Genomic DNA, 72,089 nt, shown 5'->3' with positions numbered 1-72,089 from the left:
AATAGAAATATGGAATGGAATAGAAATATGGAATGGAATAGAAATATGGAATGGAATGGAATAGAATAGAATAGAAATATGGAATGGAATGGAATAGACTAAAAACATGGAATGGAATGGAATGGAATGGAATAGAATAGAATAGAATAGAAATATGGAATGGAATGGAATAGAAATATGGAATGGAATGGAATAGAATAGAAATATGGAATGGAATGGAATAGAAATATGGAATGGAATGGAATAGAATGGAATGGAATAGAATAGAATAGAATAGAAATATGGAATGGAATAGAAATATGGAATGGAATGGAATAGAATAGAAATATGGAATGGAATGGAATAGAATAGAATAGAAATATGGAATGGAATGGAATAGACTAAAAACATGGAATGGAATAGAATAGAATAGAAAAGAAATATGGAATGGAATGGAATGGAATAGAAATATGGAATGGAATGGAATGGAATAGAATAGAAATATGGAATGGAATGGAATAGAATAGAATAGAAATATGGAATGGAATGGAATAGAATAGAATAGAAATATGGAATGAAATTGAATGGAATGGAATGGAATAGAATAGAATAGAATAGAATAGAATAGAATGAGCTGGAAGGACCTTGAAGGTGTTCTAATCCAGCCCCCTGCTCAAGCAGGAAAACCTATATCATTTTAGATAAGTCACTGCCCGGTCTCTTCTTTAAAACCACCAGTGATGGAGCATGCATGATTTCTGAAGACAAGCCATTCCATTGGTTAATTGTCCTCACTGTTAGGAAGTTTCTCCATTCCAAGTTGCTTCTCACTTTGATTAGTTTCCAACCATTGTTTCTTGTCCTGCCTTCTGGTGCTTTGGAGAATAATTTGACCCCCCCTCTTGGCAACCCCTCAAATACTGGAATACTGCTATCATGTCACCCCTATTTCTTCTTTTCTTTGGACTAGCCAAACGCAGATCCTACAGCCGTTCTTCATATGGTTTAGTCTCCAGGAGTTTGATCATCTTTATTGTTCTTCTCTGAACATTTTCCAAAGTCTCAACATTTTTGTAGTATGGTGACCAAAATTGGCTGCAGTATTCCAGGTGTGGTCTTACTAGGGTTTTATAAAGCTGCACTGATACTTCATGTGATCTTGATTCCAGAGTTGACAACAACTTGATAACACATAATCGTTCAATCATCTAAATGTGGGCTTCAAAAACTCACGGGAATGGTTGTTAAACGAAGTCTACAATTTCTTTTTTTTAATGTTTTTTATTTTTTATTAACAAACATGTAAAATACACACACACAAAACCTAGACGTACACCACATTTACACAATACAATATGAACAGAAGCTCCCTGTTCTTTCTAATAGCAATTATCAATCGATACCGCTCACCTTATATTATTTCCCCTTCTATTGTATTTGATTTGGACTTCACCATTCTTAACCCTCTTATTTTACTCATAACTATTATTTTTTTGAGTTTTGTTATATTCCTTCAATGATTCTTGTTTCTTTCCTCTATCCACCTATACCATTTATCCCATATCTGGTAGAATTCTGATTCTTCTTTTCCCTGGATTTCTTTAGTTAGTTTGTCCATTTCAGCACAGTCCATAACCTTTCTTATTATTTCATCTTCGCTTGGGATTAATTTGTTTTTCCATTTCTGGGCAAAGGTAATCCTTGCCACCGTAATTATATGTAGTATTAAATACTGGATTTCTTTTTTGTATTTCGCAGACATTATTCCTAATAAAAAAACTTCAGGTTTCCATTTTATTTTAACCCCTGTAATTGCCTCCAGCCAGTTTTTGATCCTTTTCCAAAAAAATTTAGCCTCCTCACAGGTCCACCATAAATGATAATATGTTCCGTGTATTGATTCGCATCCTGCGTCTACAATTTCTATTCCAACTTTATGAATAGGGATAAGGAACCAGATGGTATCTCTTGGATCATATCTGGAAAAATATTTACTTCAGGAAGTTTGGCAACCAATGCAATAAGACAAAGATTGCACATCTGCCAAAAACCAAAGAGATACTTGCCCAGTTATACTAAGGGGAAATGAGAGCCTTCTTCCTCTTTATCCCCAGAAGAAGCTTCTAAAATATCTCACAGATACACAGTATATAAGGCAAATGTTAGGGGGGAAAGATATCTGGCTGAAAACATCTTCTTGTAAAGGGCAAATGCTCAACCTCTGTTTCATAGGTATGCTGTTGTGTAATGGTCTTCCCCATTTTTCACTGCTTGTCAGAAAATAAGGTAGTTGAGGAAAAGGAAGCTTTTCTGAGAGAAAGGGATGTATGCAGCTGTAAATGCTTTTGCTGTTTCTGCCCATTCTCAAAATTAAAATTGATACTCAAGAAAGAAGCTATTGGGACCGGTTCTACCACAAATCCGCGAAGCCCTTATCCGCGGAGACATAAGCGCGAAGACTAATTCGCGCTGTTCTAAGCGCTAAGGAAAAACGTGACCCTACCGCGATGACATAATCGCGGAGGGCAAATTCGCGCATTCCCAAGCACTCAGTACCCTAAACCTAACCCTAACCCTAACCCTAACCCTAAACCTAAACCTCACCCTAAACTTAATGCTAAACCTAACGCTAAACCTAATGCTAAACCTAACCCTAAACCTAAACCTAACCCTAAACCTAACCCTAAACCTAAACCTAAACCTAAACCTAACCCTAAACCTAACCCTAAACCTAACCCTAAACCTAACCCTAAAACAAACCCTAAAACAAACCCCTAAACCTAATCCTAACCCTTACCTTAATTGAAGTCGGCTTTCTGCTGCGGCGCCGTTTTAAAGCGTCCTTCTGTTGCTGCGCTGTTGTCGTGGTGGTGATGACACGCGGTGATTTTATCACCATGATTTTGACGGGCGCGGTTTTGTCGTGCCATGATTGGGACCATAAAGTCATTCATCTTCCAGTTGAGTAATTTGTGAAAAAAGAAAAACCCATCATTTGATGACTGTATTATGATGTGGAGAATTTGGTAAATTTCATTACAAACATGGTGAAGATTCATTAGACTAAGAACGGGCTTTCCTTATTTGGCTAAGTATTATGCTTTCAAGGTGGGGAAGCAAGTAAATAAAAGTTTCTGGTCAGTTATGATGCTGCTTTGATTTACAGCTTTTACAAATCTAGTGCACTTGATTCATTTATGGTTCGGTATATTATGCAAATAGCAATAGCAATAGCCAAGGTGGCGCAGTGGTTAGGGCGCAGTACTGCAGGACACTTCAGCTGACTGTTACCTGCAGTTCAGCGGTTCTAATCTCACCGGCTCAAGGTTGACTCAGCCTTCCATCCTTCCGAGGTGGGTGAAATGAGGACCCAGACTGTGGGGGCGATATGCTGACTCTGTAAACCGCTTAGAGAGGGCTGAAAGCCCTATGAAGCGGTATATAAGTCTAACTGCTATTGCTATTGCTATATTATGCAAATCTGGACAGTAGGGTAACTTAGAATTAATTTGAACATTTTTATTGCAATCCTTGCAACGGAAGTAGTCGCAGTCACATGATGTATCGCTTAGCAACTGTGGTGTTAGCAATGAAGTTGCCTGTCCCAATGGTGTTCAGTAAGTGAGGACTACCTCTGTAAGAATAAACAAGTAAGTGTCTTATATTTGTAAGTTCTCCTTTAATAGAGAATAAATTCTTTTTCATTAAAATGTAAAAGAAGGCAGTATAACTACTGTAATGTCATTCTAGGATGAAGAAATAGCTGGGAAAAAAATGCATACTGAGGAATTAATTACCATATTTTTTGGCGTATAAGACACACCGAAGGATAAGACACACGTTAGTTCTTTGGGAGGAAAATAGCAATAGCAGTAGACTTATAACAATAGAAAATAGGGTGTGTGTGGAAATTCTGCCTATCGGGTATTCATCTGGCAAGCGTCCTTAGTCTGGTCAGCTTCAGCACATAAATTTGCTGGTTTTGAGCACGCACGCTTTTCATCCCCTGGCTGGGGATAAAAAACAGCTTCTAAAACACAGCTGATCATTGGAGGGAGCAGCAATGAGAAAAGCAGGTGAAACCCGGAAGATCACTAGTGCCTCATTAGGGCTGAAAAAAAGCTTCAAAAAAGCTACATTCGGAGTATAAGACAAACCCAACTTTTCAGTCTCTTTTAGGGGGGGAAAGTGTGTCTTATACTTCGAAAAATACAGTGTAATAAATTGAATCCAATCCAAACAACCCAATTCAACCATGTTGAAACCGGAGATTTAGCTTTGAATCACTGCTAGGTTAAGTTGACTTTGAACACTGGTCTTCCTTAAGTTTCATATGGTGGGTAACTCAATTTAGATAAAACTGAGCAGCTCAATGGCCCCTTCTGAACACAAGCAAATGAAAGAATTTGGAGATAATTTAGAGAGGAAAATTTAGAGATGGGAACTTCAAGATAACCCCTCCTCTTGTTTTTCTCTGGTTTAAATTCCACCTTCTTGCAAGTCAAAATATCTTGTAATATAACTCTTTTTCACGTAATAGCAACCCAACGCCTGGAAATTGACTACAGCTTCAGATGTTCTGTGGGGATTACCATGTATTGATTCTTCTTATTAAATTTATCTCCTTCGGGCTCTTTCAATATATTTTTTGGGTCAGACTTTCAGTCTCTAAATTGTGTTCAACTGATATACGTTTGAAGGGCAGAAGCTTCCCGTCTCTCATGATCATCCATAATTAGGTTCTAAATATACAAATGTAGGAATAGACATAACCTCCCTTCTCAACACTGGCAAAACTTCTTCCTTTACCTGTTCCATTCCTTGTTAAAGCAAGGAGAGAACATTCAGCAACGGATATTCAAGATAAGATATTTCCAAGTAATGGGCGGAAACTGCCAGTAAAACAAGCATCTTAATGTCAAGACATACCGAGGATCAACTGCACAGAAGGGGAAACATACCTAAATTGGAAATGAAGAGTAGAATAGAATAAGAGAGTTGGAAGGGACCAACCTCCTGCTTAGGCAGGAAAGCCTACGCCACTTCAGACAAATGGTTATCCAACATCTTCTTAAAAACTTCCAGTGTTGGAGAATTCACAACTTCTGGAGGCAAGTTGTTCCTCTGATTAATTGTTCTGTCAGGAAATTACTCCTCAGTTCCAAGTTGCTCCTCTCCTTGATTAGTTTCCACCAATTGCTTCTTGTTCTACTCTCAGGTGCTTTGGAGAATAGTTTGATTCCCTCTTCTTTGTGGCAGCCCTTGAGATATTGGAACACTGCTATCATGTCTCCCTCAGTCCTTCTTTTCATCAGATTAGACATACCCAAATCCAGCAACCATTCTATATATGTTTTAGCCTCCAGTCCCCTAATCATCTTTGTTGCTCTTCTCTGCACTCTTTCTAGAGTCTCCACATCTTTTTTACACTGTGGCAACCAGAACTGAATGCAGTATTCCAAGTGTGGCCTTACCAAGGCATTATAAAGTGGTATTGACACTTCACATGATCTTGATTCTACCCCTCTGTTTATGCAGCCTAGAACTGTGTTGGCTTTTTTGGCAGTTGCTGCACACTGCTGGCTCATATTTAAATGCTTGTCCAGTAGGACTCCAAGATCCCTACTATTGAGCAAGTACCACATATACTGTGCCTATACATTTTGTTTTTCTTGCGTAAATGTAGAACCTTACTTTTTTCACCATTGAATTTCATTTTGTTAGATAGTGTTTAATGTTCAAGTTTGTCAAGATCCTTCTGTATCTTAAGCCTGTCTTCTGGAGTGTTGCCCATTCCTGCCAGCTTGGTACCATCTGCAAATTTGATGAGTTCCTTATTTATTCCCTCATCCAAATCATTGATGAAGATGTTAAAGAGTCCTGGGCCTAAAACAGAGCCTTGGGGTACTCCACTGCATACTTCCCTCCATGTAGATGCAGTTCCATTGAGGACTACACGTTGAGTGCAGTTGGTCAGACAGTTACGAAGCCATCTGGTGGTGATGCTGTCTAACCCACATTCTTCTACTTTCTAGTAGTAGGTTATGGTCTACTTTATCAAATGCCTTACTGAAGTCCAAGTAAATTATGACATGCTACTGTACCAGAGATGTCATGACATCTGTTTGTTTTCTTACTTTTCTTTTGCAAAGCAAAAGGCATTGACAGGGAATGGGTTCTAATCTGGATTAGGACTAGTAGAATGCAGTTAACCCTTCTCCAGTGGGCTTTTAAAAAACCAGTTATTTTGTTTATTAAATTTAATGGGAAAATGAGAGTCAGTTTGGTGTAGTGGTTAAAGCATCAGACTAGAATCTGGGAGACTGTCACTCTCTCTCAGCCCTAGAAAGGAGGCAATCACAAACCACTTCTGAAAAACCTTGCCAAGAAAACGGGAGGGACTTATCCAGGCCGTCTTTGGGAACTGGACACGACTGAACAGAAGAAAAGAACTGAACAAATACAAGTAAGATTGGAAGAGTTAAGAGGCCAGAAGTGAGTAAATGGTTGAGTGAGTGACTCGCTGTCATAAATCTTAGAATATATCAATCTCACTGTGGCTTGCAATGTAAACTTATGAAGGATCTCTTCCAGGTTTATGGGTTGGTGTGGACTAGTGGTTCCCAAACTTGGCAACTTTAAGACTTGTGGAGTTGAAGTCCACAAGTCTTAAAGTTGCCAAGTTTGGGAACCACTGGTGTGGACAATTCAAAGCCAGGTATTTCTGGAACGGCAAAACAAGACAAAAGGAAAAAATGGATTAAATAGTATAAGATTTTTAGTTGAAAAAACACAAAGCAGTCAACAATTTAGTAGATGTGATCTGGGATTTGTAATTTAAATATATAATTTAAAAGTTAATTTTAATCCACATCGTGTCAGGTGCAAATGTTTTTTGGACATAAGATGATGCATGGACAGGATATATCACTGATGGTTAAACTTTTTGGCAGTGAGTACTGAAATTTTGAACGGAAATTTTGAGTAGTCTGGAGAACTGGTAAATACCACTTCTGACTGGCCCCACCCCCATCTATTCTCTGCCTCCCAAGTCCCAGCTGATCGGGAGGGAATGGGGAGTTTGCAGTAACCTTCCCCTCCACGCCCACCAAGCCACGCCCACCAAGCTATATTACGTCCATCAAACCACGCTCACAAAACCAGTAGTACATTTTTTTGAATCCCACCACTGCTGTCAATGCCTCCCCATGGTCATGTGATCAAAAACCAGACACTTGGCAACTGGCATGTACTGCCTTGCAATGGAAATGCAGGTCGCAATTATGGTCATAACTTGAGGACTACCAGTATCTAGAAAATTCCATGGAAAATCTAGAAAATTCCATCTTCAGTCTTCTGAAAATTCCCTTGGCTTTGCTACTGGTTGTTATTGATTGTCACGTGAGTCCTACAAAGATATAAAGTTTGAGAGAACAAATTGCAGCAAACTCTGACATTGCGATGATGGTTTGGTAACATTCACACTTTTTTTTTACTGAGCTGTGGGTGTGCACACCGATTATGTTCACAATTGTTAATGCTTTCATTTTACTTTCTTCTGCTCAATCTGATCAAGAGAATGGTATGATACTGTGCTGTAATATTTACAAGGCCTCCATTAAAAAATCAATTTCCAGATCAAGTGTTTGAATTTGTTTGACAGTAACATTTAAGTCTTTAAGTATACTTAAATGGATTTTCAAAGATACGCTCCAAAAACGTTTTAGTTTGGCTTTGACAAACTACTGGAAAATGAATCTCCAGATATTTAACGTAACATATCACTTCCAGAAACCAATTCTACGCTCTGGGATGGATCATTGATGGGCTGCTTGCCTGAGTTTCGAACTTGGCAATTTGGTTGCAAACGTTTCATCACCATTCTAGGAGACATCATCAGTGAGCTTTGAATCGGAGCTCAGACTCAGACCAACAGCCCAAGTACCAACCCAAACTATTAATATTCAAATACGTTTCATCGATCATTGATGTTGGAAGAAATATTCATCTGGTTCAGTCCCAAGCCAGGAGGAAGGCACTGGAGACAAAATGGAAGCTGGAGGCTGATTGGAAAGAGGGTTTAATGGTGAAGCAGAACCACCAAGCACATGGTTCTGGGCAGCTGACCACATGGAGTTGAGAGTGGGGGTATTTATACCTTCTCTTGGGCTTTACACTTGAACTTCCTGTTCCTGTGCAAGAACATGTATTCTATTGGCTGTTGTAGGGGTCATAGCTGGTTCTGTAAGTTGTCTGAGCTAGGTTTGGTTGACGTTTGGAGGGTAATGCAATGAAGGTGCTTGTTGGGCAATTCCTATTGTGGCTGAGGGCTAATCCTACTTTTGTTCAGATGTTGCTGCAGGGAATTTGCTTATGAGTAGGCCTCACTATCTCTTTATCTCTTAAAGAGGCTTATGAACCGAGGTGGTGCAGTGGTTAGAGTGCAGCACTGCAGGCTACTTCAGCTGACTGCAGTTCTGCAGTTCGGCTGTTCAAATCTTACCAGCTCAAGGTTGACTCAGCCTTCCATCCTTCCGAGGTGGGTAAAATGAGGACCTGGATTGTTGGGGGCAATATGCTGACTCTGTAAACCGCTTAGAGAGGGCTGAAAGCCCTATGAAGCGGTATATAAGTCTAACTGCTATTGCTATTGCTATTAAGTGCTGATATCTGATGAGGGTTATTAAGAAAGGTGGGGGCTGTTAAGAGTGGGTCAGCTTCCTGCCTCTAAAAAGACATGTTTCCAGGGAAATATAATATTTTGCCTTTTTAATATTTCTCAAAATATTTCATTCTGCTAAGAGACGGGTGGGGGGCTAACTTTCTACAGTGTTCAACTTTCTAAGTTGTTTTTCCCTTTTTCTGTTCTGGGCTTGTTTTCTGTGTTTCTGTTTCAATGGAAAGAAAAAATGCAGAAGAGCCAAGTCACTGGAAATGGAGAAGGATAGAAGCAGATCATCCAATCCACTGCAAATCCAGTTTGGCAGCAGGTCACCAGGGTACTGGAGGATCTTCTCTCCCCAGTTTTTAATCCCCATCCAATCTGGTCAGGCTTTAGGTCCTGTTGGCCAAAGAATGATACGGCCAAGAAGATGTGCTTTTTTTTGCAGTAGCAATAGCAACAGCACTTAGACTTATATACTGCTCCATAGCGCCTTAGAGCACTCTCTGAGTGGTTTACAATGTCAGCGTATTCAGGGGTGAGTTCCGGCAGGCATTACTGCTTGATGCACGCAGTCCGGCCATGCACAGTGCAATAAAAATGGGTCTGCACATGCGCAGAAGCGAAAAACAAGATGGCGGCACCTATGGCGCTGCCTAGAGAACTGGTTCGGGGGCATGGCAGGCCTGGATCGCTGCCGGTTGCAGCCACCGAGACCGCCAAACCACTACCGGTTCAATTGAACCAGTCCGAACAGGTAGGAACCCACCACTGAGCATATTACCCTCACCAATCTGGATCTTCGTTTTATCAACCTCAGAAGGATGGAAGGCTGAGTCAATCTTGAGGCTCGTCAGGATTGAACTCCAGGCTGTGGGCAGAGTTTGCTTGCAATACTACATTCTAACCACTGTGCCACTGGGGCTGCATCCACAGCTTTAAAGCTGCAGTGGCACAGTGGTTAGAATGCAGCACTGCAGGCTACTTCTGCCGATTGCCAGCTGCCTGCAATTTGGCAGTTCAAATCTCACTAGGCTCAAGGTTGTCTCAGCCTTCCATCCTTCCGAGGTCGATAAAATGAGGACACAAATTGTTGGGGGCCATAGGCTGACTCTGTAAACCATTTCTGTGCCTGGTCCTGGGGCCCAAGTATGTGAAGGATCTTGTGTCCTTGTTGTACCATCAACCATGGATTGTAGCTAAAAATGTCTGTGGAGATTCTCAATCATCCAGGCCACGAAAGGAGCTTTTCCAAAAAAGGCAACGGGACTTTCTTGGTTTGTTTCCTTGAAACCATTTCCCTTCTCATCCGACATGCTTCTTCAGTTCTAAGAAAATCCATTCGGTTTTTTTTTTTTTTTTTTTTTTTTGGAAAAGCACTTTGGAAGATGGTTTGCAGCATTCTTCTGGGCTGGGGTGTGTATATTTTAATTTTTGTACTATGATGGATATGTGTTTTTAATCATATTTTATGACAATTTGCCACATAGAGTAACTTATTGAGATGAGTGGCCAAGGAAGATTAAATAAATAAATAGATAAATAAATAAATAATTTCTCCCATAAGTTTATTTCATGATTTTGGTTTCCTAGTCTAGTTTGAAGGGCTTTCACCAGGCCATTATCTCGAATGTCTTGACTACCTGCTGCAGAATACTCTTAGATAGAACGATAAAAGCAGCATTTAATGCAAACTAAGCCCTCTTTTTACATATCACACAATGTTACATGCGTGTACAAAAGGGGCAGAGCTTGCAGTACAATGTTGGAGGGCAGTGGACACCCATAGATGGAAGAAAGGGCAGGATAAGGGAAGGTGGTTCTGTCTTAATGCACTTCAACCATCTGAACTTATTCCAATCTCTTTTTAGCTCCAAAACCTCATATAAAAAAAAATTATCATTTGCCTTTGAAGAGCCATCAGCTGGTGAATCTGCTGGTGTGATCTGTCCCCAATTAGGATCAAAGAGAGAAGCAACCTGGAATTAAGGAGAAACTTCCTAACAATAAGGACAAGTAGCCAGTGGAACAACTGGGCCTCCAGAAATCGTGGTCCCCCCCATCACTGGAAGAAGAGACTGGACAGTCATTTTGAGTTTGTATGTGTGCCATAGGTGGCATGCAGAGCCCTCTCTGCAGGCACGCCAGCCATCATCCCAGCCCAGCTTCACCAGGCATGTGTGCATGCCTCCCACTAGCCAGCTGGTCTTCAGGTGTCTGCTGCGCATGCGTGGGGGGTGGGGCACATGTGGGGGATGCATGCACGCATGTGCAGGGCTCGTGCGCGGGGTGCTTGCATTGCATTCCCCCCCCATCCCGTTTTGGCTCCCAGGTTGGTGCAGGAGGCCTTCTAGGCCCAAAACTGGGTGAGGGGGAGGAGGGGCACATGCACAGGGGTGGTGGAGCATGAGTGGGTCACATACACATGCATGGGGGCGCATGCGCATGTGGAGGGTGCACATGGGGCAGTTGCGTGTGCATGCGCTAGGGGGTGGCATGCGATGACAAAAAGGTTACCCATCGCTGGTATAGGTTCTCTTGCTTGAGCAGGGGGCTGGACTAGAAGACCTCCAAGGTCCCTTCCAGCTCTATTCCCTTCTAATTAGGATGAAAGTTCTGAGCTGGTTTTTATTTTATTTTTTTCTATTCGGAGTAAGAAGGAGAGCTTTTGGGAGACGTATTTTGCTTTGGGCAGGTTTGAGCTGCAGCTTGTCAAAAATCTCTCAGAATTCCTTCAGTGGAAATGCCCCAAAATGTGCTTCATTACGAAGTTGTAGACATGTTTTGTGAACCTGATCATCTTTGGGCTACAAACTGTGGTGGCTGGTAATGGCTGGTAATATCAAGGAGTGATTGTGTGTGTGTGTGTGTGCGGGGGGGAACATACATCACCCTGCGGTATCATGGAAGACAGTGAAAAAACTAAATCGATAAGAAGAAATAATTCCAGTCCACAGAATTGTGTTTTGGGTTGAGTGCTTGATTTGAAAGAGGTCCATATAGTTTATGGTGGTCATTTCCTTCCAGTTGGATGGTCATTAATGGCATGGATTTCTCTGTCCAGCAGTCTGAGTCAAAGTGGTGCTGAGGTCTCCCTCCCTCCCCTCCCCTCCCCTCAGGGGTGGGATTGAAAAATTTCAGCAGCAGGTTCTCTGCCAGAACCATGGAGGCCATGGAGGCACAGCCTAGTTAGTTCCTGCACCGTGGGTGGGGGGGCATTTTTGCCCTCCCCAGGCTCCGGAGGCTTTTCTCGAGCCTCCAGGAGGGTGAAAACATCCTCCCCTGATTTCTGGAGGCCAGATACAGGCCTGTTTCCGGACTTCCGGTACTTCCAGTAGGCCAGTTTTTCACCCTCCCAGATTCTCTGCACAGGCCCTGCACTTATCTGGCATCCAAAACGGGCTGTGTGGAGACTCCTGGGAGGGGAGGGACAGGGTGGACAGGGTCAGACAGTCCTTTTAACTATCAGTTCGGTAAACCAGATTAAAATTAATATCTACTTCGCCTGGACCAGTTCGAACTGGCTGAATCCAACCCCTGCCTCACTTCCCTTCCTCTCCTCTCTTCTCATTTTTTTTTTTGGGGGGGGGAATTCAAGACAGCAGTGGCAGGGCAGGATCTAAGTTAGAATCATCTATATTTTTTTAGATGTTTTAGACAGAAATTCAAATAATTAACATTAGGAATGTTAGGTTACTGTTTGCGCAACAGTTATTTCTTGCCTCAAAATGGCAGGAGGCCATGCCACCAATTTTAAGCTGTACAGTAATTGAATCTCATGGGCTGCAAAAAGAAGATTAGGGCCCTCAGACCTTCAGGGCCAGGTTATTGATCCATGATCATATATCAATAATTCCAAGGCGTGACTTGTCAAAACTGCGCTCGACTAAGCCGCGCCTGATTAAACCACGTCTCTGATGTCATCAACAGGGCGACAACAGCCAGCACGGAGAAAGAAGGGCGCTTTAAATAGCGCTTTGAAAGCAAGCCGATTCAACTTAAGGTAAGGGTTAGCTTTAGGGTTAGCTTTAGGGTTAGCTTTAGGGTTAGCTTTAGGGTAGGATTAAGGGTTAGGGTTAGGTTTAGGTTTAGGTTAACGGTTAGGATTAGGTTAAGGGTTAGGTTTAGTGTTAGGTTTAGGTTTAGGTTAAGGGTTAGGTTTAGGGTTAGGTTTAGGATTAGGTTTAGGGGGGTTAGGTTTAGGTTTAGGGGTTAATTTTAGGTTTAGGGTTTACAGCGTGCTTCTGTCTCCGTGCTGTTGTCGCCCTGTTGATGACGTCAGCTACGCGGTTTAGTCGGACGCGGTTTACCTAACCCTAACCCATAGTTCTCACTCAAGGCACAAATGACCAGGCTGAAATTAACCTTCAGACAAATGATGCAAAACCCAGGAAAAGGCTCTATTATCCTTATTGAGTGTGGTCAATTACAGAGGGCATGGAGTTAAGAACAGTCAAAGGTGACTATTCCGAATGAAATTAAGACTTTGCTGCTAATTAAGTCTGCAAGTGTATAAAGTGGGAGTGCCATATGGATCTCTTTAAAAAAAAGGGGGAAAGGTTTTCCCTGCCCAGTTGTGTCCAATCTAGGAGACAGCGTTGACCCAACAGGCTTCCGTGGTCATGTGGCCAGCATGACTCTATGTAGAAGGTGCACAGAAGGTTGTGGTTCCACCACAAAACCGCAGAGTACAAAATCGCGCTCGACAAAAGCGCGCATTTGACGTCATCACAGCGCGATGAAAACATCGCGCTGTGATCGAAAAATGTAAAAATAAAGCGAAAACCTTACCCTAACCCCCCCAAACCTAACCCTAAACCTAACCCTAAACCTAACCCTTAACCTAACCCTAAATCTAACCCTAAACCTAACTGTTAACGTAACGCTAAACGTAACACTAACGCTCTAACCCTAACCCTTAACCTAACCCTAACCCTAACCCTTACCTTTATGTGAATCAGCTTGCTTTAATTTTATTTCAATTTTTAATTTTTTTCGTCGCGCTGTGATGACGTCACATGCGCGCTTTCGTCGATCGCGAATTTGTCCTCCACGGTTTTGACGGGTCACGGAAGGTTGTTACCTTTCCACCAAAATGGTACCTATTTATCTACTTGCACTTGCATGCTTTCAAACGGTTAGGTTGGGAGCTTTAAAGCGGAAACTAAAAAGTCTCATGAGGAATAAGCTTCTCAATACTTGTCTATGGAGATTCTCAGTCATCCAGGTCATGGTTGTCCCAAAGGTGCTTTTTCTAGAGGCAACTGGACTTTCTGGTTTTTCTTTGAAAATGTTTTGCTTCTCATCCAAGAAGCTTCTTCAGCTCTCTTCTCTTGGATGAGAAGCAAAATGTCTTCAAAGAAAAACCAGAAACCCTAGTTGCATCTTGAAAAAGCACCTTTGGGACTTCTCAATGCTTGTTAACTTTATTGAAACCTCCCAATCAGTCATGCTATAGAGTGATTCTCAATCTTGGCCACTTTAAGCTGTGTGGACTTGTATACTGGTAGTCCTCAACTTACAATAACAAGCGAGGCCAGAATTTCCATTGCTACGCAAGGCAAGTCAAACAAACTTGAACTTGATTTTATGACCTTTTTTTCCCCAGCAGGGATGTTAAATGAATCACAGCAGCTGTTAAGTGAAACATGCCGTCAGTAAGTAATCTGGCTTCCCCCATTAACTTTGCTTGTCAGAAACCAGCCTGAGAAGGTCACAGGTGGAACCCAGGACCTGCAACTTTCATAAATATATGTCGAGTGCCCAAATTTTGATCACGTGACTGTGGGAATGCTGCAACACTTGTAAATGGGAGGACTGTTCATAAGTGACTTTTTTCAACGCCCTTGTAATCTTAAATAATTCACTAAATGAAGAACCGAGGTGGCACAGTGGTTAAATGCAGGACTGCAGGCTACTTCAGCTGACTGCAGTTCTGCAGTTCGGCTGTTCAAATCTCACTGGCTCAAGGTTGACTCAGCCTTCCATCCTTCCGAGGTGGGTAAAATGAGGACCCGGATTGTTGTTGGGGGCAATATGCTGACTCTGTAAACCGCTTAGAGAGGGCTGAAAGCCCTATGAAGCGTTATATAAGTCTAACTGCTATTGCTATTGCTATGGTTGTAAGTTGAGGTCGGCCTTTACTTGGAGAGCAAATAATGATAAAAGGAAAGCAATAGCAATAGCACTTAGACTTATGTACTACTCCACAGTGCTTTACAGCCCTCTCTAAGCAGTTTTAGAGTCAGCCTATTGCCCCCAACCATTGGGCTCCTCATTTTACCCACCTCGGAAGGATGGAAGGCTGAGTCAACCTTGAGCCTGATGAGATTCGATCTACCAAACTGCAGGCAGCCAGTGATCAGCAGAAGCAGTTTGCAGTCACTGCTGGTTCGCTCAGGGATGGGCTTCGGGTGTGCTTGCCTGATGCGCACTATGCGTGCATGCACAGAAATAAAAAAAATTGCTTATGCGCAGAAGCAAAAAACAAGATGGTGCCGCCTATAAAACTGGTTTGGGCACATGGCCGGCCAAGTTACTACCTACTCAGCCGAACCGGTACGAACCACCTCTGCCTGCAGTTCTGCATTCTAACCACTGCACCGCCGCAGGATGTTGGATGTTGAAGGATGTTGCCTTCAGCCTTGCTTAGGGCTTTTCCTAAAACAATTCTCCAGTTTCGGAAACACATTAATGGAGTATATCAACTATCACAACCTCTTCATGCACTGAGCTATAATTCAGATTTTTTCAGGCAATGGCCATATTAATGAAGGCTTCTATGAGTTCTGGAAAGCATCAGGTTGGGGAAGACTGAACTGATAGGACTTCTGTCCCATAACGGCAATAAGCCTTCTCTGATTAATCAAGACATCCCTCTAAAATTCTTCCGCCACACGGGCAAAATTGGAAATAGATGGGAAGACAACCCTGTCTGTCAAGATCCCATAAATGACACCGGCATATGGGGAAATGATTGCTCATTGTATTCAAAATGCAAAAAGGACATTAAGTATTGTTCAGCTTGGAGCCGAATGCCCTTGGGACCTTTTTTTGTGGAATATTGGCATGTAGAGAAATGGCAGGTCCTTTCAGCAAGCAATTTAATCAGTCTGATAATAAATATCAAATGAGAAGCAGTGGGAGAGTGAGTCAGATGCATGCGCATTTATTGGCTCTGTGTACATCTAGCTGAAGCGACTATGATACTGTCAATTCCTCTAAAGAGGAACATGATACTTTAAAGATTGCTTGAAATGCGAGGACACTGAATTGCATCTGCCTCTTAATAAAATATGTTTGCCAGAAAAGGTGCTCCGGGTCCTTCCGATTTTTAACATGGAGGTGTTCCTTTGCCTGTAAAACAACCTGCCTATAATTGATACTAGAGATTGATGAAGCCTAAAACTTAGGTACCAGCCAGCAGTCATGTACAACAATTTCCTCACATTTTCTCACACGCAGGGAATAGACAAATGTATTCTCTTGCGAGATACAAAATGTCCACCCAATTCTGTAAGAAAGATTGCAGAGAAGAGCAATAAAGATGATTAGGGGACTGGAGGCTAAGACATATGAAGAACGGTTGCAGGAATTGGGTACCGTAAGTCTAGTTTAATGAAAAGAAGGATTAGGGGAGACATGATAACAGTGTTCCAATAACTAAGAGGCTGCCACAAGGAAGAGCGGGGGTCAAACCTGTTCTCCAAAGCGCTTGAAGGCAGGACTCTTTGGAACGAGCTCCCCGTGGAGATTCGGACCCTCTCTACCCTTCAGGTCTTCCAGACGACCGTGAAGACCTGGCTGTCCCAGCAAGCCTGGGGTTGAGTCCCCCCCCCACTCGAATTTGCTGTGTCTGTTGTTCTTTTAAACTGTTCGTATTGTCTAATTGTCTTTGTCTTACTTTTTGTAATTTCCCCTCCCTTCGCTTTGTTCAGCCGCCCTGAGTCCCTTCGGGGAATAGGGTGGCCTACAAATTGAATAAACTCCAAACTCCCTCCCAAAAATTTGGCTAGTGTTCCAACGATCAGGCTGGGGGGTCAAAATTTACACCCCTCAGACAGGGTTCGCAACTTGGGAGTCCTCCTGGATCCACAGCTGACTTTTGATCACCACCTGTCGGCTGTGACCAGGGGGGCATTTGCCCAGGTTCGCCTGGTGCGCCAGTTGCGACCCTACCTGAATCGGGAGGCTCTCACAACAGTCACTCGCGCCCTCGTGACCTCTAGGCTGGAATACTGCAACGTGCTCTACATGGGGCTGCCCTTGAAGAGCATTCGGCGGCTTCAGCTAGTCCAGAATGCGGCCGCGCGAGTGATCGTGGGTGCACCTCGGTTCGCCCACATAACACCTATCCTCCGCGAGCTGCACTGGCTACCTGTTGGCCTCCGTGTGCACTTCAAGGTGCTTCTTACTACCTATAAAGCCCTTCATGGTAGTGGATCTGCGTACTTGGGAGACCGCCTTCTGCCAATTACCTCCTCTCGACCCATAAGATCCCACAGATTAGGCCTCCTCCGAGTGCCATCTGCCAGCCAGTGTCGGCTGGCAACTACGCGGAGGAGAGCCTTTTCTGTGGCAGCTCCAACCCTCTGGAACGATCTCCCCGTGGAGATTCGTACCCTCACCACCCTTCAGACCTTCCGCACAGCCCTCAAGATCTGGCTATCCCGCCAGGCCTGGGGGTAAAGACTATAGTTTGCCCCCGCCCGAATGTTGAATGAATGTTGTTTGATCTTAACTATATATTGTATTTTTATGTTATTGTACGTCTTCCCCTCCCATAAGTTGTTAGCCGCCCTGAGTCCCCTCAGGGAAAAGGGCGGCCTATAAATAAACGCAACTACAACTAAACGCAACTCCAAACTAATCAAGGAGAGAACCAATCTAGAAATGAGGAAAATTTTCCCGACAATTAGAACAATTAGTCAGTGGAACAGCTTCCCTTCAGAAGTGATACAGGTGGGTGCTCCATCACTGGAGGTTTTTAATGAAGAGATTGGCCAACCACTTGTGTTAAATGGTAGAGGGTCTCCTGCTTGAACAGGGCATCAGATGACCTACAAGGTCCCTTCCAACTCTTGTTATTCGATTAGATTTACCTTGTTTTTGTGTCCTTAACCATAAAAATGGCAAAAGATGGGATTGCCATGAAGGCAGTGTGTAGAGCTGGCAATGTTATCATATTCCTGTTTTCTGTTGGCAAACAGAGATGACCTTACAGCCAGGGGTTGGATTGGCCTCATCCTGCCAAATGTGACCCAGATATGGATCTTTGACCCCCAGAATTATATGGCTCCCGCTTATGTGGCCTTTAGAAAGCACCACATTGGGGAAGACAGATATAGACCACAAGGGGCTTGCAAGTCCATATTCTAATTTCTCAACTGGGGAGAAAGCATTGTTGTCCCAGGGAAGCAGGAAAAATGTTTGTGATGCCATCAAATGCATCAGTCATCTTCCATTTGACCTTGTCTTTTTCAAATGCTTGTTCCTCTCTAGCCCTTCTGGCTATAATGCTATTTTTGAAAGTGTGCAAATGATGTTAGCTGAAATCCCCAAAGCGAGGAAGGGTTTTAGATTCTGAATGGGGAGAGAAATGCATTGCTTCTTTGCCTACTGGAATGAATGAAATCTGCATACCCATCAAGCCGTTTCCTGTTAGAGTGATGTGCAACATGCAGAATTAAGCTAATGGAATTTTTGTTTTGAAAAAAATAAATAAACAATTTACCTACCTTTTATTGCATAAAATGGGAGAATTGTTGAAAACTTGGCAATTTTTGAATTTATGCAAAATACAGTTGCTTCCTTTGTTTTTTCTTTCTGTTGTAAAATTCTGCTTTCCATATACATAGGCATTTATTTATATTTAATAGGGCTGTAGAATGCTTATCACTCAATTTCAGAAGTAGGTGCACAAACAGCATTTGTCTGCAGCCCTTTAAAGTAACTGTGTCTTTTTCACAGATCATGAAATTAAGCTAACTACCGCAGAACATACTATGGGGTAATAATGTGTTATTACCACATTATTGTGGTAATACCACAATATTTTCATAACAGGCAGTGTAAGGAAATTCCCTCCCCAAAATTTTTAAAGAAATTTCTTAAAGTTATTTTGGTTGCAAATATTATTTAAAATTCTATAAAGTCTATCTCATTCAAATCTGAGATATTTTCAACTTTGCATATTCTGGCAACATCACCGACCATTAATCATGTTGCTCAGAAGCCCTTCGATATTTGTTGATGTTGTTAGTCACGAAGTCATGTCCGACCCATCGTGACCCCATGGACAATGTTCCTCCAGGTCTTCCTGTCCTCTACCATCCTCTGGAGTCCATTTAAGCTCATGCCTACTGCTTCAGTGACTCCATCCAACCACCTCATTCTCTGTCGTCCCCTTCTTTGCCCTCAGTCTTTCCCAGCATTAGGTTCTTCTCCAGTGAGTCCTTCCTTCTCATTAGGTGGCCAAAGTATTTGAGTTTCATCTTCAGGATCTGACTTTCTAAAGAGAAGTCATGGTTGATCTCCTCTAGGATTGACCAGTTTGCTCACCTTGCAGTCCAAGTGACTCGGCAGGAGTTTTCCCAGCACCATAGTTCAAAGGCCTCAATTCTTTGGTGCTCAACCTTTCTTATGGTCCAACTTTCACTTGACTATACGTACTTTTGTTGGTAGGGTGATGTCTCTGCTTTTAGTATGATGTCCAGATTTGCCATAGCAAATTTAAATTTAAATGCAATATATTTGCATCTCACCTAAGAAAACACATTCTTTTCCACTAAGCCTCCCTCCTTGTAAGATGCAGTTCCAACCCAATTCTCTGTAGTCCACATTTTACTCATTGTTCAACAACTGCTTTGTAATTATTTGTACAAAACATTATTTTAGTGTTAAAGGTACGCAAATGTTTCATGATTTTTTAGGGTTTCTCCCTCACTTTTTCTAATTTTATTGTTGTCCCTTCTTTTTTAGTCTCTCTTAGTACTGCTTAACTTTTTAGGTATATAAAATACTTAACAGTTTATATAAAATACATTTTCTTCTTTATCAATGTTCTTTGGATTGCTTGTATTCTTACTCGCACTAATTGAATGTTTAACTGTATTGATTTAAAATATAATAAAATCGCTACCTTTCAAAAGAAGACCACAGCAATAAGAAAAAGCCCAATTGTTACTGGCAACATTCCCATGTCAGAAAACAACATATGTTTTGCACAACTTGCTTTTTTGAAATAATCCTCAACATTAGCTACAGAAATGTAACCACAGAAAAGAAATAGAATCCAGTTATAAAACCAAGACACCAATGTTTTAATGATATTATTGCATAACATGATAAAACAAAGAGAGATGGATGGGTGGGCATCACATTTATTAGTACAGCTCAAGAATTGACAACTTGTTTTTCACTTTACTCTTTGTGGGTCTTTTCATAGAAATCTGGAAAGCCTTTAAAGCAATTTACTTTAAAAAAAAAACAAGACAAAAGAACTGACACATTTATTACCGTAAAATTGCAAGACAGAAGTTAAACAAAATACCCAGATTATTCACATTTTAAAAAGTGATTTCCCTAAGGCCACAAAAGGAATTTAAAAGGCCAAGAATAAAGTTGGAAGAACAAGCGTTGGGCATTTAAACTAGAATGTGATCTTGGGTAGAAATTGTACACTACAAATTCTATTTCCCAGCCTCATCTGAGTAGAGCTATAGCAATTACAAAGGATTATGCCAACAGCATAGATATCATAGAAGATTTCAGGTCAAACTTTTCCCTATTTGCTTGTTCCAATATTAGAACTTATACATAGTTCAGGGTTCAACTGTTGGGTTCCTGGTGAAGTGAGCTTTCTTGTGGACAATTCAATACCAGGATAGGATGTATGTATCCCTGGTGCATATGGCACTAATGAGAATGGCAGGGGCCATTCTCACATGCACTGATGATGTTACCCAACATACTAATGACATGTCTGCAAGAATACCCTCTTAACACCAAGAACTCAAAAGTACTGTAGAGAATAAAGATGACTTTGATAGAGATGTGCAAGTCCCATTGCGAGGACAATGAACAGTAACACATATTTGAACTCCACAACAGGCAGATAATATTCAGAAGAGACTCAGACAGAAAACTTTCTAATTCTCTGAACTGTTAAATGGGAAGAAAAGGTTTAAAGTAAATAGACTTGCAAGATTCTGTTATTATAGTTTTAGCCTTCCCAATTTTTTGGCGGTCTGGTTTGGTCTATCTCAGGGGTTAGTAACCCGTGCCTCTGGAGCCGCATGTGGCTTTCATTCCTCTGCTGCGGCTCCGTTGCTCAAAATATGTGTCACCACTGCCAATGCGGGCGCTCAGAAAATAGTCAGCCACGGAAAGGGTTTTGAGGCTCCCGGTGTTTTCTTTTCTGTGGGAAACGAGTCCAAATGGCTCTTAAGAGTGCTTAAGGTTGTCGATTCCTGGTCTATCTAGTGGACAAGTATCTTGCATCATTCATGTACTTTCAGCAGTCCCATTCTTATTTCAAGGCTGTCTAAATCCTACAACAAGGAAATGTTTTTCTTCTTCTTTTTCAATGCTTAGGGAAGCAGCAATTTCAGGGAAAGCACAGGACCATACTTCATTATAATAAAGCTACTTTGGGCTGATCTTCATACATACATCCGAACGGCATCAACAAATAGTTAATGATTACCAATTCGTCACATTATGCTAAACTATTGTTCTATGAACTGTCACTGACTGACTGCAATCCTGGCTTCACAGTACACACGACCAAAATCAAAGATACATTTTAATGTTGTGATGTGTGAACCCAGTCAGTGATCGGACTTTCACTGCTGCCAATTTAATATGCTTATAGCATTTGGCAGTTAAGCAATCCACGGTGAACATTAGGCCTCTGCAGCATTGCAGATATAAAACGCCACTTCAGGGTGTACACGAAGCGTTTATTTTCCTATGACTGCCAACAACAAAGATAAAGGTTTCCCCTTTCCAGTCGTGTCTGACTCTAGGGGTGCTGCTCATCTCTGTTTCTTAGCTGAGAGAGCCAGTGTTGTCCGAAGAAAATTTCTGTGGTCACGTGGCCAGCATGACTATATGCCGAGGTGCACGGAACACTGTTAACTTCCCACCGAAGTGGTACCTATTTATCTACTTTCATTTGCATGCTTTCGAACTGCTAGGTGGGCAGGAGCTGGGGCAAGTAACGGGAGTTCACCCATCACGTGGCACCAGCAGTGGGATTCAATTATTTTTACTACCGGTTCTGTGGGTGAGGCTTGGTGGGCGTGGCAGGGGAAAGATACTGCAAAATCTCCATTCCCTCCCCACTCTAGGGGAAGGTTAGGGCAAAATGCTCATTTCCTCCTAATCAGCTGGGACTCGGAAGGCAGAGGAGAGATGGGGGCAGGGCCAGTCAGAGATGATATTTACCGGTTCTCCGAACTACTCAGTATTTCCACTACCGGTTCTCCAGAACTGGTCAGAACCTGCCAAATACCACCTCTGTGTGGTGCTCAAGCCTCAAACCTTTCCAGCTGACAAGCTCAGCTTTTTTAACCACTAAGCCATTATGCCTACCAATAGAATTGGATGACTATTAACGACACCTACTACTAGATAAAGTAGAAGAATGTGGATTAGATAACATCACCACGAGATGGATTCGTAACTGGCTGACCAACCGCACTCAACGTGTAGTCCTCAATGGAACTGCATCTACATGGAGGGAAGTATGCAGTGGAGTACCCCAAGGCTCTGTTTTAGGCCCAGGACACTTCAACATCTTCATCAATGATTTGAATGAGGGAATAAATGGGGAACTCATCAAATTTGCAGATGACACCAAGCTGGAAGGAATAGCCAACACTCCAGAAGGCAGGCTTAAGATACAAAAGGATCTTGACAAACCTGAACATTGGGCACTATCTAACAAAATGAAATTCAATGGTGAAAAGAGTAAGGTTCTACATTTAGGCAAGAAAAACGAAATGCACAGGTACAGTATAGGTGGTACCTTGCTCAATAGTAGTAACTGTGAGAGGGATCTTGGAGTCCTAGTGGACAACCATTTAAATATGAACCAACAGTGTGCAGCAGCTGCCAAAAAAGCCAACACAGTTCTAGGCTGCATAAACAGAGGGATAGAATCAAGATCACGTGAAGTGTTAATACCACTTTATAAGGCCTTGGTAAGGCCACACCTGGAATACTGCATTCAGTTTTGGTCGCCACAATGTAGAGAAGATGTGGAGACCCTAGAAAGAGTGCAGAGAAGAGCAACAAAGATGATTAGGGCAGTGTTTTTCAACCACTGTGCCGTGGCACACTAGTGTGCCGTGACATAGTGTAAGGTGTGCCGTGGGAGAATTACTTTATATATAGTCAATATAGGCACAGAGTTAAAAATTTTTAACATTTTCTAATGGTGGTGTGCCTCGTGATTTTTTTCATGAAAAAAGTGTGCCTTTGCACAAAAAAGGTTGAAAAACACTGGATTAGGGGACTGGAGACTAAAACATGAAGAACGGTTGCGGGAACTGGGTATGTCTAGTTTAATGAAAAGAAGGACTAGGGGACACATGATAGCAGGGTTCAATATCTCAGGGGTTGCCACAAAGAAGAGGGAGTCCAACTATTGTCCAAGGCACCTGGAGGTAGAACAAGAAGCAATGGGTGGAAACTAATCAAGGAAAGAAGCAACTTAGAACTGAGGAGAAATTCCTGACAGTTAGAACAATTAATCAGTGGAACAGCTTGCCTCCAGAAGTTGTGAATGTCCCAACACTGGAAGTCTTTAAGAAGATGTTGGATAGCCATTTGTCTGAAATGGTATAGGGTTTCCTGCCTAGGCAGGGGGTTGGACTAGAAAACCTCCAAGGTCCCTTTCAGCTCTGCTATTGTATCGTATTGTATTGTAAGTTACAGCGATGCTGAACGAGGAGACTTAAGACCAGTCCTCAAAGTTCCAACTGTAACAGTATTCCCATGGTCACATGATCATATTTTAGGGACTTGACAAACTTCTCCCAGTTATATTGCAGCATCTCACAGCCACTTGATTGCCATTTGCAACCTTCATGGCTGGCTTCTGACAAAGTCAATGGGGAAGCCAGCAGGAAGTTGAAAATGGCAATCATGTGATGTCATTGCTTGAGGACTGCGTGAGATTTGCTTAACAAATGGCACAACTGCCATTGGTTAAGTTGGCATAGTCATGTAATGCCATGCTTTACAACTGTGTTAGTTGCCAGTCCCAATTAGTTTTGTTAAGCAAGGACTACCTGTATAAGTGCAAGGCACTAAACTCAGAAGATGTCATTGTGGGTCTTGACTTTCAAGCTGGTTTGGTGAAGCAATGCAACTAGCAGAACACCACTCTTACAGAAAGGTGTATCTTACAACTTTAATCCAAACTACAGTTTTCAATTCTTTGTTAGAAGCATTTGTCTGTTTTGGTGAAATCATTTGCAAGAAGGGAATTTTTAACAAATCATCAGTAACTGTTTGAACTGCTGCCCAAGTGGGGTGGGTGGGAGATGGGAATAATTTGAAGGTGGGTACAAATTGGATCAAGAGGTTCCTTGCATGGAAGGGTGTAATCAAAACTAAAATTCTCAGTGTAGTCAAGATTCACGGCTATGAAACTATTCTCCAAAATATTTTCAAAATAAGCAGATCCATTTTTGTCACCAATGACAAAAAGTGAACACATAGTAGAAATTAAAACAATTATTTGCTAACAAACCAGCCAGGAGAATCTTTGCCTTTATGTAATTGATGTAATCTCCACCCAAGATGTCCATGAGACATTTTTGGCTGAAAATTTGGGGAGTTGAACCGGGTTGGGGAAGATGGACATAATAAAAAAATTACGTGACTCAATGAAGGCAACTGGGCTGCCCACAGTTAAGATTGTAACATGAAGAGGAACAAAACAAAATAAAATATGGTTTGCACATGTCACATAAAATTATCTGCAGACAAGGGGACGTTTCAAATATATTAGTATCTCTTCATATAATTATGCTGACGAGTTGTCCGAGGCAATTCCAGATTCTTTTATGATTCCCGTTTCAGAAGTACATATGCCCCCATGACAGCTAAGAGAGCATACTGTGAAAAAAACAAACACATGGAACATTACTGCGTGTGGGCACCACGTTTCATAGCAAATCTCATAAACGAAATCTGTTTTTGAGGAACGCGATTTGCAACTTTTCCTGCTGGCTTCTCCAGAAAGTCGATGGGGAAGCCAGCGGAGAAGGTAGCAAATCACTAGTCTCCCCCATCTAGTCCCATCGTCCTACACTTATGCCATGCTTAATCATTCATACACACCCTGACTTGCTCTCTATCCCTGCGCAACGTCCCTGATCTGCACAGTGCCGCTTGTGCGCCCTCCTGTACCCTCCACAACTTTTTCCTTTTATATACCATCTCTGACCTGCATGACACCTCTTGTACACTCCTGGCACCATTGCCTACCCATGCCACATCTCCCATGCACCCTCCCTGATCTGTGCCTCTTATACACCATCATATCCTCTACGACCCTCACAAGCATCTCACAAACCCCGCCTCTGACCACCAGTGTCTCTTAGGCACTTCCTCACACCTCCCATGATCTGCACCTCCCACCCACCGCCCCAACTTATGTGTGACACAAATTTCTCCCAATCCGTGTAGTGCCTCTCACACACACCCTGGCACCACCTCCCATGTTTCTCCTTGCATATTGGTGCACCCTCCCAGACTTTCTTCGACCTACACAGCACCTCTTGTGCACCCTGCATTCTTGTGCATCCTCTCCAATCCACATCTTTTACATCCTCAATGACCTACTGACTCTCACACCCCCTTCAGTAAACTAGCTTCAAATTGCTGACAATGTGCAAAACTGGCTATGTACTCCTCAAATCTATTTGTTTAATTATTAAATTAATTTACAGCCTGACTCCTAACATCCCTTTTGGTCCCTCCAGAGGGATTGAAAATATGACTCCCATAATTCTCAGCCCAAAAGAGGAAACTATGTGAATGGTAAATGTGAATCAAGAGGACAAAACTTATTAGATAATATTTTCTCTTCTTGTCTAAACAACAATGTTCATTCTAAATATAAAAATCATTTTATTAGATTCTCAGCTAAATCTGCACCCACCTTAAATTTTGGATAATCGTTCATGATTATGGTCACCATTCCAACGTATGGCAAAAACCTAATTAAGAGAAATTAAAGATAGTTGGCTTATTAATCAATACAGTTATTGACGAAAAATTGGTGAACAGTAAATGTCAGGCATTATTGATTTAATATGTTAGCAACTGAATCTCCAGTCTGTCTCTCCGTATGAATGGTATCAAAGGTTGCAACTATTAAATATAATATACAGTACTATGGTAACACATAATCAGGAAGAGTTTAAAAAATACACAAGCTAAAAATATTTCTTTAGTAAACCTCTTAAAACACTGAAAGCTACAAATGCTGCTGCCTCCATGAAGCCACAGTTAGTCCTTGACTTACAAATGGTATGATGCTTAATGACTGCAGGGTTTGCTTAACAACTGTAGTGTTCGCTTAGCAACATGGTGATTTGCTTAATAACTGTCAGGGGGAAAAGAGCACTTGAAGGCCAGACAAGGAATAATGGATGGAAACTGACCAAGGAGAGATTCAACCTAGAAATAAGGAGGAACTTTCTGACAGTGAGAACAATCAGCCCATGGAACAGAAGTTGCCTTTGGAAGTTGTGGGAGCTTCATCACTGGAAGCTTTCGAGAAGAGACTGGACTGCCATCTGTCAGAAATGGTGTAGGGCAGTGATGGCGAACTTTTTTCACCTTGGCCCAATGCGCAAACCGGAAGTCTGTTCCTGAACTTCCAGTTTGTGCGTTGGGTTGTTTTTCGCCTCCCGGGGGCTTCAGGAGGCTTCCCTAAAGCCTCCGGAGAGCAAAACAACCTGCCAAAAATAAAGGCCAAAATCAGGTGGCCAGCACGCATATGCACGCTGGAGCTGACAGGGAAATGCCTCGTGTGCCCTAAGAAATGGCTTCACATGCCACCTGTGGCACACGTGCCATAGGTTCGCCATCCTGGGTATAGGGTCTCCTGCTTGGATGGGGGGATGGCAAGATGATCTGCAAGGTTCCTTCCAACTCTGTTAATCTGTTAATGTGAAGATCCATATTATGACCATCACAATTTACAACTGTAACAGGCTCCATTACAGGCAGGTTGCAATTTGAGGACTACCCATAAGACTGGATTACTAGTCCTGTTGAATTCAGCCAACCCCATCTTAATTCACCATTTTGTTACAACAGATATTTCTTTTGCCAATATGCCCCTGCAAACTGCATTTAGAAGCCCCTTCCTATTTCCTCATTGTCTTCTCCCAAGTGCCAAACAGATTTGAAGCAGATGAACTTTTTGAAGATCTGCCAAGATCTGGAAGGTGCTGCTACTGGCTATAATTCTTCCTCAAGCTAGACATGACTTCTGGGAACTCCTGGACGTGCCCAAATATATACAGTGTACATATACAATATATATACAGTATTATCTATCTATCTATCTATCTATCTATCTATCTATCTATCTATCTATCTATCTATCTATCTATCTATCTATCTATCTATCTATCTATCTATCTATCTATGTTTGGAAACAGACTGGAGACTGTTGGATTTGTTTTAACTTCCCGATTGAGACTTCATTTCTTGGATTTCCTAACTCTTTTTCATCTAGAAGTACTGTTACTTGCTGTAGACATCCAAATAATAATTTAAACCAGGGGTGTCAAACTGGCAGCCTATGGGCTGGATGGGTCATGGGTGGGCCATGCCTATCCCAGCTCCGCAAAGGGGGAAAACGTCACGATGTCACATGATGCCAATATGACGCAGTGAGTAGGACTCCCGTGATTTAAACCAAAGTTAGGCTGACAGGTAGTTCCAGCTCAAAATGCTATCAATTTTCAGACAATCCTTGTTGTCAAAAGGGACTCCCGGCAGTGGTGAAATTCAAAAAGTTTCCCTACCAGTTCTGTGGGCGTGGCTTGGTGGGCATGGTTAGTGGTCATGTGACCGGGTGGGTGTGGCTGCACAACTGACTCGCGCACAATGCATAAGCAGCTGGACTTCACACAAAATGGCCCCTGCAACAAGCAGAAACCTCACAGACAATCAGGCACAGCTAATTGTCACACAGGTAGTAAAAAAAAAGGCTAAAAAAAGTTTTTAAAAAGTTCCAAGGATCGCCTGGCACAGCTGATTGTCTATATTAGCGGTTCGGGGGAACGGTAGCATTTTTTACTACCAGTTTAGGGCAACTGGCCCGATCCGGTAACATTTCACCCGATTCCCAGTGCCCTTCAAAATAATGTTGAGAGGATTGTACGTATGTGGCCCCAGAGCCTCTGGTGACTCATCCTGAAATAAATGTATTTTCCAAATCAGATCACGATGCTAGCAGGGGAAAGAGAAGGAAAGAATGCCATTTGCGTAAGTCACTGATATTCCGGCGTTCACAAGAGTGGCTGCTTGCATAATCCAAGTTTACTTACCCTCGTGCTCTGCCTACGACATCCTTCTTTTCTAGCCAGTTCTGTCCTTCTTTGTACAAACCTCTATCATCGACTTCATTATTATCACCCTTGGTCAAAAATTTGATGTTGCCATTTTCCCTGCAAGCAAGCAACAGGACAGGGAATGGATTAGCACCTTGTTGATAGCAATCTTTGAAACGGCTTCCAAACCACCCGAAGGTAGGATCAAGTGATAAGATAGCAATAGGTACATATTGTCCTTCCTGTATTTTAATAAATGTCCAGGTGTTTTAGGACTCCTGCTATCATAACTAAACAAGTATTTGGCTCTCTCCAGTGCCCATTACAGGTAGTCCTCAACTTACGACTACAATTGAGCCCAGGGTTTCGGTTGCTACGTGAGACATTTGTTAAGTGAGTTTTTGCCCCATTTTACTAACTTTCTGGACATCTTCGTTAAGTGAATCACTGCAGTTGATAAGGTAGCAACTCGGTTGTTAAATGAATCTGGCTTCCCCACTGGCTTTCTTGTTCAGATGGTGGCAAAAGAGGATCACATGACCCCGGGACGTCAGAAATTTGATCACGTGATCATGGGGATGCTGCAAAAGTCGTAACTGTGGAAAATGGTCATAAGTCACTTTTTTCAGTGCCACTGTAACTTTGACAGTGGGGAATTAATGTTCCCACCACCCAGTCCTTTAATCCTTCCATTCCCAGTCAGAGCTGAAGAAGCTTTTTGGATGAGAAGCAAAATGTCTTCAAAGAAAAACCAGAAAGCCCAGTTGCTTTGGGTTAAATTCCAATGAATTCAACATTCATTCTTGCCCTCAAACCCTGCTGACCTTCCGTAAGAACCTAAAGACTTACCGTATTTTTCAGAGTATAAGGCACACCAAGGTTTTGAAGAGGCAAATTAAAAAAAAAAGTTTTTGCACTCTGCAAACCTCCCAAAAACGCCCCATTTTTTTGCGAAAACAGGCTCTTTTTTTTTTTTAAAGGGCATGAATAGCCTTTAGGAGGCTTGTAGAGGCTCCTGGGGGACGGCGTAGGGAGCAAAACGAGCAAAAAACGGCCCCATTTTTTGTCAAAAAAAGGGCATAGCCTTTACGCGGCTTATAGAGGTCTCCTGGGGGGGGGGCAAAATTGAGCAAAAAACAGCCCGTCTTTTGCTCATTTCTATCCTCCCCAGCCCCCAGGAGCTCTCTGAAAGCCTCCTAAAAGCTATGCACTGTGAAGGGGGCGGGGTTATTTTGGTGAAGGGGGCGGGGTTTCGGGAGGCAAAAAATGCTATATTCAGTGTATAAGACACACTCTTTTTTGAGGGAAAAAGGTGCGTCTTATACTCCGAAAAATACGGTAACTCTGCCACTTGGCTTGGGACTCCAAAGGAGGAGCTTCATGTCGGAGGTCGCTGATAGATTAACATCAGATCCTGCGTCCTACCCTTGCTCATCCTACTCCTTCCCATCTTTTAGCTAGTGTATTTTGCATTTTTAATATTTTTGTAGTATTTTATTCCCGTAGTTTTATTTTTTTAATATTGTAAGCCACCCAGAGTTACCTAAACTAAACAAAGAATTCATTTTTGTCCTGATTCTGCTCATTTCTTCATCTTAACGCCACCCACTAATTGGAATCCAATTCTGAAAACCCTCCGCTACCCAACACAGGCCCTTTCTCTAAACTGTTTTTATCGACTGTATTTTGTGTGACCTCCATTACTTTTCGTGAACTTTGATCACTCTGTGCACGATTGGGATATCTCTTCCTTCGACTTTGAAAACCACTATTTCTCCAGCCCTGATGGGGTCATCTCGGAAATTTGTCAAGAACAAGAGATCTCCTCTGTGGAAGGCAGGTTCCATACTACCACTAGAAAAGAGAAGAGAAGGATTTTTACAATTGACACAATCATCATCTTTTAATGACTCCACAATCCCTTGCGGGGTGGAGTCTGGGCTTCTGAAAGGAGCTGACCATTTACTGGCCAAATGCCCTTCCTGTCACCAATGCAGAGTTATATTCAGCAAATATATACTCATTGTGCCCAGAGGGAGAAATATCTGTCTCTACCTAGGATCGAACTCACAACCTCCTGATTGTGAGGCGAGAGCTCCACCTCTAGGCCACCGTACCACTCATTACAATTAACATAATGATTAACCAAAAATAAATAAGCATGGGATATTTCATGTGGTTTTGTGTTACAAGGTCTAAAATGTTTCAAATATTTCCCCACAATAGATTTAAATCAATCAAACTATCTCAACAAAGAAATTTTGTAAGCTTTTATCTAAAGGTTTCCTTTGTCCAGTCATTTCCAACTCTCGGAAACAGTGCTCATCTCTGTTTTTTAGCCAGCATAGTTCAAAGTCACTTCAGTGGTTATGTGGCCGGGATGATTATATGCCGAGGCGCTAGTGGTGGGTTCCTACTGGTTTGGACCGGTTCGGCTGAACTGGTAGTGATTTGGCGGCCTGGGTGATGGGAAAATGCAGTGACCCAGGCCCACCATGCCCCGTGAACCGATTTTCTTGTTTTTGGCTTCTGCACATGTGCAGAACAATTGTGATTGTACTGCTCATGCACACACAGAGCGCATCAAGCATGCACGCTACATGCTCATGAGTGAATCGGCAATAGTGGCTGCCGGAACCCACCCCTGTGAGGTGCACAGAACGCTGTTACCTTCCCATCCAAGTGATACCTATTTATGTACTCGCATTTTCATGCTTTCAAGCTGCTAGGTGGGCAGGAATTGGGGCACGTAACGGGTGTTACACGGTGCTTGGGCTTTGAACCTGGGCTGTCAGCTTTCAGCTGACAACCTCAGTGTCTTTAACTGATAAGCCATCGCGTCCCCCTAAAATGTTTACCTATAGGAGCCCAACGTCATAGTATCATTATAAGAAAAGTTCAATAAATGCTTATTTCAGTAGTAGGGAATACATGTTGAACTGGATTAAACTGTTGGGTCCTTGAGTGTTCTCTCAGTTTGGTCACTTTCAACCAACATCAATGATGATGTCATCCAGGCTTGTAATGAAATATCTGCAGAAAAGCAACTAAGTTCGAAAATCCAATTAATACTTACTTTTAACATGTGTAAATTAGGGTGTAGGAACCTAAATCAAGAATTACCCATGTTCTCAATCTGCCCTCATGGTGTATAAAAGAACACACATGTATTGTTGATTAATAAGGCTACTTATATACTACCACTAGAAAGGAAGATCATCAAAATGGAATCGCTAGCTTACTATAACCTAGTCAAATTTCATAACACAGCTTATCCTAGATGGAATTTACTAAAAACAAGGAAAGATACTAAAGCAATGAGGGTTATAAAAATCACAACCTCCCAGTCACTCTCTCTTTCCCTGTTCCCAATTTGGGACAGGAAGGAGACCAAACTACCCCGGCAAACAAATTCTTCATAAAGAGACGTACCTGAGCACAACTACAATTGGACTCTCGCTCCCGGTGATAACAATAAGGCCTTTCCATATCATTAGGGCCGAAGACACGATCATGGCAAAATTTAAAACTTGGTAATAGAGCTACAAGAAAAGGAAGAGCGAAATGAAAAGAACAAATCTCATATATAGGGTCTTTGATCAGATAATCACCATTGTCGCTGTTATTATTTCAAGAGCCTCTGTACTCGTTTTCGGATTTTACAGGATGCACCACTGAACATCTCCAAATTTAAATATTAGGCACAGATTTAATTTTCACCCACACAACACCAACAAAAGACCTTAATAACTTTAAATAAAGGGACTTCAACTAACATATTAAAGAACATTAACTTGGATATGAAAAGTAGATCCCGTAGATGTAAATGGGCTTTAAGAAGAGGGAAGCTGGTTTTATCTGGTGTTTTACCCTTTCAGGTTTCTAATGGTTTCTATAAGTCAAAAGACCATGTTTTTTGCAAAAATCATAATTAGAATTGATCAGAAAAAAACTGCATTGTTCATAGATATTTGGCTTCCCAAGTCCAGTCATGTCTGACTCAAGTGCTGGCTAACCTTTTTGTCCTTGCGTGCTGAAAGCGTGTGTGCCCACACTCATAATGCAATGTGCATGTGAAACCCTCCCTGCGCATGTGCACGTGGCCCCCTGAGCTCCCCCCTGCCCCATGCATGACACCTCCCCTGCACCCTGTTTTGGGCCTAGCAGGCGTCCCTGAAGCCATCTGGGACCAAAAATGGGGTTTTCCCACCTCCCAATCATGCGCATGTGAAACTCCTCCTTGCGCATGTGCATGCATCTCAGAGACCCCAAAATCATCTGGCCAGTGGGAGGTGCGTGCACAGGGGATCTCAGCTGGGGTGACGGCTCACGTGCCCGCAGGGAGTATTTCGTGTGACATCTGTAGCTGCTCTGGCCCTATGGAACGATTTCCCCGTTGAGATCCGGACCCTTACTATCCTTCCAGCCTTCCGCAAAGCGACCGAGACCTGGCTGTTCCGGCAGGCCTGGGGCTGTTGAATTATCCAGCCCCATCCTAAGTTATGAATGTTGTTGAATTTTTAATTGTTGTTTTTTATTTTTTATATCCCCCCTTCCCTTTTTATTTGTAAGCCGCCCTGAGTCTTCCAAGAGTGGGCGGCATACAAACAAACTAACTAACTAACTAACTAACTAACTAACTAACTAACTAACTAACTAACTAACTAACATAAATAAATAAATAAATAAATAAATAAATAAATAAATAAATAAATAAATAAATAAATAAATAAATAAATAAATAAAATGTGCCATAGGTTTGCCATCTCAGCTCTAGGGAGTGGTGCTAATCTCAATTTCTTAGCCAAGGGAGACAACCTTGTCTGAAGAATTTTCCATGGTCGTGTGGTCAGCATGACTATATGCCGAGGTGCACAGAATGCGGTTACATTCCCACTGAAGTGGTACCTATTTATCTACTCACTATAATGCACCCCTAGGAAGCAGAACTCTGAGGCAGGTCAATTCCTCAAAGAACAATTTTATCGGATACATCATATTAGCACAACTGGTGAAAATCGACTCTGAAAGTTCCCTTCGGTTTTCACCTAATTAAGGAGAAAGGTTTTCCCCTTTCCCCAAGTCATCAGTCACATGGTCCAATAGAGGTGTTGGCCTCTATTGCTACTTCGCTCCTACTCTCCCAACCACTTGTTGGAATGACCTTGGTTCCCATAGGAAAACCTTTTGTTTTGACTGCAAAACCCCAGTTAACTATTTCCCTCTCCCTCCCATCTAGCGGCAACCCTGAAGCCTCAAAGATGACCCCAGCCAGGTTTGCTTCAGGGTTGATACTGGCATTTGCATGCTTTTAAACTGCTAGGTGGGCAGGAGCTGGGGCAAGTAACAGGAGCTCGCCCCATCACACGATGCTCGGGTCTTGAACATGGGCTCTCAGCTTTCCAGCTGACAAGCTCAGCATCTTTCACGTGCTCTAAGTAGTTATACCTGACTGCTTCAACAGAACAAAGAGCAAGGGGTTGAGTGACAAAGTGTTTCAGGAAGAACAGAGACATAAACAGATTTTTTACAATCTTTACATTCAATCAGCACCTGTTTCTTTCCTCAGAATAGTCACTCTTCCCATGACTCTGCATTTGTGTAATGAAGGCAACAGTATGGCAGGTATGCGGGTGAAGTAGGGCAATCAAAAACTGGTCAACAAGAAAAACAGCACAGCAGCTGGAGAGCCACGAAGTAGATCAACACATGGGAAAAACATGATATTAAGCCTTTCTTGTCTGAATGGGGTAGCACTGCAAAGCTCCATGCCAAGAGGTGGCCCAGTTTTCCATTTGTTTAAAAAAAATGCTAATAAGGGAAACAGATGTATTGCCTCCTGGTACTAGCCCAGCAGAAAAATAAAGCAGACCCATTGATTTACAATAGCAATAGGACTTAGACTTATATACCGCTTCACAGTGCTTTACAGCCCTCCCTAAGCGGTTTACAGAGTCAGCCTATTTCCCCCAACAATCTGGGTCCTCATTTTACCCACCTTGGAAGGATGGAAGGCTGAGTCAACCTTGAACCTGGTGAGATTCAAACTGCCAAATTGCAGTCAGCCGTCAGTCAGCAGAAGTAGCCTGCAGTACTGCCCTCTAACCACTGCACCACAATGGCTCTTAAAGGTAAAGGTTCCCCTCGCACATATGTGCTATTTGTTCCCAACTCTAGGGGGTGGTGCTCATTTCCATTTCAAAGCCGAAGAGCCAGCACTGTCTGAAGACGTCTCCGTGGCCATGTGGCCGGCATGATTAAACGGCAAAGGGGCACGGAACGCTGTTACCTTCCCACCAAAGGTGGCTCCTATTTTTCTACTTGCATTTTTACATGCTTTCAAACTGCTAGGTTGGCAGAAGCTGGGACAAGTAACTGGAGCTCAGGGGTTCGAACCGCCGACCTTTCTGATCTTAACCACTGAGCTACCGTGTCCCTTCACTATGGCTCTTATCAACAGGTTCACAATCCTCACCAGAACTAGCTTCCTGGCGTGACAGAGACCTTTGTAGGGTTAAAAGTACTACAATTAGAAGTGCTTTATTCACACTACTTAATTACCAACAGAAATTATACATGTAGCTCAGGGCTGGAGTCCTTGGTGCTCTCTGAACTTGATGGTTTGTTTGCAGATATATAGTACAGGTAGTCCTCGATTTACAACAATTCATTTAGTGGCCGTTCAAAGTTACAAAAACAATTTTTTCACACTCACAACAGTGATGGGATTCAAAAAATTTTACTACCAGTTCTGTGGGCATGGCTTGGTGGGCATATTATGGCTTGGTAAGTGTGGCTTGGTGGGCATGGCAGGGGAAGGTTACTGCAAAATCCCCATTTCCTCCTGATCAGCTGGGACTCGGGAGGCAGAGAATAGATAGGGGTGGGGCCAGTCAGAGGTGGTATTTACCAGTTCTCTGAACTACTCAAAGATTCCGCTACCGGTTCTCCAGAATTAGTCAGAACCTGCTGAAAACCACCTCTGACTCTCAACCATTACAGCATCCCCATGGTCATTGTGAACATAATCGGTGTGCATACCCACAGCTCAGTAAAAAAAATTCTGTGAATGTTATCAAAGCATCATCACAATTTGTTTTCTCAAACTTTATAGCTTGGTAGGACCCACGTGACACTCAGTAACAACCAGTAGCAAAGCCAAGGAAATATTCAGAAGACGGAAGATTTTTCACAACACCATGGAATTTTCTAGATACTGGTAGTTCTCAAATTATGACAATTGCGACCAGCATTTTCATTGTAAGGCAGTAGATGCCAGTTGCCAAGCATCTGGGTTTTGATCACATGACCATGGGGATGCTTTGACAAGCATGGTGATGGGATTCAAATTTTTTTACTACCGGTTCTGTGGGCGTGGCTTGGTGGGCGTGCCAGGGGAAGGTTACTGCAAAATCCCCATTTCCTCCCGATCAGCTGGGACTCAGGAGGCAGAGAATAGATGGGGGCGAGGCCAGCCAGAGGTGGTATTTACCAGTTCTCCGAACTACTCAAAATTTCAGTTCTCCAGAACTGGTCAGAACCTGCTGAATACCACCTCTGACTCACAACCATTACAGCATCCCCATGGTCATGCGATCAACATTCAGACAGGTGGGCAACAGATTCATATTTATGACGGTTGCAGTGTCCCGGAGTCACATGATCCCTTTTATGATCTTCTGACAAGCAAAGTCAATGGGGAAGCCTGAGCCACTTGACAAGCATGTTACCAACTTAACAACTGCAGCCATTCACTTAACAACTGTGGCAAGAAAGGTCGTAAAGTGAGGCAAAACTGACTTAGCAAATGTCTCACTTAGCAACAGAAATGTTAGGCTCAATCATGGTCATAAGTGGAGGACTACCTGTACAACCACAACCATCACCATAGCACACAAGTCAATCCCCCATTCCCCCCCCCCCACAAGTCAAATGTTTTGGGTAAACCAAAAGACTCGGTTGACAAGAAGAAAAAGAACAGAAATCACCATAAATTAAGGATCATAACAGCTGCTATGTAGGACAAACAGAAGACTAGCAGAGCTCATCCATGAATGCCAATTAGCAGTCAGAAGCCACAATGAAAATTCCTTAATTTCAAAGCACACGGACAGATTTAACCATAGTTTCAACTGGGAAACTGTGAACATCCTAGAGACCTGAAGGTAAAGGTTCTCCTTGCACATACATTCTGAACTCTAGAGGACGGTGCTTATCTCCGTTTCAAAGCCGAAGAGCCAGCACTGTCCGAAGACATCTCTGTGGCCGGCATGACTAAATGCCGAACGAGCACAGAACACTGTTACCTTCCCACCAAAGGTGGTTCCTATTTTTCTACTTGCATTTTTACATGCTTGTGAACTGCTAGGTTGGCAGAAGCTGGGACAAGTAAGCACTAGGGATTTCAACCACCGAGTTGCCAACCTTTCTGATTGACAAGCTCAGCGTCTTAGCCACTGAGCCACCACATCCCAAGGTAAATTGCAATTCAAGGTGCTGGTTGTCACCTTTAAAGCCCTTCAATGGCTTGGGACCAGATTATCTGAGGGACCGTCTCTTGCTGGTCACATCTACCCGACCCATCAGAGCAGGGAGGCAGGGAATGTTGTGGGTCCTATCCCCAAGGGAGATACACCTGATGGGACCCAGAAGAAGGGCCTTCTCCGTGGTGGCTCCCTCTCTCTGGAACATCATTCCCGTAGAGATTAGAATGGCCCCTATTCTAATACACTTCCAGAAGGCTCTGAAGACCTGGTTCTGCCAGCAGGCCTGGGGAACCCAGAGCGGGATGGAGCCCATTAAATGGCTAATGTGATCTGCTGTCATTGGGTGATTTTGTTATACTGTACTACCGTATATTAATTCATTTGATTCTTTTTGTTAGTTTTTATTGTTTTAAATGTGGTTTTTATTCCGTAAGCCGCGTTGAATCGCCATGGGTGAATAAGCAGCCAAAACACTAGGGAATTCCTGGAAGCTTGTCACTCAGACAAATCAGCCATCAATAGACACATTGAGATAAACCATATTTACACATCATTCAAGAGAGACAATAAAAAGGTTAAGAAGTAAACAAAAAGATCAGAGCACATTCTCTTCAGCAGCTAACACCCAGATAAGCAGAGATTAGACAAAAAGAGAGCAAACAATTACCCTAATCAAGAAGCTATCACACAAACAAACAATCAAGCAGAAAACACTATCTTATCGAGGAGAAAACCACTTCCCCACCAACACTGGCAGGACAAGCTACTGCATATAAACGAAGAGCAAACCTCAGGCTCACTAGCTTAGGAACTTTAAGTGGAAATCTGTGTTGCCCAAAACAGGGCTGATTTCAGGATGTTCCAGAAGCTGTATGCATGTGCCCGGGGAAGGCACGAAGTCCGCAGCCTGCCTACTTTGATCTAATGTAAGGTCATTCAATCTTTTAGAGATAGTCAGGGGGAAGGAAAATAATGAAGGTGGATGTATTTTCCTCCAGCTCTGGCACAAGATACCAGCATCTGCTTAGAGTCAAAAAAAGCAAGATAGCAGATGCAGTACTGTGATGCATGTCCTTATGTCATAACGCGGCTTCTACCGTCTCACCTTTGCACTCAGCCCTGTGAATGCCACTGGGAGTTCTTGAAGTTGCCAAGTTTGAGAAATACTGGATTTAAATTGTTTTTGCTGTCATTTACATGAAAAGACAAGTGGTTTTTTTTTTAAATAAAAAGGCAAACAACATAGGATATAGACTGCAAATATGGGAGTGGGGGTGGGGAAGGGATTCTAGAAGCATCCAAAATCCGATCTTTTTCAATTTGCAGGTTTTCAGGGCATCAAGATTTATGTAGGGCAACCTTTCTTTCTGCCTCTCATCACACTGGAAGGAACAAAAATGACACAACATATGCCAAAAGGAAGTTCAACATCTGAAAGATTCAGCAGGTAAAATTGCTAACACATGGAAACACTTTCCTAGTATAGCTTACAATGATAATGCATCTTCCCCCCAAAAAAGATGTTTTAATGCTCCAGGGTGGGTTATTTTTTTTTGCTTCTACATGCTTTGCCCAGCACTAAAACTAACCAAATCTACAATACTTGTATTTCTGACTGAAAAATAATGGCTCTTAATTGTTTTTAAAAATATATAGAAGTCTTTCTGGCCAAGGCTGCCAATTTCAAGGTGTACATGTTTCAAAGCAGTACAGGTAGTCCTGGGTTAACAGTGATAATTGAGATTGGATCTTCCGTCACTAAGCGAAGCGGTTGGGAAGCATGTCACATGACCTCAGTGCTTAGTGATGGAAATCCCAGTAGACTCTGTTATTGCTTAATGACCCGTATCATGGCTCATTAAGCAGGGATCTCATTGCAACTTTCTGATGGCTTCCAATGAGCAAAGTCAATGGGGAAGATGGCAGGAAGTTAAAAGTCAATGGGGAAGATGGCAGGAAGTTAAAAGTCATGGGTGGCTCACAAGCAGTCCTGTGGTTGGCTGTAATGGCTTGGTGCAAGTGTAGCCAGATTGGAGATGGCTGTTGCCACAAATAGGAAGATGTGCAAGCTGTCCTACGTTCTGCTGGCCATCCCCCCCAACTGATCTTCACCTTCTTCTTCCTCCCATTGCTGATGAGAATACCCAACCTGGCACTTTATGAAGCTGCAGTCACTCCAATCCAGCCCAGCCCTGAGGCACAAAGCTGCAACAGCCTCAGCCCACCTTAGCACCATAAAGTCCAGCGTTGCAGCTCGAAGCCCCAGCGGCAACTGCCCTCCTCACCCCGCCCTCCACAGCCCACAGCGGATCTTCACAATTTTCTTGCTCCTGAGACCTGCCCAGCTTGGCTCTTTGTGAGGGCGCACAAGACTTTCTTTCCTTCTTCCATGCCACTGCTTCAGGAAGGGCTAGTGTGTCTCATCAACAGTGGAAGCAACAGGATGGCAAAGGTCATCCGGGTGTCAGAGCACAGGGTGGCAAAGGTTGTGGAGTGCAAAAGGGCCAAAGAGCAGGGGTGAGGAACAATGGCCCTTTTATGATTTGTGAACTTCAACTCCCAGAATTCCTGACCCAGCCATGCTGACTCAGGAATTCTGGGAGTTGAAGTCCACAAGTCATACAAGGGCCATGCTGGCTCAAGAATTCTGGGAGTTGAAGTCCACAAGTAATACAAGGGCCATAGTTTCCCTTTTCTGATCTAAAGCGAAGATATGAGGGAAGCTACGTAGGTGGGGATTGTTAAAGAATACCCTGCGGTCGTAAATGCAGGTGGGCTGCCAACTGCCTGAATTCTGATCATGTGACCACAGGGGCAGTCCAACAGCTGAAACTTTGAGGACTGGGTATAAATGCCATTTGTTCAGCACCATCGTAACATCAAATAATTGCTGAATGAATGGTCATAAAGCAGAGACCACCTGTATAAGACATCGATTTCACTAGATCAATTCAGACTGTGGATACAAACCAGCTCAGTCATTTCTCACAAGCCAACATAACAAAACAAACTGTACTCCACTTTTACCTGGCGTTTGTTCATTCGCCGCAGGTCTCCAAAAATATCCATTTTGAGAGCTATAAGGAAAGAAAAAAAAAAGACCTTATTCTTAAACTGGAAGGAGTGTGAACATGCTAAGAGGTTTCTCACACAATCAACGGGTGGTGCCAAGCCAAATTGTAATACACAGGGTACGAGAGTTGGCACCTCTAACAGGTATCGACTGTGTTGGTAGAAATCACTCAGTATCATTCCACTCCACCTATTTTATTATTTTTAGATTAAGCTGGACATAGACTTATTTGTTACAGTGGTTTCTTCCAAGCTGCTGCCCTACAGATATATTTCTTGTATCTTAACGTTCCAGTCAACACTTCTTTGCTCTTAGTGAATCCACAGAGTGTCACCATGTTAGGGGTTATCCAGAGTCTTCTTGGGAAGGGGAGGGCCCATCTGCAGGGCTGTGCAAAGGAATTGTTTGTGCATCTGGAAGATAAAATTGCTTTAATTTGTTCCCAGTTGGATACCAAGCAGGGTGGAAGCCCTGTGGAGGTGCTTAGGGAGTGGACTGCACTGGGTGCCAGTTTGCTTCTGGGTCTAAAGTGAGGTGTTGGTTGTGACTTACTAATCCCTACATGGCAACTGGGCCAGGTTATCTGCGGAACCATCTTTGTCCCATTATATTAATCATCCCACTGGGTCAGGCAGGGAAAATATGTTGCAGACCCTGTCAGTTAAAGAACTCTGGCCATGCTAAGTACAGAATTATTCAATAGTTAATGGCCACCAATCTATAAGGGGCCAGACTGGAGAAAGATTTTTACAGCAGTACTTTTGGCCATTAACACATACCACTGTGAACAAGAAGTAATACTTTGTGCTCACATAACAAGCTTTATTAGTACTCTGGCTAAAAACATGCATATTAACACTTCGCAAGAGGAAGGAGAACAGGGACAAATTGTAATGCTCTTCTGAATGGAAGTACATTTCATGGTGTGGAAGCAATCACTATAAAGAGCCTAAAATCAGATATTCAGCTTTGACACATACTTTTTTTAATGGATATATGAAGTCACTTTAGTTTACCCCACGGGAGGCCACAGTGGCATATCCCAGTATTATTTTAATTGCCACCAGCTCTTCAGTTGTTTCCCAAATTTGTTGCATGGAAACATTTTTAATAAGAGGTACATGTGGCAGAAGGAGCTCAACCAGAAGGCAACTGCTGCCTTTGCAACATAAGTTAAAACAAAGTTATGGATACACACAGACTCAGAAATTAGCAACTTTTTCTGACATAAAGCTAAGCAGCCGGGAAAAAGCTGCAGAAATCAGAATCATGGTTTCCAAGACCTCGGATAGTGGAATGAATTTAATGCGAATGGTTGCAAAATAAATGCAACTGCATATCTAAAATGCCCAGTTAATACATACCAGAATCTTTTTAATGAATTGCATCTCACAATCAACCATACCAGGCTTCCTATAGATTACACAACTTAAGTGTGGTGTCTAATGTAACAGATACAAATACTAATGGTATTCACGTATAGACTGCGAGGAAGTTTGCACAGGAAGGCTTGCTTAATCCGTTACTGAACAGATGCTAACTGGCTGAATTCACAACTTGCCATAAGCAAACCACAATAGAACGTAGTTCGCTTTTTTGCACCCAGTCAGATCTTGCAGGTTCTCAGCACTGAACACTATGGCTGGGTTTACACAATGCATTTTATTTGGTGGTTAGACCAACGATCTCTTTAACTTCCATAGCTGGAAGGTTAACCTTTATTGAGGTTTTTTTTTGTGGTATAGCATGTTGTAGAAAACCTGTGTAAAAGTTTGCAAAGGAGACTGGAAAAAAAAGGGGGGGGGAGAACAATCAACAAAAGGGAAAATAGTTTAGTAGCTTTTCTCACATTCTCTCTCCATTTGGTGGGCAAGAAAATTAATAACTAAATGACAGCTTCATCTGGGTTACAAGAAACTCAAGAAAAGATTCAAAACTTAATGAACATGCCAATAAGAGGAGTCTGGAGATTCCTGAAATTTTGAAAAGGAGAATCCTTACCCTAATTTCTTTAAAATTCCTGATAGATGTCTATAGAATTGTTGCTTCCTTCACCGTGCTCTGTGGGATGGGGCCAGGTGCCCCACCTGTTTGAGAAAGGTATGAGTAAGTCCCTTGTACAAAGCAAATATTCAGTCAATTCAATCACCTGCTTCAGTGAGCTGCCATGGTTCCCAGAGTGGTTCCACCACAAATCCGCGCTCGACTAAACCGCGTCCGACTAAACCACGTAGCTGACGTCATCAACAGGGCGACAACAGCGCGGAGAGAGAAGCACGCTGTAAACCCTAAACCTAAAATTAACCCCTAAACCTAACCCTAACCCCCCTAAACCTAATCCTAAACCTAAACCTAACCCTTAACCTAATCCTAACCCTTAACGTAACCCTAAACCTAACCCTAACCCTTAACCTAACCCTAACCCTAACCCTTAACCTAACCCTAAACCTAACCCTTACCTTAAGTTGAATCGGCTTGCTTTCAAAGCGCTATTTAAAGCGCCCTTCTTTCTCCATGCTGGCTGTTGTCGCCCTGTTGATGACGTCAGCTACGCGGTTTAATCGGGCGCGGCTTAGTCGAGCGCGGTTTTGACGGGTCACGCCCAGAGTGAGTCTATGAGGACTCCACCTACTAGTTTCAACAGAAGAGAATATCTGTAGACCTCAGAGTTGAATTGTGGAGATCTTGGTGCTCTCTGAGCTGAGCTGCCAACTTGCAGACATTTCATTACCCTACTAGGTCATTTCATCAAGCCAAATCCACAAAGGCCAGGGAATTCACGGAAGCTCGAAATTCAGACAGATCAGTATGGAGATGAAACCCCATTTACACAGCCTTCAAAGGCACAGTGATGACACATCACATGGGTTTTATTTTGGTTACTGAATTTTTACGTGGTATCATGTAATGCAGAGTCTTTCACGTCCCTGTGAAAAATAAGTCAACTGAATTGCATTTTAAAAATTAAATCTACATATATCTTTTGAATTTTATTATAATAAGCTTTTTTTGGAAAGTTTTTTGTAGTTTGCTCCAGTGGTGAAATTCAATTTTTTTTTACTACCCGTTCTGTGGGTGTGGCTTGGTGGGTGTGGCAGGGGAAGGATACTGCAAAATCTCCATTCCCACCCCACTCCTGGGGGAAGGATACTGCAAAATCTCCATTCCCTCCCCTCTCTGGGGCCAGCCAGAGGTGGTATTTGCCGGTTCTCTGAACTACTCAAAATTTCCGCTACCGGTTCTCCAGAACCTGCTGAATTTCACCCCTGGTTTGCTCCCAAAAACTTCTGGGACCAGGCCAGGCCAGGCTTTTCCTACGCAATCAAGTCAACATGTGAGGATGGTCTTATTGTAAGCCCACCTGATGTTCAGCAGCAACATCCAAACCTGAATGCTGACCCGTTTGGAGGGGTGGGGATAGCACCAGAAAAACCCCTAGTTATCAGGGGTGATCCATTGGCGTAGACCCAAAGGTGCTTGTTTTCAAGAGGCAACTGGACTTTCTGGGTTTTTTCTTTGCAGACATTTCACTTCTCATCCAAGAAACTTCTTTGGGGTAGAACTCACTTCAGTGCCACATTGGAATTAAGCAGACTCTTGTTGGCAATGCAATGTCTGCAAGCACATCCACCCAGCTCGGGAAGCACCAAGGGTTCCATACCCACTAGCTTCCCATCATCCCAGGATGTTTAGGGGACTGGAGGCTAAAACATGATGGACAGTTGCAGGAACTGGGCATGGCTAGTCTAGTGAAGAGAAAGACTAGGGGAGACATGAGAGCAGTCTTCCAATATTTAGGGGCTACCACAGAGAGGAAGGGGTCAAGCTATTTTCCAAGGCACCTGAAGGCCAGACAAGGAATAATGGGAGCATCCCCTCTGATGGAATGGTGATTAAAAAAAAAAGTGTTAGAATGTGTGGAGATGGATTAGCTAACAATGGCAATAAAAGAGAGAGGAGAAACGGAATACTACTTGATTTCGGACACATGGTATAATTGGTTGGAGAATAGAAATAAAGATCATGAAAATTAAAGTAAATTGAGAGGTTATATATATATATAACCGTCTCTTGTGACGAGCCAAAGGACAGAGAATGGAAGTGTGACCTTCCTCCCATATTTGGGCATACCAGGGGACTTTAAATATATACCTTTCACCCTGGCCTGGCTGATAAGGAGTCGAGCCCTGTAGCTCAATGGTTAACACATCTGCCTTAGAGGCAATAGAGCACAGGTTCGATTCCCAGCAAGGGTATGGCTAGCTGATGAGAGCTAAATAGCTTGAAATAGATCTATACTAGTCTCCCTTTATTTATTTATCAGCATAAATATAACACATATATATATATATATATATATATATATATATATATATATATATATATATATATATATATATATATATATATATGTAATTATAATAATAGTATACTGTATAAAATAGATACGCACATAAAAGGAAAGATAATGTAAATAACTTGTATGTACATATTAGATATACCGATGCCGGAACATTGTAAAGATTGAAATTGTGTTACAAAATGAAGAAAATTGTTCGTTGTTTTTTTTAAAGGAATAATGGATGGAAACTGATCGAGGAGAGATTCAACCTGGAAATAAGGAGAATTTTTCTGACAAGGAGAGCAATCAACCCCGATGGAACAGAAGTTGCCTTCGGAAGTTGTGGGAGCTTTATCCCTGGAAGCTTTCAAGAAGGGACTGGACTGCCTTCTGTCAAAAAAAAAATGGTGTAGGATCTCCAGCTTGGGTGGGGGGGGGGGGGTGGGACTAGATGACCTGTAAGGTCCCTTCCAACTCTGTTAATTTGTATCTGTATCCAGGCCTGAGGAGAGGGAGGTGCAGATGGTGCATTGTTCCAGGGCCCATGGAGCTCAAAGGGGGCCCATGAACGAGAAGATTTTTTAAATTTTTACAAAACCACTTTTTTCAAAAGAAAAACAATATTGGATATACGTATGCTTCATGCTCCATACTTTGTGGGGACAGCAAAGCCGTCTTGCAGCCTTGTTTGACATAACCTTCATCTGAAACCGTTATTGATGTAATTTATTAAATTTTAATTTCATTTCTTTAAGTTTGTTTGGTTCTATTTCGTTTATGAATGGATTTTACATTTCATTTCAGTTTATGAATGGTTATGAAACGTCATCTCAAAAATCTGGAGCTCAGAAACGCTGTGCATTGTAAATCTACAATTAGGACGTTATTGATTTAAGTGTCCAGGTGTAGGTGAAGGGGCTAGTCTTGTTCCAGCCCTTAATAATCCTCTTGGCGCCCCTGTCTGCATCTGTAGCCCCAGCCAAGTATCCCATGGACCGCTGCCCATCCCGTCCCAAAGACTCCCACCTAAGGTTGAGCTTGGGCAGGACAACCAAGAAGAGCTCAGACCAGGTTTCCCGCAAAAGGAGGCAGATCTCCCACCACCACCATCACCATCCCGGCTCAAAGCACCCCCGACCCTTCATCATCCCCAGCCAGCCACCTGCTCCGCTCACCTTTCTCCCCCTTCCTCCTCCTCCTCCTCCTCTTCTTCCTCCTCCACCTGCAACAAGGGAAGGCAACCTAGGGTCGGAACTTCTACTCGGTGCCCCTAACCAAGACGGCGCCAGCCCCGCTTCCCCGCCTTCTGATCCAGCCAGCCGCGGTCGAGCAGGTGCCACCGCCGCGGACGTCGCGCTTGCCGCCTTCCGCGCCTCTCAAAGCCTAGTCCCATTCCCCGGGGCTGCTCAGAGCCACAGTTTGGGCCTAGCAGGCACCTGGGAGTTGTAGTCTCCTCTCCGGCGCACTCGCGCCCCTCGAAGATGAGCTCTGAAGCTTCGGGGAACTACCCGTCCCAGAATGCAACGGGAAGCCCAAGGCCGGCCTTCCCATTTTCCATTTTGATGTCTTACTCTATTGCCTGAACTATTATCCTTTGGTAATGTCCTCAGAGCGGTGAGGTACGATTTTTTAAAAAAACCGTCACAGAAGTCTGATGGAAAAGGAACGAATGAGAAACCTTTCTGAACTGATTGCGGGGATGTTAATTCGAATTCTTCTACCGGGCTATTGGGAGGGCAGCTAACTGTTTGTGAGGTTCTCCTACCCGTGTACATCGTTGATTGGAGAAAAGAAGAAGAAGGGGAGGGGCTTAGCCGAGTTGACTGAAGGGAGAGGAGGCGTGGCAAAGATGTGGAAGGCTGAGGAGGCGGAGTTAAGTGTCTGCAGAGAAAATGTTATATATAGACTGAGTACTTGAACTTGCAAACTTAGGATGGTTTGTTGTGAGTTGTGAAAAAGCCAGCCTTTGTCTTAATAAGTTATTAAGATAATTGTCTTAATAAGTTGTTAAGTAGATAAGTTAATTGTTTTAATAAGTTAATAATGTGTGTTACATTATTTCATTGATTTTATTTAGCTTAGCATTTTAAAGTTTAGTATTTATCCTGGGTTGAAAGCAGTAGTTAATGGAGAACATGAAATGTCTTTAAGCATAACTCAAATTTTTGATTTGTAATTCCTTTTAATTCCTCCGCTCACACCATGATTGTGTTTCCTTGTATACTTCACTTGGGCAGTGAGCTTATCCATTTTCTGCTATTGCATAAGAACTTGAAACATAATTGGATGAATTTTATAGATCATTGTGAGTGACACACCCATAAAAAAAGTTGTAGCCAGGTCTAACAGTGATTTTTGGTGATTTTGAGCCAGTGGCACTTTCTCAGACCAACCCACCTCACAGGGTTGTTGTGTTGGGGGAAATAGGAGTGTTAGGTATGTTCACTGCTTTGAGTTATCTATATAAATAAATACCACTCACTCATCATGAAATCTCCAGAACTGTAAAGCCTACAAACTTGAAATTTGGTACATATGTTCCTCTTCGCTTCTAGGTGCTTGCTAAGGAAGGATTTTTTGAAATGACCATCAGATCATTAATTCTTATACAGTAATTAACACGCTCTGATGCTAAGGAGTTCTACTTCCTCTCCCCACCTGAAAAGAACTCTGTTCCAACTGCCAGTTGCCTCACATTCCATTACCTCAGTTCAAATTGGCAGACGTTCCATTCCGTCACTCAGGAGCAGTCTGGGGCTCCTCACAGTACTAAATGTCGGTACCTCGCCTTCCACTATGGAACTGCTTCTGGACTCAAGGCTCAATCACCGACCACCACTGAGCCAACAGAATGAACCAGATTTTTCCTGCATTACCTGATCACATAGTTTCGTTGTGAAGCATGGGTATCCAGCCTGAGTGTGTGTGTGTGTGTGTGTGTGTGTGTACATACATACATAAAAGTGGAATAAAAATCTAATAATTACAATAAGGTGAGAATATAACTGGAGATTTGATTCACATGAATTGTTTTGTTTCAATAGCTTTAAAAAAAAATTGTAGATGGATAGGTCTTTGCTTAGTTCTGCTTATCTTATTCTGTTGCCTGATTACTTTCCAGAAGTGAGAGGTTTCTAGAAGAAAGACACATTTAAAAAAAAACCAGACATGTCAAGGAAATGTTTTGCATGCCTTAAGGCAACTGGTTTAAATTTTCAGGAAGGGAAACTCTATTAAAGCAGCTGCAGCCAAACCAATAAATAGTGACAAGGCATTAACTATCAGGGACGTCGATGCAAAGCGTATTGAAGGCTAACGTTTAAGAGGGGAAATTCAAAAGGATTTTCATCTTCATTGCATAATGCGGCGTAAATAAATGCATACGGGAGTTTTGACACCTGTGTCCTAGAAACACCTGCTACTCCATTTTTTAAGCCTCTGGGGACTTTGAAGCATGTATTTCTCTATGTTGTAGAGCAGTGTTTCTCAACCTTGGCAACTTGAAGATGTCCGGACTTCAACTCCCAGAATTCCCCAGCCAGCGAATGCTGGCTGGGGAATTCTGGGAGTTGAAGTCCGGACATCTTCAAGTTGCCAAGGTTGAGAAACACTGTTGTAGAGATATGAGAATTCAAAATTGGCAAACAAAAGGTTTTCTTCTCATTTTGAGGTATAATATACTTCCTTTTTAAAAAAAAGATCCAGAACATTACTGTCCTTTCAAAGAACACTCAGGATTAGGATAGAGTGATCTAGCACCCCAATTTGAAAGCATCAAGTGTTCAGCACTCAACCTTCCTTATGGTTAAACTCTCACAGCCACACATTACTACTGGTAACAGTGGATGGCTGATTCTAAAGGGCAGAAGCTATCTACCACTTCAATATCTCCATTATCAGTTTTAAGGCTGGTTGTTGTACCTGAAACTGCTGTTTAGTCTTCTGTGTATTGAATTTTACACACACACACCTTTTTTTCAGTGTGTTTCTTTTTTCTTTTTTGAATATATTTTTTATTATTTCTACATTTAAAACAATGCAGTACCGCGAAGTCGAAGTGACCATACATTCACATTATATACAGCTAGTCTCGACCATTAATATTAGCCTACTTAATACATTGTCTATCCTTCTGTCCAATCACAATATATACAGATTGTTCCAGTCTTGTCACCATGTCTTATACCAATCATAAAATCTGTTCCAGACTTCAAAATATTCTGATTCCCCTTTATTTTTAAGTTCAAGAGTGAGCCTATCTGCTTCTGCACAGGCCAACACTTTTCTGATTATATCTAGCTCTGATGGTGTATTTTCTTTTTTCCAATATTGTGCATAAGTTATGTGTGCCACAGTTAATACATGTATAATTAGATAAAGTGTATCTTTCTTAAACCCCTCCGGTATTATACTTAGGAGAAAAATTTCTGGTTTAAACAAGATTTGGTCTCCCACCATTTGTTCTAACCATGATTGAATCATTTCCCAATATTTTTTTGCCTCATTGCACATCCACCACATATGAGAAAAAGTGCCTGGTGTTTTTTTACACTTATAACAATGTCTAAAAAGTGTGTTTCTTGAATTTTATTACTATTATTGTGGATTCTTTCCTTTTTCAGCTGTCAAGGTAGTGTTATTCCACTACCTTGATAGTTTTTAAAACCACCCAATTTTAAAACCACCTAAAGATCATATTCTTCCAATCCACCCTTCCTCAGTATGTTGAAAATGTGGAGAAAGCGTAAAGCCATGATGGCGGATCTAGGGCATGTGTGCCAAAGATGGCAAGCAGAGCTCTCTCTGTGGGGATGCGGGCCGTCGGCCAGCTCAGCTCTATCGCGCATGTTCCTGCGCCTCCCATTGGCCAGCTGATTTTCAGGTCTCTGCTGCGCAAATGGGAGACGTGCGGTATGTGGGGGGGTTGCATAGGGGTGCAGCACTCCGTGGCCCGTTTTTGGTCCCAGGAGGCTTCAGGGAGGCCTGTTAGGCCCAAAACTGGGCACGGGGGTCGCACGTATATGCGGGGGGAGTGCGGGAGGAAGATGTTGTGCACGCATTGCATTATGGGTGTGGTTTTTAGCATACAAGGGCAAAAAGGTTAACCGTGATGGTATAAAGCCATATTTCCCTCTTTTGCCAACCTGGAACCAGTCTGTTTCACCATGTTCTGCCTTACACATCTTGCTTGTAGGTCCTATCTATTTCAAATTAAATTTGATCATAAAACTCCTACTCTTCTTCTGCATCAATGGTTGGATCATCAATGTTCCCTGTAGGGCAACATCAGCAACTAAGCATCTCAAAGTTGCTTTTTCAAAAGGCGGTTGAAAATGTTTCACTTCTCATCCAAGGAGCTTCTGACTGACTGGATGGGAAAGGAAGACATCCCAAAGACTTTAATCTAGCCATTAGTACTCTGAATGATCTTCAGTTGTTCCTCAGTACCATGTTGAATGCCATCTAAGCAGAGAGGCCCAGCATCTGACTCTCTGTCATCAATCACTTTATATTCTATAAGAATATGAATATATTCTTCTCCAAAGCTCATGAAGGCAGGACAAGAAACAACGTAGGGAAACTAATGAAGGAGAGAAGCAATCTAGAACTAAAGAGAAACTTTCTTACAGTTTGAACAATTAATCAGTGAAACAACTTGAATCCAGAAGTTGTGAATGCTCCAACACTGGAAGTTTTTAAGAAGAGATTCGACAACCATGTTTGAAATGATATGGGATTTCCTGCCTGAACAGGGGGTTGCAGGGGTGGGTTTCTGCCAATTCTAACCTCTTCTATAGAAGAGGTTCCACAAATCTACAGTGCCGTTTAGAACCGGTTCCAGCTCCCTCCCTCCGCCCGTCCCCACATCATCAAGATGAAGAGTGAGAGGAGGAATTCTGGGAGTTGAAGTCCACAAGTCTTAAAGCTGTCAAGTTTGAACACCCCTGGGGGGTTTCTAAAAGGTTAGGGGTGGAAGGGTCTTGTAACTTGACAGCTTTAGGACTTGCACACTTCAATGACAGAGTTCTTGAGCCAACATTTTGAATGCTAAGAGCATTGTTAAGTGAGTTTCACCACATTTTACAAGTTGGCCACACCCACCAGTCACATGACTTCCAAGCCACGCCCACCCAGTCACATGGCCAGCAAGCCACTCCCACAAACAGGCCACACCTACAGAAGAGGTTCTAAAAAAATTTGAAACCTACCACGGGGGGGGGGGGGGTTGGAATGAAAGACCTCCAAGATCCCTTCCAACTCTGTTATTCTGTTAAACAATGGAGAAAAAACACTGATAGATTGACCCCACTCCCCCTGCTCTTTGTGGCAGCCCCTTAGATATTGGAACATATCATGCCACTCCTAGTCCTTCTTTTCATTAAACTAGACATACCAAGTTCCTGTAAATGTTCTTCATATGTTTTAGCAAACTGTTGGGATTCAGCCAGTTCGCACCAGTTTGGGAGAACCGGTTGTTAACTTTCTGAGCAGTTTGTGAACTGGTTGTTGGAACAAATCATTAGGGCAGAGAACCAGTTGTTAAATTATTTGAATCCCACCACTAGTTTTAGCTAAGCCTTCCTCCTACGTTTTGATCTACACAAGCCACTGGAGGGTAGAGGGGAAGAGTGGATAAATGTAAACACGCAATGCCTGAAGTTCCAGCTCCACTGTGGTCTTCATAGATCTGGACAGTTAGTAATATCAGTAAGTAATGTTTATCTCCAGGCTGTTTGCCTTCCCAAACACTGCTTGGTTTTGAACAGCCAGCAACTGCTTAGCTAGGGGGGGAAAAAGAAAAAGGTTGACAGACAAGCTATATAAACACTACTTATTACATTTGTAGCTGAGGTGGAGAAAGAAAGAGAAGGGAAAAAATGTCCATGATTACAGAGAGAACATTGTAGAGAGCATTTTCATTTCTGCCCCATTTTGCTGCCTTGGTAACTGCTGATAGAGGTGTATAAATCAAAAATGAAAGGGAGGATGCAAATTCTTCTTAGCCTTGGTAACAAGATGGCCACAATTCTCCAGCCTGTTCTCATGGCCTTTAAGCAGGAGAATAGTTTAGAGGTGTGTGTGAGAGAGAGATCATCATTTATTAGACTTAAATCATAGAACACAGAATAATAGGGTTGGAAGGGACCTTGGAGATCTTCTAGTCCAACTCCCTAACTGTCAGCATTCCAAATATCATTCAGAATTAAATCAGAGTCCAAGGCAGAGCTATCCTTAAAGTTCCAATTTAATAAGACAGACATGTTGGCACATCTGTGGAATCCCACATCTGAAAGCTTCCTGGGATTCCACCCAGTTGAAAGTTCATGATCTTATCCCCACACCCATAAATCCATCACATGGTCCAATCTTCTTCGCTCATGCTGGCATTTCCACCCATCTAGTTCCGGTCAGATGCAGAGATGCGGAGACAAAAGATGACCTTGGGCTTCTAGAAAAGAATGACAACAACACATTCCACAATTCTACTCCTTTCTATTCCCCCTCCCAATTACTACACTAATGAAACAGCATAATGAAATAATAGAGAGTGTGGCAGGCCAAAGATCCTAAAAAGGAATATAACTGCAGGCCTGACACTAGCCATAGCAGGAGATCCTATACCTGTGATGGTGAACCTATGGCATGCGTGCCAGAAGTGGCACACAGAGCCATTTTTCTGGGCACGTGAGCCTTTACCCATTGTTTTTCTGCGTTCCAGTACATTGGCCAGCTGGTTTTCACGCATGCAGAAGCGCTGGAAACAGGAAGAGTGGCCGCCGGGCCACTTCTCTTCCGGGTTTCCAGCTAGTGCATGCGCACCACCCAACTGCTCTTCGTCCGTGCATGAACACCAGAAACTGGAAGATCAGATGGTCAGTGCACATACACATACCAGAAACTGGAAGATCATCTTCCTGGAAAGCTGCTCTTCTTTTTTCTGGCACGCGAACATGCATGCAAGCTCCCGTTTCGGCACTTGGTGCCGAAAAGTTTCGCCAACACTGTCCTATACTATTCCAGACAAATGACACTCCATTGTAGTCCAAACTCTTCTTACACCTTCCTTTCTCAATCCATCCCTTAAGAGGACTTTCTGCAATTATGTCAAGTAATTACATGCCACTTTTATCATTATTGTATTTAATTCCTAGGACACATTGACTTTAAGAGTGAGCCGGCTGGACTAGAAGGAAAGGATCAGGCCAGGAACAAAAGAGGTAGAAGACTCATAGTCCCCATCAGGTTTTCTTCCTGGCTAACAAGTAGCTTCTTCATTTCCCCTAACTAGGATGGTTCAATCTCACAGTTCCTGCCAAATAAGACAAAGTGAACCTCCTGAAGCGATGACAGTAGTAAGTTCTGCAGCAAGTAGGGAATGGTGATATGGGTGTTTGTGGTTCAGAGCATGGGAACAGAAGCGAAAAACAACACTGTGATGTCACCGGGGGAAGGCCTGTTCCTTTATAGACATTTCATGAGGTTGCATGCATTATATGATGGAGCATGCATCACATTGTTGCGATGCTCATTTTGTCCAAAGACTACAATTCTGCAGAAACCTCCACATGGAACCTTTTATTACTGTAATCCAGAGGAAAGTTGCTCCTTCAAAAAATGCTGTTTCCAATGGGAAGAAATCTTTTTGACACCAGTTGTTGTTGTTGTTCAGACTGTTTGCGACCCTATGAACTGTAGCCATGATGGCGAATCTTTGGCACGCAGAGCCCTCCCTGTGGGCACGCGAGCTGTTGTCTCAGCTCAGCTCCACCGTGCATGTGCGCACACCTCCCGCCAACCAGCTGATTTTGGGGTCTCTGTCGCGCATATGTGGGGAGTGAGACGCATGTGGGAGCGCATGCATGCACATGGTTGAAGAGTCACGCAGGGGTGTGTGGTGCCCCTCCCCCTGTGACCTGTTTTTGGTTGCAGGAGGATCCAGGGAGACTTGCTAAAAACGGGGCACAGGGAAGGGTTGCACAAACATGCACTGGTGGGCGGGAGGCGCATTTGCATCATAGGTCCTGGCAGGCGTGCATGTGTGCTGTTGCACACATGGGCACTTTTGGCACACAACAAAAAGGTTAGCCATCACTGAACCATAGCATGCAAAGGCCCCCTGTGCTGCACTGTGTTCTGGAGAGTCTGCCTAAATTCATGTTCATTGTGCCAATGGCACCTTCTAACCGTCTCATCCTCTGCCATCTCCTTCTCCTTTTGCCTTTAGTCTTTCCCAGCATCAGGGTCTTTTCCAATGAGTCCTCTCTTCTCATTTGCTGGCCAAAGTATTTGAGCTTCAGCTTCACTATGTGACCTTCCAAAGTTACAACAGCACTCCAAAAAATGACTTACGACCATTTTCCACACTTAACACCGTTGCAGAACCCCCATGATCACGTGATCAAAATTCGGACACTTGGTATCTGATCAGATCTGGTATTCAGCTGGTTTGGACCGGTTCGCACCCATCCCGGCCTCCAAAATGTATCCTATGTATCCTCATTTTTGATGCCGTGTGCATCCGTGCATATCAGATGCATGAGCAAAGCACATGTGTGGATGGTAGCATGCATGCGCAGAAGGCACACACATGTGACATGCAAGCGTCCGTGCATGCATCTGTGCATGTGTGCGTGCTCAGTTGTGAACCGTTGGTAAACCTAAGTGAATCCCACCTGCATCTGATCCATACTTATGGTGGTTGCAGTGTCCTGGGGTCGTGTGAACAGCTTTTGTGATCGTCTGACAAGCAAAGCCAACGAAGAATCCAGATTCACTTCACAACGATTTTACTAACTTAGAACTGCGGTGATTCATTTAACAAGAAAGGTAGTAAAATGGGGCAAAACTCACTTAACAAATGACTCATTTAGCAACATACATTTTGAGCTCAATTGTTGTTAAGTTAAAGACTACCTGCATATGAATAGGGTAGGATGTGCATTTTAAGGCCAAAGCCTTATTACTTAAGGAAGTAGGATTTTAACTTATAGACCTCCTATTTAATACTTTCAAATACCTAATATTTTCTAGTACTTTCCCTTCCACCTTTTGGGGAACACATATCATGTTAATTGTACAATGTTGTACACAAAGTACTGTATTTTTCAGAGTATAAGATGCACCTTTTCCCCCCAAAAAAGAGGATTAAAATCTGGGTGCATCGTATACACTGAATACAGAATTTTTGGCCTACCGAAACCCCACCCCTTTTGCAAAAATGGATGTCCAGAGGGTTTGGGACTTTTGCAAAGTGCTCCTGTGGGCTGGGGAGGGCAAAAACGAGCAAAAAACAGGCTGCTCATTTTTGCTCCCCCAGCCCCCAGGATCACTCTATAAGCCTCCCAAAGCTCTGCATGCCCTTCCTTTTTTTTTGTGTTGCAAAAAACGAGATGTGCAGAGGGTTTGGGAGGCAGAGTGCAAAAACTTATTTTTTAAAATGTACCTTTTCAAAATTATGGTGCATCTTATACATTGGTGCGTCTTATAGTCCGAAAAATATGGTAATGCTGCCATGCACAGTTGCAAACCACGCACCCCTGATCTTAGCCAAAAGGTGGAAAAGTGAATTTTCGGAGCTTCTTACCACCCCTGGAAAATCCATTTGCATTTTTGTTTCCTTCACACCGGAGATAAATGAAGCTCCTATCCCAATGTCTTTATCCCACATTTATGAGTGTTTGTTTTCCAAGTGATGAGTCTGTCTGTCATTACCTGCCTTCAGGTCTTAGCTAACACAATTCCTTCAGCCCGCTTAGGAGCTCAGAAATGTAATTTTGTTGGCATGTTGCAATCCCAGGAATGGTCACAATATAACATTTCATGGTTTGCTTGGCTCACACATTTTACAGGGCTTGCTAAAAAGTTGCTTTCACTTTTTTTATTATTATTATTACTCATCTGGTATCAAGGGGAACTGAAGGATTTGGCGTTTCCCAAGATATTGGATAACAATTTCAACTCCAGGTGAGATAGGCAGCTGTACAAATTTGATATATAGGGCCCACAGAGGAGTGTGCAGCCATAGTGCTGGTTAGCACCCTAAAACCCTTCCCCTGCCTTTTAAAATTGTAATTGTTTTATTCTTGTTTTTAACTGCCTTCTGTTGTTATATTTATATATAGCTTTTAGAGATAGATATATAGAGCACTTCATGAGAAAGTCAGGGCAAGATGAATGAAAAGTTGGAATTAAGATTGCCGGGAGAAATATCAACAAGCTCAGATATGCAGATGATACCACTCTAATGGCAGAAAGTGAAGAGAAATTAAACAGCCTCTTGATGAGGGTGAAGAAGAAGAGTGCAAAAGTTGACTTGAAACTCAACATTAAGAAAACTAAGATCATGGCATCTGACCCTCTCAACTGGAGGTAGTGACAGATTTTATTTTCCTGGGGTCTAAGATCACCGCAGATGGGGACTGCAGCTAAGAGATTAAAAGACACTTGCTCCTGGGGAGGAAACTATGGCAAATCTAGACAGCATACTAAAAAGCAGAGACATCACCCTGCCAACAAAAGTGTGTATAGTCAAGGCTGTGGTTTTCCCAGTTGCAATGCATGGCTGTGAACATTGGACCATAAGAAAGGCTGAGCGCCAAAGAATGGAGGCCTTTGAACTCTGATGCTGGAGAAGACTCCTGCGAGTCCCTTGGACTGCAAGGTGATCAAACCAGTCAGTCCTGGGAGGAGGATTTCGATGTCATGATGAAATGACAGACTTTCCCGGGGCTCCGGGATTGCTGCCAAATTCCAGTTGCAGGACGGTCCAATCCGGACCTAAACCGTCCCGAAGAGACGGTGACAGGTAGGGGTGTATCCTGTCGATCCCAGAGACACCCGCTATGTCTCTGGTGATCCCGGAAAAAGCCCCTCTTGCCAGCGACTATGAGTCGGCCATTAGGCTGCTGGAACTGCTGACAGCTCTGTAATGCAAGGGCAGGAGAGAAGCATGTCGTTTTTGTGAGAGTTTCCCCCCCCCCCCCGTTATTGGAGAGAGAACACCTTAAATCTGGAGATTTAATTTAAAATAAAGACTGAAGAGAAAGCAAGCGGCGGACTAAGGCGTGGTCAATTGAAACTTTCCTTTTTTCCCTTTTTACTGCCGGAAGCCTGACTGGACATTCATTGTAATTCACTTTTTAAATTGGATTGGCTCTTTGCACTTTTTTTTTTTTTTACTTTCTTCATTGGACTCTTTGGAAACATTGATATAATTAAGTTTTAACTGTCTAAGAATTTCTTTTTTTGACTTTTGCTTAATGAACTATTGTATTTCCCTTTTCCTGGCTTTCCTTTTTCTATTTTTTTTTTAAGTAAAAGGCAGAGCATAAAAGACAAAGACTGAGAATGGGAAACAAGTATCACTGCCACCTAGTGGATTTGAAACAATGTTTTTATTTTTGCATGAATGTTTGGAGAGAAGCTGTTCTTTTCAAGGTTACTTAGTCAAGGCTTGATAGTGAGAGGAACACGGTTGTTTATACAGGTGTTCCTTGTGAAACTTTCAGTGTCTGGAAATTTACCTTGAAAGAATAAATAAAAAAATTTAAGGGAAAGCCCAGAGTGACCTTGGAAAGGCTTTCACCTTATAAAAGCTTTGAATTATTTTTCTTCTTTTTTGGTGGCAGTGTTTACCTCACTCTGTTATGGAAGTTGTGACTCCCTTTTGTCTCCTTTTTCTTTTTTGAATTTTTTAAAAGTCATTTGTTAGCTTGTTTCAAGTGAATTTTTGCATTTTTATACCTCTATATTTTTATTTGGGGATTGTTCTTTTTTTCTTTTTGCTCCCATTTTTCTTTCTTTCTTCTTCATTTTCTAATTGGAACCAACTGGATAAGAGCATACAAGAGATTAAAGATTTTTACCTTTCTGGTTTTTTTACATTATTGTATATTTTTCCTTCACCCTGATCAAAATGGGTTTCTACCAAAAAGACAAATTAAAGATAATATGAGAATAAGTCTGGATACTTTGGAGAAATATTAAGTTGCACCATGATAAACAAATAGCTTTGATGTTTTTAGATGCACAGAAAGCATTTGATAATGTGAATTGGTGATTTATGTTTTTACAACTGGAATAGATGAATTTTGGTAAGAAATTTACCCAAGCCATACAAACCATATACTACAAACAAACAGCAAAGATAGCGATAAATGGAGAACTGACAGATTCTATTGAAATAAAGAAAGGTATGAGACAAGGCTGCCCACTATCATCTCTACTTTTTGTTTTAACATTAGAAATTTTAAATAGAAAGATCAGAGAAGAAAAAGAAATGAAAGGAATGAAAATTAAAAAAGAAGAATACAAATTACAAGCATTTGCAGATGATCTGGTTTTCATCTTAAAGGATCCATCAGAAACTGCATCTAAATTGATAGAAAAAATAGAGGAATATGGAAAAGTAGCAGGTTTGAAAATAAACAAAGATAAAAGGAAGATCTTGACAAAGAATATAACATCAAGACAAAAGGAAGAACTGGCGGAAACCTTGGAGAGTTAAATATTTGGGGATATACTTAACAGCAAGATGCAGTGCACTCAAAGAGAACAAGTACCATAAACTTAACAGCAGATTGCGATAGACTGGATGAAATGGGAAAATCTACAATGATCGGGAGAATATCTACAATCAAAATGAACATCTTACCCAGAATCTTATATTTGTTCCAGATAATTCCAATTAGATTAGGGAAAGACTTTTTGATGAATTAAATAAAATAGTGCTGAAGTTTATTTGGCAGGGGAAAAAAGCAAGAATAAAATTAAAATTGTTATAAGATGCTAGAATAAGAGGAGGATTGGGCTTACCTAACTGGGAATTATATTACCAGGCAACAAGTCTGATGTGGGTTAAGGAGTGGATAACATTAAGGAATTCCAGATTATTGACTGTAGAAGGACATGACTTACTGTTGGGATGGCATGCTTTTTTATGGTATAAGAGAACTAAAACACAGGGTTATTTTAGAAGACATTATTTACGGGAGGCTTTGTTACTGAATTGGGAGAAGATCAAAAGGCAATATTATTTAAAAATTCCAATCTGGCTACCAACTATTGAAGCTTTTTCATATCCAATAATATACAAAAAGGAACAAACTGTTAGATATGGTGAAATATTGAATGCAGAGGGTGAATTTAAATCTATGCAACAGTTGAAACAGGAATAGGAATGAATTGGTTTTCATATGTGCAAATACAATCTACATATGATAAAGATTGTAAAATGGAATGTTTCTATGATAAAATGACTGAATTAGATAAAATTTTAACAGGTACTGATGAAAAAGTAATTAAAAATTATATGGACATTTACTAGAGGTTAAGTTAAAGGAAGAACAAGTTAAAGAAACTATGATAGCTTGGGGGGGAATTTTGGACATGGGATTGAACTAGAGAAATGGCAGAAATTGTGGTCTCAAAATTATAAAATGACAATGTCAACAGCATACAAGGAAAATTTGTATAAGATGTTTTATAGGTGGCACCTACCCTCAACGAGAATAGCAAGAATGTTCAAGAACAAGTTGGAAAAGTGTTGGAAATGTCATCAGACACCGGGTTCATATTACGATATGTGGTGGACTTGCATAGAAGCTAAAAGATACTGGACTAAAATCCACACGTGGTTGGAGAAAATGATACAAAAACACATAGACTTTAAACCAGAGATTTTTTAATTGGGAATCATACCAGAAGCATATAATAAAGATCTGAAATATTTGATTGTAAATGTTTTAACGGCAGCTAGAATTGTATTTGCAAAAAATTGGAAAAATGAGAAAATACCAACGCAGGAGGAAGTTATTTGAAAAATAATGGAATGTGCTGAAATGAGTAAATTGACATTTGAAATTAGAGAACAAGAAGATGAACAAGTTTATAAGATATGGGATTTGTTCTATCAGTGGTTAGATAAAAAAAATATTGAAATGAAAATTTTTGGAGAAGTCTTTCATATTGCAATAATAGAATGAGATAGGTGATACCATAAAGACATATTATTATTAAATGGATTTAAATGATGCAATGGAATATTGGTATATATATATGAATTGAATATTTAGAATATTTTGTTTAAAATGAAGGAATAACAGTTGTAGTTGAACATATGAAGTACAATGATAACAACGTATCTATGTATATTTGATGGATAATCTGTGACTTTATATACAACTGAAAGTGGTGATGCACAAGTACAAAATGTTGGAGAATTTTTTCATATTGCAAGAATAGAATGTGATACTCGGAAGACATATTATTACTAAATAGACTAATAATGACGAAATGGAATGTTGGTATATGCATGAATCTAATCTCTAGAATATTTGTTTAAAATGAAGGAATAACAATTGTAAGATGAACATATGATTTATAATGATAATAACGTACCTATGTATACTTGATGGACAATCTGTGATTTTATATATAATTGAAAGTGGTGATGCACAAATGCTTGTAACCAAACGACATGCTATATGTATATGTAATTGATGATGGTTTTATGTTTCATGTTTTGTTTGTCTTTGTTGGTCTAAAAATAAAAAAACGTTTATACAAAAAAAACCCAGTCAGTCCTAGAGGAGATCAACCCTGTCTGCTTTTTAGAAGGCCAGATCCTGAAGAGGAAACTCAAATACTTTGGCCACCTAATGAGAAGGAAGGACTCACAGGAGAAGAGCCTAATGCTGGGAACAATGGAGGGCAAATGAAGAACAGGATGACAGAGAATGAGGTGGCTGGATGGAGTCACTGAAGCAGCAGGCGTGAGCTTAAATGGACTCCAGAGGATGGTAGAGGACAGGAAGGCCTGGAGGAATGTTATCCATGGGGTTGTGATGGGTTGGACACGACTTCGCAACTAACAACAACATAGCTTTTATGTTTTTATGTCTACTTCTCCACCACCCAGAATTGCTATTGATGGAGAAGAGCAGTTCCTCCTTATCTATCTATCTATCTATCTATCTATCTATCTATCTATCTATCTATCTATCTATCTATCTATCTACCTACCTACCTACCTACCTACCTACCTACCTACCTACCTACCTACCTAACTATACACACACACACACAGACACAGACACACACACACCTGCCTTTTGTTACAATTATCCTATAGCAAAATACTAATAGGAAAGCTTGCAAATAGCATGTTGGCTGGAGCATTCTGGGAGTTGAAGTCCACCTACCTTGAAAGTTCCAAGGCTGAGACATACTACTCTAGTCTAGAGAGTTTGGCATTTGGAGATCACATCTCCAATTAAATGGCTACCCTGGATAGACAGACATGGTTAATTGGAGAGTGGTAGCTTGACTCACTCTAGGTTGTGCCCTAGAAAAAGCTGTCTGCTGAGATAGTGGCATGGCTTCCCTCTTAGTGTACTGTAGGCCTTGGAAGATGCCAGGAAAGGAACATGGATAGTCCTTGACTTATGACCACAACTGAGCTCAAACTTTCCATTGCTAAGCAAGACAGCTGTTAAGTGAGTTTTCTCCCTTTTGATGACCTTCCTTGCCACAGTTGTTAAGTGAATCACTGCAGTTGTTAAATTGGTAACATGGTGATTCAGTGAATCTGGCTTCCCCATTGAGTTTGCTTCTCAGCAGGTGGCAGATCATATAGGACACTCATAAACACATGCCAATTACCAAGTACCTAAATATGGATCATGCAACAGTTGTAAGCGTGAAAAATTGTCATAAGTCACTTCTTTCAGTGTTGTACCTTCAAATGGTCACTGAAAGAATGATTGCGTAGCTCCATTTCTAATTCCATCATTCTCCCCAACCATGGTAGGGATGTGGGATACATACTGATGCTTTGCAGCTTCCTCCAAGTTTGCAAAAATATCTCTAAACAAGTCTGGAAAAAAAAAAAGAATAGACTTTTCTAGCGTGGAAAATGCCCTCTAGTCAAATTGTTGGCTAAGATTGTCTTATTTTAAACAAGAATAGCAGTAATTTCCCCAAAGACCAGTGGGATTTATGCAGAGGGCCAACAATGCATGAAGGGAAACTCTGTCTTCCCATTATGGAAGTATATTGCTGTTCTGACCTAGTCTTCCTGAGAAAGCATAAATCATAATCCTAGTCCTCAAAATCATCTTTTATTTAGACAGCTGTGAATTATGGTCATTCACAGATCGTAATGATTCACAAATAGTCTGTGTAGATTCTGACAGAGATCTGCTCCATTTGACATAGTCTTTCAGGGTAATGTTATAGCAATAGCAATAGTAGTTAGACTTATATACTGCTTCATAGGGCTTTCAGCCCTCTCTAAGCGGTTTACAGAGTCAGCATATTGCCCCCAACAACAATCTGGGTCCTCATTTTACCCACCTCGGAAGGATGGAAGGCTGAGTCAACCTTGAGCCGGTGAGATTAGAATCGCTGAACTGCAGATAACAGTCAGCTGAAGTGCACCCTAACCACTGCGCCACCTCGGCTCATTATAAGCACCTACCTTTATCTCTCTTGAAACACTGCCGGAGACCTAATTGCCAATTAGTTTTGCAAGGCCAAACGTAGCACAGAGTCAAACAGGACTTCTCAGAGCTCAAACTGACTGTATGAACTAATTGCTTCCTGCAAAGTCCATTTGCTCCTCTTTTATGTCTTATGGGAAGGGCCAATCATCTCCAAGCCTTACTCCCAAGTCACCCTTTTTTCTTTAATTGTTCTTGCCTTCTGGGAGCCTTGCGCATGTGCACACTGGGAACAGGCTCACACTGTTCTTCTGCCTTGCTAATGTCAGACTCCGGAGGCTCTGGAGGCAGCACATAACTACCAGGTGGCTCTGGCCCTCTTTGCCTCCGATGCAGAGCCCTCATCCAAGCCTTCCCCAGACTCCAGGACTGGCCCATGTTCCTCCCCAACCTCCTCACTGTCCAACTCTGCTGCCAGCTCTGCAGGCCGCTCTGGCTTACAAGTAATTCAGCAGAAGTTTGAGCCCAAATCTTCAGCTAATGTGTTAAGAGCATCTTTGTCAGCTGAACAATACCAGAGTCAGTAAATACAGCAGGCTTGGAGATATAATCATGGCAAACTGGGTAAAGGCTCTGTAAAATTACATTAAGGAAACCCATTTAGGGACACAAAATTCAAGTTAGCCAAGTGCGTGATTACTCAAAATCTTTTATATAAGGAAAATAGCATCAAAATAACACTAAGAAATTAGGTGATTCACAACAATTTAACTGACTGGTCCTTTATAAACTCCCCCGAGATGGCAAACACATTTCTCTAGAAATTGACTGCCCTAGACTTAAGCAGGATTTACGTCTCAACAAAGTGGCGGATCTTAGATTGTTAAAAGTTGTCCTGTTGAATGTTGTGAAAATCTCAATGTTGGGGTATTAGGCTCCCTTCCAACTCTGTTATGCTGTTATTTTGGGGAATGCAGGCTCCCCATTTACAGGTAGTCCTTAACTTGTGGCCACAATTGGGACTTCCATGGCTAAACAAGATGGGTGTTAAGAAATTGCATGGAGTTTTATGACCATTTTTGCCACGGTTGCTAAGCAAATCACCGTGGTCGTTAAGGAAACCCATTGACTTTGCTTCTTGGAAGCTGTCCGGGAAGGTTGCGGATAATGATCAAGTGACCCCAGGATGCTGCAGCTGTTGCAAATACATTATGGTTGCCAAGCAACTATTTCAATCATGACTGCAGAGACACTCTCTGACAGTCATTAAATGTGAGGGCTGGTTGTAAGTCACTTTTTTTTCAGCCCCGTCATATCTCTGAATGACTATTCAACAGTACGCCCCTCAGACAGGGTCCGCAACTTGGGAGTCCTCCTGGACCCACAGCTGACTTTTGAACACCATTTGTCAGCAATGTTCCCTCTAATTTTTTTTCAGTGTGAGCGGAAAAGTATAGTGTGTGAGCTGCACAGTTTCATGCCTGAGCACCTAAGAGAGCCACAGTTTGAACTGCTGTCGCGTCTGCTGGACATTTGCGCAACCTTCCAAGTGTCAAGCGCCAATTGCGAGCGAGGTTTCAGCCCGATGAATGCCAGACATGAAAAGTGCCACTCAAACACTATACTTTTCCCCTCACCCTGAAAAAAAAGGCTCTCTGCTCAGCTTTTAGATTGTTAGACTGGCTAGAGAGAGACATGGCACCAACAGGGTCCTGGGTCCTGGCATTTTGCAGGCAACCTGTCCTCTCACATTCCTTTGGAATGCAACCCATCACATGTGAATTAGATTTTGCCAATTATCCTATTAAAAAATAACGCTATTATTCTAAAATATGACTAACTCAATATTAAAAACTGTAAATATGTAATGCTGATAAATAATAGCAGTAATTGTTATTTAGTATGATTAAAATCAGTATTGATATATCAATATAATATCTATCGAAATTGACAATATACACTAAAATAACAATACAAATATATAATGTGGAATATAAATGTAATAAATATAATATATAAATGCAACATAAAAAACTCTCCCCCTTTAAAGTAGTAAGATCAATTAAATAGTCTAGCAAGTTTGGACAATATGCTATATGTTATGTTACTTAAGAATATATATACCTCAGAATCAGATACAACATCCACATCATTTCCAACTGAGTCAATAAAATCATATGCCATGCCAAAACTATTTTAAATAAAGATATGAAATTAATCAAGTCTTGCATTTATTTTTCAAAATGAATGTACAATTTTTTTATTATTTAAGTTTTGTACCCTATCTTTTCTAACTAACGTTAACTTTAAAAAGATGTTACATCAGACTACAATTCAAGTAATTAAATGAAGACTAAAATAAGTGTTTTGGCATATTGAGCTTTTTATATTTCTTTCTTATATTTCTTCCTTAGTTGAGAAGTTGCTCCTCAGCTTACTTACCCATTAACTGTTTGTTGCTTTTATGGTTTATTCATTCACTGCTCCATCTTCAGTTTTTTTCACAGGGGGAGGGCTTCCTTCCTCCCTTCCCTCCCTCCCTCCACTCCTTTGGCCACCAATTTTGATCCAATTCTCTCTCTCTCTCTCTCTCTCTCACACACACACACACACACACACACACACACACACACACACGTTCTTTGGGGGGGGTTTGAATTACTCCGCCTCACTGCGCAAAGTCGGCTCAGCATGTGTTCAGCCCCCACTTACGCCGAATCAAATCCGCGGCCGGCGGGACCAGGGGGTTGTATTTCAAAGCCGCCAGTCCTCTTGCTTCTTCTCCTTCACCAGCAAAGCTCCCGCAGTGGTGCCTGTCCCTCCACGTGGAGCACCTGAGCTGGCCCCCGCGTTATCCCTCCCCCTTCCTCCTCTGCCGTGCTTTTGAGGCCGCGGGAGCTAGTAGGAAAGCGGCGGAGGTGGAGGCGGTGGCAGGGATAACCCAGAGCCCAGCTGGGCTCTGGGTTATCCCTGCCGCCGCCTCCACCTCCGCCGCTTTCCTACTAGCTCCCGCGGCCTCAAAAGCACGGCAGAGGAGGAAGGGGGAGGGATAACGAGGGAGCCAGCTCAGGTGCTCCGCGTGGAGGGACAGGCACCACTGCGGGAGCTTTGCTGGTGAAGGAGAAGAAGCAAGAGGACTGGCGGCTCATCAAAACAAGTCTGGGGAGGTCCTTTGCAGGCGGCCAGTTCTAGGCGCCTGCAAAGAACTTCCCCACGTTTGCTTTACAGAAAACTCTGCGCGGCAGATAGAATCTGCTGCGCGGGCTTTTCTTGCGAGGTGTGTGGCCGCGCAGGCACGCACCTTAGAGGGAACAGTGTTTGTCAGCTGTGACCAGGGGGGCATTTGCCCAGGTTCGCCTGGTGCACCAGTTGCGTCCCTACCCGAACCGGGAGACTCTCACAACAGTAACTCGTGCCTTTGTGACCTCTAGACTGGATTACTGCAACGTGCTCTACATGGGGCAGCCCTTGAAGAGTATTCAGCGACTTCAGCTTGTCCAGAATGCAGCCGCGCGAGCGATCGTGGGTGCGCCTCGGTTCACCCACGTAACACCTATCCTCCGCGAGCTGCACTGGCTGCCTGTTGATCTCCGGGTACACTTCAAGGTACTAGTTGTCACCTACAAAGCCCTTCATGGTATTGGATCTGGGTACTTAAGAGACCGCCTACTGCCAATTACCTCCACTAGACCAATTAGATCCCACAGACTAGGCCTCCTCCGAATTCCATCCTCCGGCCAGTGTCGACTGGCGACTACCCGGAGGAGAGCCTTCTCTGTGGCTGCTCCGACCCTCTGGAACGAACTCCCCATGGAGATTCGTACCCTCACCACCCTCCAGGCCTTCCGCATAGCTCTTAAAACCTGGCTGTTTCAACAGGCCTGGGGCTAAAGACTCGCTGCCCCACTTCGAATGGTATGATTGTTGTGCTTTTAATTATGTATGGTTTCTATGTTTTTGTAACTCTGTTTGTATTTCCCCTCCCTTTTTGAGTTGTGAGCCGCCCTGAGTCCCTTCAGGGAAAAGGGCGGCATACAAATAAATTAAACCATAAACCATAACCATAACATGGTTGTAAGTCAAAGATTGCCTGTACTTCCGTCACTCCTTCCTGGTCACCAGGGGTGGGTTCCGGCCACCATTACTACCGGTTTGGTAGTAAAAAAACAATTTGTGCGTGCCCAGAGGCCAGTGCACACTTTTATTTAAAACGATTTGTGCATGTGCACAACATTAAAAAACCAATTAAAAATGACATTTTTAAAATGAAGATTGTTCTGCGCATGTGCAAAACAGAAAATCAAGATGGCGCCACTGATCATAGAAGCGGTATGGTTACGTGTCCACCAGAGTTACTACCTATTCGGCCGAACCGGACCAAATAGGTAGGAACCCACCTCTGCTGGTAACCCATGAATCCTTGTAGCAGGAAGGCACTGGCAAATGGTTATCACATCAGTGTAGTCTTCCTTATTGGTCAACCAATCAGCATTGGGTAAGCTTGGGTGCGGCAGCCAATGGGTGTCGAGGACATTCTTTCTGATAGGCCTGATGGTATTGGTGAACCTTGAATTTTCAGCTGGGCTATATCTCCATCTCAATTTACTGAGAACTGGGTAGGCTTGGCCACTGCTCAAAAATTCATTTCGTTTTTTAGTTGACTGAGCTGGGAGATATTAATTTGGCTCACAATTGCTCTTACAAACTTCTTAATTAAAGTTAGCTTGTCTTGTATCTCAGTTCGGCCTGGATTAGCAGGTTCACGCAATGCTGCTAATTCTTAACTACAGATAATCCTTGACTTACAACCAAAATTGCTAAGCAAGACAAATGTTAAATGAGTTTGCCATCCTTTACGATGTTTCTTGCCATGGTTATTAAGTGAATCCTTCAATCATTAAGTGAAACTGGATTACCCATTGACTTTGTGTATTGGAAGTCGGCTGGGAAGGTTACCAATGGTGAAAACATGATCCTAGGAGTGTAACTGTCATAAATGTCATGACAATTGCCAAGCATTTGAATTTTGTTCACATGAACTTGCATTGGTCATAAGTGTAAAAATCGGTGTCAAGTCCCTTTTTTCAATGCTGTTGTAACTTCAAATAGTCTCTTAACAAGTGGTGGTAAGTTGAGGACTGCCTGTAATTGGTTCAACGCGTTGTGTGAATTTAGACAGTGTCAGCGAAACAGCAATTAAACATGACATGAACATTCCTGCACTAAGGAATCAATTCTCATACATGTAGCCCCAGGTCAAATAAAAGCTGGATTTCTACAGTGAAGCAAGCCAGCTCCAGATAGATTGCAGTATGGATTCATATTATATGATGCGTGACTCCTATATTGCGACCAAAAAATCTTGGTTTCTGCTTGAGAAAAAGGTTAACCATTAAGGGAAGACTGTTTAACAGTTGTGCGCTCAACACAACCTGCATCTGGTGCAGAGGTGGTATTCAGCAGGTTCTGACCAGTTCTGGAGAACCGGTAGCAGAAATTTTGAGTAGTTTGGAGAACTAGTAAATACCACCTCTGACTGCCCCTGCCCCCATCTATTCTCTGCCTCCCAAGTACCAGCTGATCGGGAAGAAATGGGGATTTTGCAGTAACCTTCCCCTGCCATGCCCACCAAGTCCAAGGTGACCAGACATCCCACTTTTGGAGGGACAGTCCCGATTTTTAACAATTTGTCCCGCGTCCTATGGTGTTTTTAAAAAGTACTGATTTTTAAAAAAAATTTAATCAAGAAACCCAACCCACCCCCCAGTCAATGGTGTCCCGCTTTACCAATGTTAAAATCAGGTCACCTTAACCAAGCCATGCCCACCAAGCCATGCCACACCCATAGAACTGGTAGTAAAAAAAATTGAATCCCACCACTGATCTGTTGATATGATTGAAAAGCAGAAGTGTGGAGTTTGATTGGCACAGAAAGTTTGCTAGAAGAGATTCTTGTTCTTTTTCATCTTGTGGTGCTTCTTCCTCTTTTCTTAAGGGAGTTAAGACAGATAACCTTTTAATAGTAATCTGAAATTCAAATAGAGTAAAATCCACTCCTCGCATATCGCAATATTTGTGAAAGATTTTTTTTTAACAAACCAGCTTTTAAAACGCCCCGTTATTGGTCTGGAATCTAAGTGTGTGTGTTTGAGTGCTCATAGGGAAATAATATTAACAGAATGAAAAGGTCAGAAAATTATAAGAAATACCTTTTTCAAAACTAAATATGCCCTGGCAAATCAGATTCCCAGCTGACATCATGCCTGTAGTTTTAAAACTAGCAACATGGGGCCTCTGGAGAAGTTGACTCTATGTGAATAAATGTCTTTCAAATAAAAAAGTAATGATATTCATATCTCTATACCATTAGTTTTTTTAATATTTAATATGTAAACTAATGGTATACATATCTGTGGAGGGATGCAGTGGCTCAGTGGCTAAGATGCTGAGCTTGTCAATCAGAAGGTCAGCAGTTCAGTGGTTTGAATCCCTAGCGCTGCGTAACAGAGTGATGTTACTTGTCCTCCCTTCTGCCAACCTAGCAGTTCGAAAGCACGTAAAAATGCAAGTAGAAAAATAGGAACTATCTTTGGTGGGAAGGTAATAGCGTTCCGTGCGCCTTTGGCATTTAGTCATGTTGGCCACATGACCACGGAGATGTCTTTGGACAGCGCTGGCTCTTTGGCTTTGAAACGGAGATGAGCACTGCCCCCTAGTGCCGGAAACTACTAGCATGCATGGGGGGGGGACCTTTACCTTTTTATACATATCTCTATGGATCAGGCTATAGATTAATACTTTGACTCTTCAACTGGACTCATTACGGATAGTGAAAGTAGATTCTGTGCCTTTTACAACATAAGTAAGTTGACCATAAATTAACAAAGTTACCAGATTCAGACAATATGCTTAACTAAGTCAGTGAAAGATCTAGCATGCTATACTTGTTTACTCTGAGTATAGATTTTGGAATGTCCCTAGGTTCAATATGCTTCGTGAATGCAGTCCAATTAGTTTATGGTTCAATGTATTATGCAAACTCACAATGTTGATTAATTCATAACCATATTAACTGTATTTTGTAAACACCTCCCCCCCCCCAATAACCTTTACAAGACTTTGTGGACTTTTCATTTGGTTTTTGCCTTTCAATAATCTTCATTTGCTTTCTCATCTGGCTCTGCTTCTTTTGACCTCCATCTCCAGTGAATCAAATCACTGAAATTCCAGTAGAAGCATCTGCTAAGAATATAAGAGGAATCCATCTGGACGGTACCAATCTAACTAATACAGGCCATCCTATTCAGAAGACAATCCTTGGCATCTAAACTAATTCCCATCCCCCTCTCTACTCATAATTCTCTTCTGCATAGCAACATAGATCCATATGGCCATAGAATCAGCGATGGGTTCCTTAAAACTTTGAGACACTTTCTGGGATAGAAAGTGGAGAACAGAATCCCATGAATATAAAGCCCTGCAAACTTTATTAAAGATTAGTCTTCTACTGGAGCTCTTTTCTATAGTTCTTTTAAGTAGCTGTCCATAGTCCTGAATAGTTGCTAGGTGTACCATGACTAGCCAATATAAACTGATCTACCCTTCATTAATAGATTATGCTAATATACTTTGATTTTCTTCAGAAGGATTGGCTTTTCCAATCTATGTCAATTAATTTCATATATCTGCTTAACTGTCCTTATGTCTTTTGATGTCATATGGTCCCATTCAGTATATCTATTGCTTGTGGCTACCAGACTTCAAAGACATAGGACAGCTAGTCTATTGTTTGACAGTCATGGCTAGGCAAATGCCATGATAGGGAAGCCAGAAACTATTGTTATCTCATTGTTCCCAGCAACTGAAGTTAAACTCTCCTGTCCCATTAACATCAACAGCTGTTGAACTTTAAATCTAAGAATGTGGGTTTGAAGTCCATCTCTTCCAGTTCAAGACCACTTGAGAACTACAAAAAGAATGATGACAGCCAAGAAAGAAAGGATTGCAAAGGAAACACTGAAGTTAATGCTATTTCTTAGTGACCACCACAAAAAATGTCATAAATTCAGGTTGGTGTCATGATTTACGACTGTCATGATTTACAACTTTTGGGCAATCTTCACTATGTCGATGACTACCTATATGTATGAAGGCATACTTCTGTTTACTTACAAAACAGAGAACTTTTCTCTACTTTGTGGAATAAATGTCATTTACATACTAGACTTACGAGGCAATCCAACTCAATGTGACTTTAATGCTCAGCTAGTAATTATGTGCTGCAAAATGCACCACTTCTAAAACACATTCAAGATCATCTTAAATGTATTCAGGGCCAGGATATATCCTGCAGTGGTTATGAATTCATAGGTCAATATTGTAGATTTTCTAAAAGCAGAGTGAGCAGAATTTTTCCTTTGCTTCTTTCCTTAGTTATTGATGATGTCATAAAATCAGATTCTTCCATCAGACTAAATTACATTTTAAAATTATTTTTGTATTAGCATGATCTATGAATCCATCTATGATGATTATGCATAAAAAACAAGCCAAGAAAGAGAGTTTGTTTATCTGTAATATATAACAGATGTTATACCTGTAAGTAGTAAGTAGTTTTTCTGTGAGCATACAGAATGGCCAAAGGATTGTTGGACATTGATATAATAGCTTTGTAGAAAAATAGGTCAATGTCATTATTGAATCATAAAATCATAGGGCTGGAAGGGACCTTGGAGGCCTTCTAGTCCAACCCTATGGAGCCTTATACCATCCCAGTCAAATGGTTTTCCGGTCTATTTTATTTTAGTCGTTTGTTATATATTGTTCAGCAAGCAAACCACGTAGACAGCATAGACAGCCAGGAACAAAGGAAGTAGAAATAAAACTTCCCTTGAAATTTTATTTCTTTCTCAATGTCTATATTTTAACTTTTCTAACATATATGCCCAATATATACGCCCAACATATCACAAAAATGACTTACGAATCTCAGATTAAGGGCTTCACCATTTTTTTTTAAAGTAGGGAAGATGTCAATTAAAAAAATGTTTTAATATAGATCCTGGAAGAACTTTTTTCTGCTAAATTTTCTTTCCTCTCTTCTATAGAAAATTATAGGCAGAAATAAGTTTAAGAAAGGCATCAGAAAGTCTCCTGTCATCTTTTATGATTTATTACTTTCCCCATCCAACTTACAGTCGATTTCTGTACACAGTTGTTACCATACATATTGTGTACCATGAATGTAGCATATACTATTTTCAGTATATTATATGTTATAAGCAGCTGTCCTGTTTTATCATATTGGATAGGAGTAACCACAGAAATATTCATCCAGATAGTGAGATGAAAGTAACAGATTGCCCGTCTGAATTGCAAATGAGAATTCTCTGAAAGTATCATTTCTTTGCCCCCAGGGACATACTTGGCTACACAGTTATTCTCTGCCATGCTACACTGAGAAGGGATCAAAATTTTTATCCATGGGACTTAATTAAAGTTGGAGGAAAACTTTGAGGCATCATTAAAATTTGGAGTTTTCAGGGACAGAGTTATGTGCCAAAGAATACCAAAGGGTGCTACAGAAATTTTCTGGATAGAAAGAAGGAGCCCAGCCGAGAGAAATTTGGGGTATCTAGGTTAAGTCTACTTTTGAATTACTGTGCAAATGAAAATATGTGCTGCTTGGTGATCATGTGATATACACGGTGGTGGGTTGCTGGGGGTTCGCACGGGTTCAGGCAATCCTCTAGCTAGGACTCTGCCCAAATTTAACAAACCCACAAATGCCACCCCTAGCTGGCCCCTCTCACCTTTGGCTGGCCCCTCCCACACCTGGCTGGCCTCTCCCCTTCCAGGAGTCTCCACACGGCCCATTCATCATGCCAGGTAAGTACAGGGCCTGTGTGGAGGCTCGGGGAGGGGTGGGTGGGAACGGGTCTACCGGAGATTCCGGAAGTCCAGAAACAGATTTAGATTTAGACTTAGAAGGTTTATTTATATGCCACCCTTTTCCCTGGGGGGACTCAGGGCGGCTTACAATCCAAAAAGGAAGGGGGGGGAAACAGACTTTTTACATATAAGACAATATATAATTAAAACACAACATTCATACCATTCGGGCGGGTTACAGTCTTAGCCCCAGGCCTGACGGGATAGCCAGATTCTGAGGGCTGTGCGGAAGGTCTGGAGGGTGGTGAGGGTACGAATCTCCACGGGGAGATCGTTCCATTGGGTCGGAGCTACCACCGAGAAGGCTCTCCTCCGCGTGGTTGCCAGTTGGCATTGACCAGCAGATGGAACTCGGAGGAGGCCTAATCGATGAGATCTAATAGGTCGTGTGGAGGTAATTGGCAGTAGGCGGTTTCTCAAGTACCCAGGTCCAATATCATGAAGGGCTTTGTGGGTGACAAGTAGCACTTTGAAGCGTATCCGGAGATCGACAGGTAGCCAGTGTAGCTCGCGGAGGATAGGTGTTATGTGGGTGAAGTGAGGTGCACCCACAATCGCTCGCGCGG

General features: G+C 42.2%; 1 protein-coding gene across 1 annotated transcript; it reads right to left on the bottom strand.

Moving 5' to 3' along the window:
- Positions 1-23,181: 23,181 nt before the first annotated feature.
- SEC11C (SEC11 homolog C, signal peptidase complex subunit) lies at positions 23,182-45,547 on the bottom strand. The gene is made up of 8 exons (XM_087715372.1): positions 45,307-45,547; positions 41,791-41,876; positions 39,744-39,793; positions 31,663-31,772; positions 29,935-30,084; positions 28,228-28,347; positions 25,821-25,878; positions 23,182-24,772 (listed from the first exon to the last, which is right to left on the bottom strand). Exons 3-8 carry the CDS (start codon positions 39,783-39,785, stop codon positions 24,719-24,721), a joined length of 534 nt encoding a protein of 177 aa, XP_087571498.1. The 5' UTR covers positions 39,786-39,793; positions 41,791-41,876; positions 45,307-45,547; the 3' UTR covers positions 23,182-24,718.
- Positions 45,548-72,089: the final 26,542 nt, after the last annotated feature.

Source organism: Thamnophis sirtalis, unplaced genomic scaffold, assembly GCF_051295495.1.
Source record: "Thamnophis sirtalis isolate CommonGarterSnake01/CBP01778 unplaced genomic scaffold, rThaSir2_p1.2 scaffold_5, whole genome shotgun sequence".
In the NCBI taxonomy this organism is placed as follows: domain Eukaryota; kingdom Metazoa; phylum Chordata; class Lepidosauria; order Squamata; family Natricidae; genus Thamnophis; species Thamnophis sirtalis.
This window is presented reverse-complemented; position numbering and strand designations above follow the sequence as displayed.

Coding starts and splice junctions, on each gene's coding strand:
- SEC11C (XM_087715372.1), bottom strand. CDS start 39,785: ATGGATATTTTTGGAGACCTGCGGCGAATGAACAAACGCCAG. Junction 28,348..29,934: donor GTGATCAAAGTTCACGAAAA/GTAATGGAGGTC, acceptor GCTTGCTTGCAG/GGAAAATGGCAACATCAAAT. Junction 24,773..25,820: donor ACGATTATCCAAAATTTAAG/GTGGGTGCAGAT, acceptor TTTTTTTCACAG/TATGCTCTCTTAGCTGTCAT.